This window comes from Papaver somniferum, unplaced genomic scaffold (assembly GCF_003573695.1).
Source record: "Papaver somniferum cultivar HN1 unplaced genomic scaffold, ASM357369v1 unplaced-scaffold_10, whole genome shotgun sequence".
In the NCBI taxonomy this organism is placed as follows: Eukaryota; Viridiplantae; Streptophyta; class Magnoliopsida; order Ranunculales; family Papaveraceae; genus Papaver; species Papaver somniferum.
Genome location: NW_020618825.1, coordinates 7,289,921 through 7,362,009, shown reverse-complemented (window position 1 = coordinate 7,362,009; position 72,089 = coordinate 7,289,921). Strand labels below are relative to the sequence as shown.

Genomic DNA, 72,089 nt, shown 5'->3' with positions numbered 1-72,089 from the left:
GAGGAACCTTATGAGGTAAAGCAGCCCTTGCTCACCAAATTTTTGCTGTGATATGGTTGTTGGACAGAGGCACTTTTTATAGCCTATAAAAAATGATGTGTAGTAGGTTTTCCTGTGCCTTTGACTTGAAATATTGAGTTATAAACTTGATCTCTTGAGAATCGTAATTGTGAGGCCTAATATTGCATGCTTAATAGGGAAAAGAAAATCTTGTCTTAGTAAATGTGAAAATGTGATCGCAGTTCAGAATTTGTGATGTTACATGTTAAAGCTCTCTATGTTCTGAATCCAGGCTAAAGGCAGCAGGGATCAGGTGCCCAACTCCAATATTTTTGAGGCTTCATGTTTTGGTTATCGAATTTATAGGTACGATTTCTTATTCTTAAATTCCTCGTTGAGTTAATATCTGAATGAAGTCCTTGAGGGGTAACCTTTCTTCCACCCACTTTGTTTAATTGAAGAGTCAAATGCATATGATTCTCGTCTCGTCAAACGGTTTAAGTGTTTCTGGAGATTTAATTTGAAAAAATTAATTTACAGGAAAATCAGGGAGAGCTGCTCCTTGTCTCAAGGATGCAAATCTATCTGAAGACAAGATGGGTGAATGCTATGTACAGGTGCGTCAACATCCTTGGAAATTGTAGAAAGAATATTGCTCTTCAGAGTACAGCAGCAGACAAAATTGACTGCGTTTCACTGTTTTTGTTGCTATCTTATTGCCACCGGAGATGATGTAAAATTAAGTTTGTATTCTTCATGAATGATCAGATGATTATGGTGATGCGAAATTTATACCAAAAGTGCAACCTGATGCATGGAGACTTGAGCGAGTATAGTATACTCTATTACGAGGTGAGTCCAATACCCTATGTTCCATTGATCTTTTTTTTTTAATTTTTTTTTCTTAATCATCAAGCAACTTTTTGTGATTTCTCTGCAGGGTAGCTTGCACGTTATTGATGTTTCCGAATCTGTGGACCTTGACCACCCTCTTGCCTCATACTTCTTACGTTTAGATTGCAAACACGTTTCTGTAAGTTGGTTTATGTTACAATTATGCAGCTAGTAATGTTCCCTTAGATTTTATCTTTAAACAAACTGATGATATCAACCAAATGGTATTCTGCAGGATTTTTTCAGAAAGAATGGTGTCAAAGTTTTGAGCGCACGAGAACTGTTCGATTTTATAGTAGATTCATCTATTACTGATGAATCTGTGCATTCTTATTTAGAAGAGGTTTGATTGATTCTCCATCATCCGTATTGTCATGTTCTAACCCCCTAAACGGGTAGAAAGCATCGTCTGTCTTAATGGATTTACAATGGTTACAGGTTCAACGGGAAATTTTGGTTTGGAGAGATGCGATGTCCAGGCTGATCTCTGTGGAGGTAAATAATCTCGCATCAAGTTCATTTTCAAGGTTAAGAAGAAATTTGAAAACCTTGCAACTCTTATCTCGTGTCTTTTCAGTCGGACATTCTATGGGGCCCGGACACCGTAGGTTTGCTTTATCTTTCCCCAGCTCCAAAACAGTTATCAAATGATACCTCTACTGGACAGACGAACAACTTCGGAACCGAATCTGGAACAGATGAACATGACAAGGAGGAGGAGAACAATGATGATGATTCAGAAGGATTAGAGCCATATGATACTAGGAAGGAGGGTACAAGGGAGACAGTAATCCCTGCAGATAAAAAAGCAGCTCGAAAAGAGAACAAGAAGAAAGTGAAAGAATAGAAGAGAGAAGCTCGCAAGACCAAAACCCCAAAAGCTGAGAGGAAAAAGAAGAAGAAGCTGTCCAAAAACATCAAACCCAGGTTCTGTTATTAGTAGCTTCAGTCCCCTAATTTATAGAACTGACCAAAACATCAAAGCTGTGTAAAAAAGAATCTGGGATCTGTATTCACGTGTCAACTATCTATAATTATGCCGTACTTCTAGATAGTTACAATGGCTATGCCAATGGATTTTTTTGTTGTTGTTGTGACAGGCAAGGAAAAGATTTATTTCCTTCGCCGTATCCAAATCCCCTAGATGATCTTCTTTCCCACGAAAGGATACTTTTTCAGGCCATTTTCTGGGCCACAAATGCACTAGGGTCGGCAGTCTTGGTGTTGGTGTCAGTATTGATCATGTCGAAGCACGATGATGAATGGCAATCGAGTACTCAACAACAACCAATGCCTTGAAAGATCAGCTCTTGACCTCCCTCCAATTCAAGATGCACCTGATTTTTGGTTGCACCAATCTGCATTTTAAACCATGTTTGCTTAATTTTAGGTGTAGGTGCCTCGGTTTGCATTATTCCGACTCCCAGAGTCCCAGTGCAACTGTTATCTCTTGTTGCCTCTCCTTAACACATCTAGCCCTGACCAACGCGAGCAACTCTGATCATCACATTCTGAAGAGTGAAGGCTGATACCGATAGTAAAGTAGGACCTTTATCAACAACATAAACGTCCTTTAGCTCAAATGTTCTCGGCACGCCATCTTCAGAGGTGTATGTTAACTTGCAATATCCTTGCTTCGAGGAGCTGGACTTAGTGCCATCAATGTTCCTAAAGAAATCTGTATGACATCCCGTAGAATAATGGAGAAGCGACTCGTCGGACGTCACATGTCGGTTGGCTCCTGAATCCAAATGCCACTTCGAGCACTCTTCCTCTTTACCAGGACATTTCGAAAAAAACTTATACTTATTATTATTCACCGTGGGACCCGTAGCATGGATAAATTCTGAAGACACCAACTTTAAGCAACTCTCGTCGCAGATCCGGAAATTGGGAGAGAAGGTTTTGAATCTTTACTGCAGCAATAATGAAGGTTGTCCTGGATCTCACCACAAAATTTAATGAGCGAATTGTCGCCTTACTAAAAATTAATTAAATTTTTATTTATTTTTTTTTGGAGAAAAGTTGAGTTTTTAAAACAAAAAAAAAATTGAAAACTGAGTTCTAGATCCGGAAAATCATTTTAATATTTTGAAAGAAAATGGTTCATTTTAATAATGCACGGTTAAAAATATGTTATTTTTTTAAAAAAGAAAAAAAAAATGAAACTAAGCAGAAAATATTCCCCTATCCGAAATCTAGGAACCAACACGTATCAGTAAAAGATGCCAATAATTCTCCGAGTTTTTGGGTGCTATCATCACACAAAAATTTGAAAATCATCTCAAAACTTCTGAATCTGAACCCTGATAAATTCAAGATAACTTAGGATTCTCAAAACCAAAAACTCAGTAGCTGATAAATTCATGATAAACACCAAAAAATAAATCTCCCCAACTTCAAATATCAACCTCCTATGTCAGAGAATAATAACGCCTATGTATAAAGTCGACTTTTGACCTTGTCTTTCAGGTTTCGCTACATGGGATTTTTATTTTTCAAAAATTGATAAACAGAACTTATACAAAGCCTTTAGTTGGTAACCTAGCAACAAGCTGGGCTCCAACACCTCTTTGAATAGTAATGCCTAATCTATGAAAAAATAAAACTACCAAAACAACTACTAGCATCGTTATTAACATTACAATTCTTCAGGCGCTTGAAAAAACACAAAGTATCTTCACCAAGTTCCCCAAGAGTAGAAAACGCATCTGTTAACTCAACCTCTAACTCGCTTTTGATTCAGGTACAAATAATGGCCATTATGAAGCCAAAGAATAATGAAGTAACCTTAACTAGCAGCCATTTGTCTACATAAAACTTGACCGCTCCTTCAACTTGCCGTTCTGAACCTTCCTCCGCTTGATTTCTTTCCTGCACCCTCTTCCTTTAGCTCTTGTCAGTGGATGTCTTCGAAGTCGAGGAAGCTGCTGCACTAGGTTTCACATTAGACACGGGATTTAATGAGCTTGCTGTTGGATTTTCAGGTGCCTGAAACCACAAACAAGTCATAAATTCTAGCTTTTGACAACTATTTACAGATAGTAACAAGTTTACAGATGCCAATGCTTTTGGTTTACAGAACGAAAAGAAACGGCTGCCCATTGACTCCATATACATGTTGTTGCAGGCTAATAACTTAAAAGGGCTCAGAGTCAACAAATCAGTTACTGTGTTGCAGCAGTCAATTACCTAATCGCTGGAAAGATGTGTATGGATGGTTTAATGTTGTGACTATCGTGTCAGACACCAAAAGTTCAGAAAAAAGCCAGATTCTTATCTGGTCTTTCACCAGTAAACCACTACCATGCACGAAAAGCCAGATTGGATTTATAAATACATCCGAGAAATTCCTAGCAATTAGTGGCAGAAACATACCTCTACAGTCTGCGTCTAAAGCTTTGCTACTGAGTCTGAACCAGGCCACTTTCAATAACAGCATGATTGGTCTTGGAGGATGTTGCGCAAAGACCTTGCAGACAAAACATAACATCATTATCAAGCCCATGATTCAGTATTAAGAGTTGTAATGGGTACTAGAAGATACTCCCTCCGTTCTCTTTTAATAGGCCAGTTTTGTTTTTAGCGAAATTTAAGGAAATTAAGAGAACTAATCATTGAAAGTGGTCCTCATGACACTTGTCAATAAAAGAAGTGAAGTGAAATGGTCCCCATGACACTTGTTAGCAAAAGAAGTAAAGTGAAGTGGTCCACATGACACTTGTCATCAAAAGAAGTTAAGAGAAAAGTGGTCCCAAAAAATTAAATTAACATTTGACTTTCCCAATTAGGAAACTGGCCTATGTTTTTGAAACTTTTATTTATAGAAACTGGCCTATTAAAAAAGAACGGAGGGAGTACATAATAGAGAATCGGAAGGAATAGAAACTCAGATAGTTCAAGACTTGTATAACCTGAGATCGTTTCAGTGGTGACCTTGCCGTTACTCTGTTCTGATTTAATAGGAAGAGCGATATTCAAACTTGACAGTTGTTTTTTCCGACGAGCTTGTTGTTAAGCATACAGTTGAGAGTCTTCCTTAAGACTCTCAACGGAGTTAGTCAAGAGACCGAGTAATCAATTCCAGTCTTTAGAATCAAATCAAACTCCTACGTAATCTGAGGAGTAGTTATCTTTGGGTTTTGAATAAGTTTGAGTTGTAACAAATTATGTTTGAGTATAAATACAACCCAAAGTCTCCACAGAAGTTTTGTGAAAGTCATTCTTCCAAATATCTGTTCCAAGTTGGTATCAACAAGAGATCCAACCCACGCTTCCCTTTCAAAAACAAATCTTAAAAAAAAAAAAAAAAAAATTCAAAACCGATGGCAACAACCGTGTAACATCCGCCGCCATCACAACCAACAGCAGATCACCATCATCAAAACCACTTTCATCTCATACCTCTCATCACTGCCGCATCTTCAACAGAAAGGAGCTCTCTGCTCCTCTCCAAATCTTTACCACCTGCATATTTATCACCACCAGCATCTGTACCACTATATAAAATAAAATAAAAAAACCTAGCGTAGCGGCGCCCTTCCTTGTTCCCTGCGTCGTTCTTCCTTATCTTAGAAGGGAGCCAACCGGTAGATCTTGCCAAGCATACCATCTACATCCTACCACCAACATCAACTGAGGTTTATATCACCAGATCAGAACCATTCATCACCACTTTAACTTCGTTTGCTGCTGAAAAGTTTGTTTGAATGTCTCTGCTAGTGGCAAGGGAACTTGTCAGAGTATTTTGTTAGATTATCAACAATTTAGATCTGGTAATAAAAGCATTCTTAAAAACCAGTTCTAAACAAATTTCAATACCTTTCAACAACAATACCAAAACAAATCATTACCATTACCAATTATATCTGTTAACCAACACAGATTAATACTACCAATTGAAGAGGTATTTTGACTATCTCACACAACCATTTGAAGAGGTATTTTGACTATCTCACACTATGAATTTGAAGAGAAACACCACTTTTCTCATACAAAAGGACTATCTTCATTACGGTTCCAGTACATTAGAAGCAAGTTGCACCTTCGCCAGCTCCAGTACAACTTGAGGGGAAGTGTTAAGCATACAATTGAGAGTCTTCCTTAAGACTCTCAACGGAGTTAGTCAAGAGACCGAGTAATCAGTTCCAGTCTTTAGAATCAAATCAAACTCTTACGTAATCTGAGGAGTAGTTATCTTTGGGTTTTGAATAAGTTTGAGTTGTAACAAATTATGTAATCTCTTTTGAGTATAAATACAACCCAAAGTCTCCACACAAGTTTTATGGAAGTCATCCCTCCAAATATCTGTTCCAAGTAAAAACAACTTCAGATACTTCTAGGCATCAACAGCATTTTTCTGCCCATTTCAATGCTCAGAATTACCAGTACCCGAAGGAGTACTTTCACCAGCTTTATCTAATTGTTTGCAAGTCTTCATGAACATGAGGGTAATATTACTCAAAATCCAGATTTGAATGATTGGGCTTCTGTTCCCAGCAGCAATGGCAAGAAGCAAATCATCCTCCATACGCTTTTTCTCATTAATCTCCTTAATCTCGACTATCAAGCTACACAGTGAAAAGACTACACAAATGAGGCCAAGACATGAGAAGAATCCAGAAACCAGAACGCACTTAAATTGTCATCCTACCACATTGATGTTCAGTAGCAAAGTGATTATGCTTAAGATAAGAAAAATCTGACACGAATGTAAAATTCTTTTGCCCCATCAACTCGATTTACAAGAATCAGAAACCATGTCTGCCTCTGTGACACATTTCAGGTTCAGTAGCAAAAGTTGGAATTTCTTATCTACACCTATCAGACTTGGTACACTAAAATGCCCACAAATGGATTGATTCAAGATCAAAGCTCTCAAACCAAGACACTGATACAACACATCAAAATAGTCTGTAGGTCTTGATGCATATTATTGTTCGCTTATTACTAGAAAATAATTTAAGACGGAGATAAGAGGGAACAAAAAGAGAAGTTAAGATACAGTCTACAAAGAAGATTACAGTGCTAAAATAATAGCAATGAGGAGATTTCAAGTACCTTCAGTACTCAAACTTTTCATGTCCTGTTGCTTGAAATAGAAGCTATGAATCATAAGATGGTCCAGCAATTTATGATAGCCCTTTGAATAAATATCAGCCCAGATCTCTAGTTTTTGCTTCAACCGACAGATTTCCCCGTGATACGCCAATCACTTCCAGCCCATGATCACTGTATAAGCGTTCAATGCAGATTAGAAAATAGCAGCAAAAAAAAGAAGTGGCAACAGCTCAGTGCAGCTGTACAATGTCAAAAGGAAATGTCTGACTTGATAAATAATTTCAGTACTCAGCAGTGTGCAAACTAACCAGTAAAGTATCCTCAATATGCACTGAACTTTCTGACTTGATTGTATTGACATCATTCTTATCCAACAATTCCTCAACACGCTAAGTGGTTACATTTGCCAACCCTAGCAGCATATCCAGTTGAATCTGACACCATAAATAGTCAGATAACATGTATTAGCTACCAAACAAAACCAAGCCTCAACAATCAAGATTCCAACTGACCATGTACGGCCATTCAGGATCAATCTTCCAAACAACATAAATTATTTACATCAGTTGCAAACAAGGACAAACTTCATTACGAAACATTGAGCTTTCATTTTTACCTAAACAAACTTTGCTCATATTGATTCTTCCGCATATGTTTCAAAGAGTAAGCCTCACTTCCTGAAGTCAGTGATACCCAAATATAATCCAATACCTGATCTCCTTGCTCCACCCTGGCAAGCTGAAGGAGATGAATACTCTGAAGAAACGACAACCAAAGAACACATGATGACAAACCTGACAAAAATGGATCCAGAAAAGCAACCAAGGATCAACCGGCCAAGGTACAGACGAACTTACATTCTTAGACAAAGCCGATAGCATGGGGTACAACGCTGACAGTTGCACATGTCCAGTTCAGAAATGGATTTCCAACAGCAAGGATCAATGATCCAACACACCATCCTTTCACAAAACCAACTGAAACTGCTACTACAATATCAAGAACAAAATATCCTGCAACGGAGTATTCCTGAATCAATAGTTATTCTCTGAAGATATGGGGAAAAAACAGTTTTCAGGAGATATACGATGACATAAATGGGTACATAACAGCAGCTACACATAGATCCAACCTGGAAACCCCAACACTGTGATCTCATATACACTTCGAGGAACCTTAATAGTCAAGACTATTTAATTTAGATACCATTTAAGGAATTTCTTTTGGAAAATCAAATAACTAAGGAAACAAAGTGTTAATAGTGACTTTCAGAAGTCACAAAGAAATTATTGCTTCTTAGGAGTAACTTCTCATCCGTTTTCGTGTTATAAGGTGCTTGTTCACAAGCTAACTGTTTACCATACCATGTAACCTTCTCAACATGTTTGGCTTAAAGAATTAAGGGTCAGTTTGGGAACCTGTAAATGGGATAACATATCCTAGGATAGGTTATCTTAATTTAATTTATGATAACCTTGACACTGGTCATTCTAAGTGATGTTTGTCTGAAATTTTATCCTATCCTGGATTAACTCAAATTGTGTTTGTTTCACCCACTATACAGTAGTAGGTTAAGATGAATGATGTTTGTTTCAAACCCCAGAGTTTAATATGCAATATACAAACCAACATCGACATTTTAAAACAAAAATATTAAAACGATAAAATAAAATCTAAAAATAAGAATTTCAAAATAAGAATTCGATTAAAAAAATAAAAAAAATCTTAAAATAGAAATATGAAAACAAGAATTCGATGAAAAATATAAAAATATCTTAATAGAGATATTAGAAAAAGAATTCGATAAAAACTAATCATTAAAAACTAGATAACACGACGGCGATGTTGATAATTGTTCCATATTGCGTCTGCAATTGAAGTACGTAGTTCTGAAGCTAAATCTCGTTCTCTATTTCTCCCGAGTCTAGCACCTTCATTATTGTCTTCCGGTACCTCAGGATCGGTTTCTTGCACCGATACAACACCTCCATCATCAAGAAACAAATCATTTATACACTCACTACGAATGTGGTTGTGGATGATGCAACAGGCTAGCACAATTTTCACTTGTGATTCGTACGGATATTGAGGTTGTACTTGCAAAATAGTGAATTGCCTTTTCAGTATTCCAAGAACACGTTCAACTACATTTCGTAATGATGAGTGTCGAAGATTAAATAATTCTTTGGCATCTATTAGGTGATTTCCCCCATACTCCTTCAAGTGATAACGAACGCCATGATATGGAATAATAAAACTTGGCGTAAGGGCAAATTCTGCATCTGCAAGATAATATTTTCCTACACAAATAAAAATTTAAGATTATACTCTCTCTATTATAAAGGCAAAATAAAAATTTTAAGTTAAGATCATACCTTCTGGTACAATTAATTTATCGGATCTTGTTAAAGCTGAATCCAATATACGCCCGTCATGAGCAGAACCTTCCCAACCCGCAAGAACATACTGAAATTGCAAATCGAACGAGCATGCTACTAAAACGTTCTGAGAAATAAATCATTTTATGTTCCGATAAACAGCTTGTTCATCCTCACTAACCATTGTCAGCATGTGAGTTACGTCTATTTTTCCGATGCAGTTCTACGGTTGAACACATAATTAATTAGTTCATTTTATCTAAATACAAATATACCTCTAAGAATAACATAAAATTAATTTTAAATAAGAACTAACAATGAAAATCGTGTACCTTAAAATATAGATAAAATCTCGGATTTTCTCTTATCTCATTAGGGGTACTAGGTAGGGCTGTCAATGGGTACCCATTACCCGGGTCCGGAATCGGATCCGATGGATTTGGGTCCGGTTCCGGGTCCTTAAATTGGACCCATTAACCACTTTGGACCCGGCGGGTAATTACCCATATATACCCGTTTATGAACGAGTCCATCCGGATCCTACCCGTCGGATACCCGCGGGTATTCGGGTATTTCATAAAGGCTAATTCTGTAAAAATCCCAGCGAAAATTACGTCATATATAAAGGATGAGAATCTCACCACCCATTTCAGCCGATCTACTTTCTTCTCCTGCCTGCAACTATTTCTATACACTGGAAGTGGAAATCCTTTGTTTCTCAAATTCTTTCACTGAAAGAAAAGTATGATATGCTACTCTACAAATTCTTAAAGTGATGCGCGTGATTTTTATTGAATCGATTTTAGAGGCTTTTGAATCCTCTTGAATCTGTTACAGTATGATTTTAGAAGAGATTCCAATTAAAAAAAAAATTAGAAGAGAATGTTAAGAAATGTTAGGAAAATAGCATCTAAAATATTATTGATTCCAATAATGGGTGGTGATAATGTTAATCAGTGGGTATCTTTCAATTTCTCTAAATTCAATAATTGAACTTATGGCTCTAATTGTTGCTGCTAGTGAAGTTAGATTTGTGGGTAGAGTTGTCAAACAGGCCGGCCTAGATTTGTTATTGTGTCTAGTTATTATACTAATTCTTATCTAGTAATTGTCTAGTTGAAATGAATCGCTCATCTCTTATTAGTCTATTGTTTAATTTCTTTCATTTTGTATCAATTTTTTTTCCTTGTTCTTGATGATTTCTCTTGCACAGACAAGGCAAACTTATTATGCTTGAATGGGTATCCCTGTAATCTCAATGATATGTGAACTATATGGTTGTTTTTGTGAGAAATCAATGATAGCTCGAAGGTTGGGTGTTTTCAGTAGCTTGCAGCAAACATGCACAAGAGCAAGTCTTCTACTGCCATTTTGGCAATTAAGTCATAAACTACTAATTCCTTGTGTGTGGTTGATGCATATGTTGTTTATGCGTATATGCTTGGAACATTTGTCTTTTTCTTACTGTATATGCTTGTTAAATTTATTATCGTTTATACTTTATCACACCTGATAGGATGATACAGATGTTTGTTGGTTTTTCCTTTGAGAGGAAACATGAAAAGTCAAACAGGAAGTAGTGTTGGTGGTCATTGTGTTCCTGTAAAGAAGACTAAAGTTACCGTTTCGAAATCCCCGTGTATTCCGCCTCCTAAAGCTTCCGTTTAGAAGGTTGCAAAGAAGAGTAAAGTTGTAAACTCAGCAGAGCCGAAAGAAGTAGAAACTGTAGTCAGTAAGTCAAGTGATTCTGGTGATTCTAATTCTGATCATATAGAAGCGGCAACAACAGATGTGGTTCCGTCACCTACACGTAAACGCAAAAGAACCTCAAAGTATTGGGCTGAATTTCAAGAGGTATTGATAAAAGGGAAAACACACGGAGAATGCAAGCACTGCAAGAGGAATATTGGTGCGGAGAGCAAAAATGGGAAAAGCAGTTTGAGGAAACATATAAATAGTTGTATGGCGTACAAAGGAGCACAACAGCAAATTAACCAAATGTTCTTGAAAGCTAGTGAAACACAGGATGGGTCAGTAGCTGCTCACAACTTTAAGTTTAACCAAGAAGTAACTCGTGATTGTATTGCAAGAATGATTATCTTGCATGAACTCCCTTTCTTATTTGTAGAGTACATTGGTTTTAGAAGGGTGCTGACTTCATTACAACCCAATATTAAACTTGTGAAGCGGAACACTACGAAGTCAGACTGCATAAAGATTTATCAAATGGAAAAGAAGCATTTGTACGAGATTTTTAGTAAGGTACAGAGTCGCATAAGACTTACTACTGATATGTGGACTTGTACCACTCAGAATAGAGGTTATATGGCTTTGACAGCTCACTATGTTGATGAAGAATGGAATATTCAGAAGAGAATTTTATCTTTTAACGTTGTGGATGGGAAACACACTGGAGTTAACATTGCAAAGGTACTGATGGAGCAGTTGTACAAGTGGAATATAGATAGGAAGATAGCTTCAATTACGCTGGATAATGCTTCAACTAACAAAGTCGTGGTAAGTGAACTTCTTGCTCAGCTAAAACCAGATAATGGATTACTTTTGGATGGGGAATTATTCCATGTTCGATGTTCTGCTCATGTAGTTGCCATTATCGTTGATCATGGGATGCTGCAAATTAAAGAAGAAATACAGAAAATTAGAAATTCAGTGAAATTTATTAGAGGTTCACCACAAAGACAACAAAAATTTAAAGAAGTTTGCTTGCAAGTCAATGCTCCTGATAAAAAGTTGATTCAAGACGTTGATACAAGGTGGAATTCTACCTATCTGATGCTTGAAACAACACTTCTATTTCGGGAAGCATTTAACCGGTTCGGGAAGATTGAACCTGATTTTCTTAATGTTGCTCCAACGAGTGAATACTGGAAGAATGGAAGTAGTCTTTCAATTTGCTTGAAGTTCTTTTATGAAGTCACCATTCTCTTTTCAGGTACGTCATACGTGACAGTTAATCATTATTTTGATACTGCTTTTTCTTTGTATTTAGAACTTCGTGAGTGGTGTGATTCTGATGATGCATTAATCTCAAAAATGGCAGTGAATATGATGAAAAAGTTTGAAAGATATTGGAAACTTACTAGTAAAACATTTGCAATAGCTTCCATTTTAGATCCTCGGTTTAAAATGAAATTATTGGATTACTATTTCCCATTAATATATCCTGGTAACAGCGAGGAGAAGAAGTTAGAAGTTATGGAAGTCTTGAAAAGATTGTATAATGAATATGCAACACACTATGCTTATTCAGCTCATGTATACTCAGCAAACATTTCGAAAAATCAAGTGAACATGGAAGATTCAGTTGGTAGTAGTGGTAATACTTCATCTTCTCAAAGTTCTTTTACTTCTAGAAGGAAGGGTTTGACGGCATTTCTGGAAGAAAGTTCACAACATGACGTTGTTCGCACATATCTAGAGAAATACCTATCAGCTGATGTTCACCCTATTAGAAAAGGAAGTGTTATTGATCTGAATGATTCTAGTTTTGATGTTTTGGGGTGGTGGAAATTTCATGGACCAATGTATCCAATTGTAGCAGTGATAGCTCGTGATATATTAGCAATTCATGCGTCATCGGTGGTAGAGTTGTAGATAAATTTCGTTCTTCAATGCTTCCAGAAACAATTGAAGCTCTGATATGCACACAAGATTGGATAAGAAGTGCGCTGAAGAGTAAGTAACATATTCAATTCATGTTTGCTATTATATCAATTTTAGTTAGTGATTCATTTACTATGGTTCTTGTATGTCAACTAACTATTTTATTGTGTTAGATGAGGGATTTGGGTTAGGTAGTACTTCACTTCAGACTCTTTCGGAGGCAATGGAGGAGCTCGAGTCAGACGATGATGATGCAACATCGCACATTGTCTAACTGACTGACTATCAATTTAAGGTAAAATAACCAGCTAACCTTGGAATGCACAAATTTGTATTTCCTTAAACTTTGTCGAAATGTGATTAGTACAGTATAAGGAAATACATTCGTAAGAAAGTTTGACTTGTGTCTGTCTATACAATATTTGTCCTAGCTAGTTGTATATTTGGAAATTTTAATGTTTGCTTGTGGTCCTGGCCCTAGCTAGTTGTATATTTGGTGAGTGCAATCACGGAAGCAACTCTTGCTTCATCACAGGCAAGGTCTTTGATTGTGATATGGTTACTTGTACACGTTGTTTGGTTGAAGATGCAAGATTTGTACTTTTTTACTCGTAGCACATTGTCTTTACGTAATGTATTTCCTTAAACTTGGTAGAGAATGTGGTAGTGATAATAATTTTGAGGTGGTTTCTGAATTGGGAAAAATTGGGAATATGATCAACTGTTTTTGTTTCTCTTGCAGGAACAATTGGAAATATGATGGTGAAATCTTTAGTGAACTGGTTGGAACTTCTTTTTGGTATATATATATATATATATATATTATATAGGCATAGCCAAAGAACATGCGAAGTGCGAACTATATCCTTCTTTTTTGTATATGTACTTGTGAAGGAAATGCATTTATCTTTTGGGGCTTCTACACTTTATAGAATGATATGTCTGTCAAATTTTGTGGTTATAATACGACAGACGATATTAGCCATTAGGGCTGGCGTTACTTGTAGTTATCGGCTAAAAAAATGTCTGCCAACTTTTGTATTTAATATTTATCATATATAATGGCAGATTCTTACTTATAGCTAGGAAAGTAACTTTGATTTTCCTAATCTAAGGATTCTAAGCTCAAGTTTACTCTACTTTTGTATGTATGTTAAAGATGGTCACTTTTCAGGTGTTGAATAATCCTTTTTCAGTACTCAGGAGCCATAAAATTGGGAAGTCATATAAGTTTGTTTTTTTACCCGATGGGTACCCGGACCCGGTGATTACCCGTGACCTTTACTGGGTCCAGTTCTGGGCCAACACATTATGGAACCGGCCGCGGAACCGTTAGGACCCGGAACCGACGCTGATATGTCGGGTCCGGTTCTGGGACATGTACTTCCCGGGAGGACCCGGACCCGTTGACATCCCTAGTACTAGGCCCTGCTGGTTGTAAAAGATCATCTGCAAGTTGAACAATAGCATCCAAGACAGCGCTAAAATGTCGACTGATTGTCTCACCTGAATGCTGAAAACGTTCCTGGAGTATTCTATTACGTTCATTGTGACCAATGGCAAGCATGAATATTGCCACCTTCTCCTCAACTCTAACTCCCTTGCTATGTCGAAGCAGCTGTTTTTCTTGTAACAACTCACATAATAACAAAAATACATGTTTTTCCATTCGAAAACTGTTTTGACATCGCGCGTCATGTCCATTAAGAATTTCATCTACATGAACTGAGCCACTAAGAATTGAATCATGACATACAGTCTTCTCCACAAAGTATTGATAATAACATGCTATTAGTGATGTTGTAGCTGCTGTGACCAATGTAGTCGATCTCGGATTCCGGTTTGTCTCAGTCCCGAGCGAGACACTGGTACAACGTTTGTCTCGGAGAGATTCCGTTTCCAAATCTCGGTGTAATCTCGGTTCCAACTTTTATATATATAATTTCTACATATGTTATGATATAATGAAATACCATCAATCCAACAAAAAATGAACAAGTAATCATTAAGAAAACACAAAAGTGGAAACACTTCAGACATAACTAATTGTTTACACTTTCAACATAAGAAACTGGAGTATGTTCATGTTCATTAACACAAAGTCTGGTTTACCTACTAAAATGCATTCACTAGCACATCCGGAACTCAGTATTAAGAAAAACAACTATTCTTTAAAATAAATGAAGCAAACTAATTTGCCCCTTAGATTAAATTACCTCATATCGATTTTGGAAACCCTTGTTTATATGGACATACAGTTAATAAGGAAGCTTTTAAAGAACACCCTCCATTGATTCGGTAATCTTCATACTTCAATAACCCTATCATCATCAAAAATACCATAAGCCTCATTAAAAAATAGATACAGAATCATTAAGTAACAACTAAATGAGAGAAAGAGGAGGTAGGAAGAAAGAGAGAATCATTACAGAATCATGCAAATTTTGTTTTCAATACAAAGACTAAATTGAAAACAAAAAACTCAATTCTTCATTACTAAAAAGATCAATAACAGCAGAAAAATTCTCTAATAAACATTACCAATCGCTTAAACAAACCTGAATAATAAATATCAAACAAAAAAATAGACACAACTGCTTCGATTTACATACCTTCTGTGAGTAAATCCGAGAGAGAAACGAGCAGCTTTGAGATCCAGAAGGAAAAGACGAAGAACTGAAAGTCTGAAATTCAGATTTAGGGATTTTATCAGATTTTAACCTGAGTTTACGAAAATGTCCCTGTCTCGGCGCCCGTTTTTGCCAGAATTCCGGCCGAGATGCCCGAAATTGACTACATTGGCTGTGACGAATACAATTGCATCCTCATCATCTTCGGAACTAGCCATGAATAAAATATTTAACATACCTAATAAACATAAACAAACAAAACCAAATAATTAGAAAATTACTATTGAATGTAAAATCTAAACAAGTAAACATAAAAAGAGTTTCATAATGCATAAATAATTTAAAAATGATAAATTATTGTTGACTGAAATTTGAAACTAAAAATAACTTAACACAACTAAAGATATCCATCTAATTATTTGGAAACCAAAACATATGAACCTAATTAAACTCAAATCATCAACCTAATCACTTCTGCCACTTTAATAGTAATCGGAATAGTTAAGCTTTGATAATAACCAATTTCGTCTCTTGTCCCCACTTAATGCTATGAAAATCTTTGCCTTCTTCTCGTCTTCCAGTAAATCTAAACCTTGCATGAATAAAATATCATCCAAGTCAGGTATTTCCTCACGTGCAGCAACTACCCTTTTCTCTAGAGAAGAGTTTCTGTTTTCCTCTCTTTTGGTTGTGATATTATTAACAGCACTTGCCATCAAATGAATTGCTTCCACCATCCCTTCTCCGGTGCTCTTTTTTGTCTTTCTAAATGAACTTTTTTGTCTTTCTAAATGAACGGGAACTAGAACCTATTGAAGTTCTTGTCGTTTTTGGCAGTTCAGATGCATTATTGTCACTAATATTACCGTTTCCATATGTATTCTCATTCTGATCTTGAGTATTGTCATCCACCTCATGGTTGTCCTAGTTATTATCATCCCTAAACCTGCTATGTTGTCCAATCGCCCTACTGTCACCAAAGATCATAGCTAGGTCATCATATTATGGAAGAGACCTTGTCCTCCATTGTTTGTATTCGGGGTGTGCCTACAATTAAGTTAAGCGTATAATTAAATTACTATAAAAAATAGTGATGATAAAACTTTGAATAAAACAAATTAAATAAAATTACAAAACTTAATATGTCTTTCCCATACATCATCAGGTGCAGTCGGAATTTCTTTCTTCTTGTTCCAACCAAAGCCACTTTGACCTCTAATACTACTTGCAACATTAAAAATTTTCTTCAAAGTTTTCATGCGATTTCTTAAAACGTCCTTATTAAAAGGACCAAAGCTTTCTTTGAATTTAGTGATGATGGTTTCCCATGCACATTTGCTAAATTGGCCATCCAATAGTTGTTTCTTAAGCACCTGTTCTACCATAAGTTCTATCAACAGTTCATCCATTGGAGGGGTCCAAGTTGTCCTCCCGCCATTTTGGGCACTCGATGATTCACTCTCCATAAGTTCTATGTCGAAAATTATACAACAAAAATGTAACAATGTGATCAATAGTAATATTGACAAAGAATCATCAATCCACAATAGTCTTTTTAACATACTAATGAACTCATCTTCCCTATTAACACCCTTCGTTTATGCTAGCATCTTAATAACAGCTAAAAACGAACGCAAATACAATATACACAGCATAGAATGGAGTTCCACCAAAATAAAATATATGTAACAACATTTCTTGTAAGCACTAAAGTTAAATTAATGATGTACTAGTACCTTAACGTAACCTGCTGCTAAGTATTCAACTTTTATAATAAGGCCATGTCCTTAAAACTACGTCAAGGATAAACCCATGCACTGGCAACACTAAATATCTACAAATCCACTAAAATGTAATCTAAAGGACAAGACCACTCTTTTGTAATTATGTACTAGTGCCTGAACTGAAATTATAATCTAAAGGACGATTGTTTACAGTAACACTGAATATACAAAAAATCTTTAAGCTAAAATGTAACTAGCTGCAATATATATTTGGAATATTTACTTGGTACCCATTAAAAAAAGAACACAATTCATTTACTAGGAAAGGATAAACAGAATTTCATTCTCCATATCTACTGGTGATCTAAAGGATACTAACTTGTACCATTTGACCATTCTTCACTTCTGTATACTCTATTAACATACTATGAACTCTTTTTCCTAATTAACATTCTTCAAGATATTGATGAACATGGACATCAAAAAGTAAAACTAAGATACAAAATCATTTATGATAGAAAAACAGAAACTTCCCGTTAAGGAAATTTATCAAACAAGTGCAGTGTGTCATTTGTGTCCATTAACAAAGGAACATATTTAAATATAGAATTGATATTAACAAACGAACATATTTCGACTAAAAATTAGCTAGGCAATCTTAACAAACCCAGTTTTGTTTTCAGGAAATAGAAAATGGATTTTCAACAAAGAGATAGATTACCTGGTGCGACGGAGGAAGAAGAAGTATCTCTGTGAACAACCAAAAAGAGTTTAATCAAATCCGTAAATCAAAAAGAGTTTAATTAACCAAAAAGAGTTTAGTCAATATTTTGATACCTTGGATTTCTATGAACAAGGAGTATGAAGTTTGCTTGTAGCACTACGCAGATGAGATGAGAGTATTTAAAACCCTTTCGTGGTTTTAGCAGTAGCAATAATGGGTTTAGTTGCACTATTCTTGGCTAGGAAACTGGGGGAACGAATTCATGGGAGAATACCATAAACCAGCTTTTTTGGCGTTCGAAATTCTCGGGAGGTTTTACTATCCCAATCCTGAGTTGGAATACGTAGTAAACAAACATGAAATAACCGTTTTTATAGGGATAACCCAACCTGGGTTGGGATATCCAGGTTGCCAAACTCGCCCTAAGTCCTACTTTATAAGAAGCAGGAATGCAGCCCCTGTTCCATTCAGCTAAACACTATCCAAGAGCAAACGAATATACATGGTATGCAAGGTAGGAACTAAAGGTATCACGTAGCTCATGGTTGACCAACAAGATTCTGGAATTTAAGACATTTTATTTGCATTATATGTCAGAAGGATGGATAGTGAAGGTTAAAAACAATACTCGAGTGATGGATGACCAACCTATTTGCAGAAACCATAGAAGTAGTCATGCAGAACGCCAAGATACCTCCATCCAAGACAGCTAACAAGTAAACCTGGACATACAAGATCCCAAGTACCGTCAGATAAAGATATTAGATTTTCATCTATGTCAAGAAGGGTGAATCCTTAAACATTGCTACTTAAGCTGAGGAAAATTATAATGCCGTTTCCTGAAAAAAGAAACGTCTAAAAATTTGCACATGGGATAAGCCCTACAGCTTATAGTTGCATATCTAGGATGCAGCATGTTGATATAGGCGCATGACCCAGACTTATTACCTATGACATATGTGATGGAAGACATCATCAACACAGATGCCAAAAATAAGAATGAGTCAAGGGACCAATACGGCAATACCCACAGGAAGACTGAAGGAACTACAACTGAGAACTTGTCATACATAAAAATGCCAACTAAAAGGTTACTTGACCATGTAATATAAAGATGATACACACTAATAGGAGGTTATTTACGGTATGTACATATAATCAAGCAGCCCACGAAATCTTGCTGTATCAGATAGGGCCAACAAGATTCCCAGAGCAATGGAGTATTCAGAAATGTCACTTTCTTTGTTCCAAGTATGGTGTTAGACACGTTAAAATAAAAAAAACAAGATAAAGAATTAAGTCAATCATACAGCACAAGTACATAATTTCCATTAATCTAGATAAGATTGAAGGTTCTAATGTGTGGAGGGTAAGTACTAAGTGTCAATATGGACAACATACAATGAAGACAGACTGCTGTAAACAACCTATAGAATTTCGGGACATGCATCATAGTTTTCAAGAAGTGGGCCAATAAAATTTGAGTAGGTGTAGGTAGTGCTGTAGCTACTTAATTTTGGTGCTCATTATGCCACTGGGACATGGATAGGGGTCTTGCGAAAAGTTAGCTTCTGTTTCTACAAAGAACCCTCCTAGTACCATAGCCAGTCTGATCATCATATTCCTTCCACCCAGTCTCACCTTTTATACGCATTTACTTTTGCGCAAATAATATTATATTCTTGCTTCTAACTGATAGGCAGACTGAAACTTTAAAGTATCTTGCTTATCTAATATCTTGATGAGCTCAAGTGAAATGATCTATATGTCAGTGTAGATTCCAGACTATCTTACAACCATTATGTGGAGATGAGAAGCATAACAGATTATAATAGAAAATTTAAACTAACTACCATCTGCTGGACGATTACCTCTAGCTCTTTTGACGTTTTGAGGATTGAAATATCACGAGGGTGGTCTCTCCAAGAAATTCTTGGAATCGGCAACCCAATGAATGAGCAGGAAATGAACATGAAAAAAGCCAACCACGATGGAAAACCTGCATTACGAGAAGTGTGACATTAGAGGCCACCTACCCAAATATACTCACATGCATGAACAGACCTATTTAAAAAAATATATGTCAATCTCTATTATGAGAACCCACAAAAGGTTCTGGAAACCCAAAGAATAAAGGTCCAAATCATGTTTATGAATAATGAAACAAACTTATGAGGAGACTTTGGTGATAGCAATGAGGAGCTCACTAAATCTCCCCTTTTTTTTCAGAAGCTCTTTAATGTTAACGAATTATTAACTGCTACTGATCAAGAGTCTCAAGGAATTTGATGCGCACGCTACCACCTATAACCACACAGGACAGCATACGTAGAGCTTAATATATGAGTGGGACCAAAAAACTCAATAAGATTGAAGACTGAACTTTTATTTGAATAACAAGCACCATACCATTGACAAAGTCACAGGACGTTCAAAATCAAGAACGTACCCCAGTGTTGTAGAATGCAAAACAAATGGCAAACCATGTTTGCATCTGGATTATACCGTGCGACCCTTTCAGATCATAAAGCCCTGTAACTTTGCGTTTAAACACAAAATTCTCCATAACCAGAATATCAATTTTCTAAGATGCTCTAATGTAACCTTCCGAAAAAAAGGAATGAAGTTCACTTACTACACCAATAGCAATGAGAACTGACGGAAGTATCCGCAAAATGTGTATAACAAAAAAGAAAAAGCAAACAACTTAATGAAAGCCAAAAATAAAGCTTTACATTTTTAATTTGCTATTAGCATAGGAGCTTTGCAACTTCAACTGAGTCTTGACTACATTGTACCATCAAAATTATGAAAAAAATGTAAAGTAATTCTAAAGCATGATTTAAAAATGATCACCGTAATAAGCATGAACTTCTCAGCTTCAAAAATTGAATTCAAGAAAATCGAGCCAATCAAAATTAAATTCATAGTTAAGCATGTTAAAGTAGAGTTATTCGTCGTTAGCATAAAAAACAGTGAAGATACCTGATAGATCTCCAGCATCATTGCCAGGCAAGTTGCGCTTATTGTACAGATCGATTCACATGGACACTTAATATAATCCGGTGAAAACTTGATAAATGACTCCAGTACTGTCTTGGTTATTTCATCCAACGATTCGGCCAAAAGACGTTGCTCATACCACCCTAAGCACTCTACTTCTTACAACGACAAAGGGACCCTGCGAAATCTAGCTCAGATGGCAACATGTCCTCCTTAAGGGTTCAAACCCCTTTCCCCAGTAACAAGTCACAGAATACTTCACCTTCCCAAGTGGACCATCGTCAGGAAAAGCCCCTATAACAGTGTAACGCCTTTGTCTACACGAATGGATTCGAAATCATAGAGCTTCGCGACCCAGACATGGATAAAATGCTACTATTTATAGATTCAAGAATTAAAAGATTCAGAGGTTGTTTCATCGACATAATGAAACGACTGAAGACTGAATGAATCATAAAGTCGTAAAGGAACATAAGATTCTGTAGCATCTTTGGGCCTCCCCCACTCATCAGACACCCGAACGTAATAACTTTTCGAGACTGGAGTGTGTCATGTGATACTTCTTGGCTTGTCAACACATCACAGTAGTTTCATTTGAACCGATAGGAAGAGTAGATCTATACCCTCCCTGGCAGTGCGATATTTCATAAAATGATGACAGACATGAACAGGATTATAGTCATTAAGGGGCTCAAGCTTTGAAGTGTTCCCAGAAGAAATCTTGTTGTAAGAGCTGTAGAAGTTCGGGAAGGAGATCCCAAGATACTATGCGCTGTGTCTAAGTTATCTTCTACTTTCACGGGCAATACTAGGTGATTAGATTTGGTGACCTCAGCCATACCCAGGTCTTCGACATGCTTTTCCAACTTTCACCTCTCCAATTCAGTTTCGCCTTTAGTCGATGAACCTGGTGCCACTTCAGTATGTGCAGAACCATTTACTTCCAGTATCATATTACTCCCTGGCTTATCTTCACCAGTCCATGCTGGATCGAGGTTCCCTCCACATATGTATCCCAGTCTATAAAGGATCAGCTGGGGCATTTAACTTAAACTTGAAGAAAGATGTGGCCCGAATTCCTAGGTGAAAAATCCACCTGTTCACCACTTCCTTCCAGATTGGATTTTTTTTCACATCTTGCATATATAAGCGTGGAATCAAAACTGGGAGAATCATTTACCACCACCTTGCTTGGTAGTTGAGCCTTCCTGGAGGCTCCTGCTCCCATACATATGAATGGAAGAGCAACTCCTATATCCCCTTTCCTTGTCACGTTATTTAGACTTATGTGGAGAGATTCCTGTCCCATTGTCAAAACAGAATGTTCAGTCAATTATATGAATGAAACTAAAAAAGAAGAATAACAATCTTACACAATTCTATATCAATCAGGCCAGGAAAATACAGTGGAAAGCGAGAGAAAGGTCACATTTTGATGATTAAGTATAAACCATTTTTATTTGAGCTAGAAATGAAACTACAACTAGACCTGAATTACGAAAACTATGATTCCTCAAATTCTACCTTCTCCTTTTGAAGCAATTCTTCCAACATGATGTCTTGGTTCTGCTACTTTTACTGATATGGTTTTCATAGCAATCGGGCGGACAGCATTAAGTAGGTGAGTGAATACAACTTGTTCCCTTTCACACACATTTACAATCTCCCCCTAGTGTACCAAAAAAACCTCAAAAATTAAACACTACCAAATTCTTACTGTCCAGCTGAAAATCTTAGGCCACCTAAATGTATACCGGCAAAGGCTCTCTTCTTCTCCTTAAAGTTCCAGAGCACTTGATCTCCTTTCATTCCCTTTACTCCAATCACCACCGCATTTCGGGTTGCCCTTTCTGACTCCATTTGCTGCATTGATAGCATTTGTTCACTTGAATTAGTAATAAGTACAGTACAATCTTGTAAGTAGATTAAGGGGGGAATGCATACCTTGATTAGCTCTTGCCGAACTTCCCGAAGCTCTTGAGTGTACCTGGCAACCATTATTTCGTTCTCAGTTGATGTCTTCACTTGTTCATTAAGAGATTCATTAACTTCATAAATCGGAGAACAAATAAATTCATCCTTCTCTTCCTTGAAGAATTCAATATCAGTTTGCAATTTCATTTTTATCCTGGACCTAGTTTGGGTTGGCAGCTTTCCAATTGGTTTGCTTGAAAATCAATTCCCAGTTTCGATTCCATTTGCTGAGACCATCAATCGAACTTCTATACAACACAAAAACATAGAGATCTTCAAATTGAAATTAAAAAAATGAAAATATTGAATTGAGAATGGAACCTTGGGTTGTTCGATTTAGGGTTGCTTTTCTATCTTCCTAGTCAATAGTCTTATTCTTCGATCTTCTTCTTGTGTTGAACCAATCAAGTTGGTGATGAGTGTAGCTGATTCTGGAGCGAACATCAATTACTCCTCATAGAAACCAAGGTTTTTATCTGAGTGAGAGGACTTGAGAGAAGTCCTCAGATTTCACGTAACCTACCACTATGAGTCTATAACCCAATATGCCTCGTGGGCCTTGGTAGGATTTTTTTTGAACCGTTTTTGGGGACCATGGTGTTTTTGGGACCATGGTTCTATTTTGGGTATAGACATTGGAAGTAATTTTAGGTCACCCATATCTAGTTATTTATTTAATACCTAATCTACCCTCCTAATTAATTTAGGTTATGATTACTAAAATAATTTAGTTAAAAACATTAGTGAGATTAAATTAAAAGATGGGTTTATTATTAGTTGAGTAAATTATTATGAGTAGAATTTTTGTGAGATTAGAGTTAGAGAAGATGAAGGAGAAAAACATGGAAAATAAAAAAAAAATTCACCCCATTTGAGTATTCAAGTGATGAATCTGATTCTCCATCTCCATCCTCTCATAGTATATTTGTTAACCTTCAAAATGATCCGGATTTGGCTTATTTCTTAGATGGTGATTATATTATTCAAGAAGAAACTCAAGATGAAACTCAAGATGAAAATGATGGATTTTATCAACTACAACCGGAGGATGAGTATTTGGGTAAACAGCTAAAAGTCATATTAGGATCGTAGCCAGCCCGAACACTTGTTCCAGTAACTGGTAGGCCTGTGATTCTATAACAATCATTTGGAGTTATTTCCATCTCGCCAAAGGGTAGAAGGAAAGTATCCGTCTCTGGATAAGCTCTCTCGGAAAACGCAGTAACAGTGACAACATCAAATTTATAGTGCGCTTGTTCTATCGCTTTCCAAAGTACACAATCATATACCGCATTCTTGAACTCATCACACTCATGCTCTATACTCCATTTCTTGTTCTTTTGACGTTTTAATACATGGACAACATTATTATGGTCCTACGATACCAAGATAGTATCTTATATATTTTGAACATATAGAAAAATAGAAACAAATTAACAAATCTTCATGGTTAAGATTCAATACCTTGGTCGCAAAAATCTTGGCAGCCCATGAGTTTTTGTAGCCAATCAATTTCAACCCTTCATCTCTAGGAGTACCATAGGTTGGGTTCTTCGGCGGCAAGCACAGTTCTTTTTCAGGAATGTATGCATATCTAGCATAAGGCGGTTTAGGCATCTTTTGAACTTCCCCTGTCGCTTCCTCCTCTTCTTCTTCATCACCATATTCCTCATCCTCATTTCCTTCTTCTTCCTCATCCTCATTTTCTTCACTGTCATCATCATCATCATCCTCATTTCCTTATTCTTCTTCAACTGCTTCCTTACCTTTTCTTTGATTTTGTTTTACGAGTTCCACAATCTCCTTTTCATGTTCCACGTATTCCATAATGCCCTCTTCATGTTCTTGATCACCCAGGTTGACAACATATTTGGTTCCACGCTTAGAGGCACCTAAGTGTACCCCCTTCTAGGCGGAGGAGTTATCAAATCTTCGGGTAATGGTTGGTTGGATTTCTTACCTTTGACGCTAATAAAAAAAAAATATATTAGGAATAACTCACAAAAAAAGGCCAACTAAAACAAATTATTGGTGATTCAGGGTAAGGTTCGGTTACCAGATTATGTTTTGCGAACAAAACGAACTCATAGGTCAGAGTTCGGTTACCTGCCATTTTTCTGCAGAAAACTCTCGGTTACCTGCCATTTTTTGACAGTTCACCGAACCTTCTCCTGGATGTTTTTGCAACTTTTCATTTTTGTTCAACACTTCAGTTCGGTTACATAGAAATTTTACAATTTCTTTGCTATCGAACCGAACTCGTAGGTCATAGTTCGGTGCTTACAGTACTCAAAATAGTGGGAATAACAGTAAGGTTCACATAAATAAAATTTTAGCACTAGCCTTTTTTTTTAACCCTACAGTTCGGTTACATGGAAATTTTACAATTTCTTTGCGAAACTACCGAACTCTACAGTTTGGTAACAAAGTCTGAATCACATGGAACCGAAGTGTTCTTCGTGTTCTTCAATTCAGCGAGTTCGGTTAGGAACCTAGGGCAAATAGAAAACACGTTCTAACCGAACCCAACACTGTAACTACCACTTCAAGCCTATTTTGATGATTTCTATTCAATTGAAGCGATGAAAAACAAATTAAAATGAATGGGTTTGTCGAGAAATACCTTCGAATTGGTCCCATGGAAGATTCAGCGTTGTTCTTGCGGCTGTTACGACGAATTAGTTGCTCCTACGGTTCAAGTTCTTCCTCAAGTTCATGTGGTTGATTAGCTAAACGTCCTAATGATGGACATGTTCCTGGTTTTCGCTTGGTTTGCTTTAGACGGGCCATTCTTATACTAGATTGATTAATCGACGATGAAAATTTTATGAATCGACGATGAATCGATGATGAAGACGAGTTTGTAATGGATAAGAAGAAGAAGAGGGGAAGAGGAAGACGAGTAAACTTGGGTGCGAGACCTTTTTTTTTATATTAGGGTTAATATATCACGGTTAGGGTTAGTATTGTGGTTAATGTTAATTAGGTTAATGGAAAATTAGTAATCTTGCTAAGTAGGATTATTTTTAGGACATCCTTTATCATTTTAGGGTAGGTGGCCTAATAAGACCATGGTCCCCCCAAAAAAACCATGGTCCCCAAAAAAATGGTTCTTTTTTTTTCTAACCAACTGGGATTAGCCCAAGAAAATATAATAAGTTATCGGGGGTTCAATTCTCGTTGTTGTCTGATCAAAAAAAAAAGAGTTCTCTATTGTATATGATCTATGGCACTATGATTCTTCTAGAATTGCTGTTGACACCTTTTTTAAGGAAAGAAGCCTGTTCTGAGGCATATCTCAATCTTTTTGAGGCATACAAAACGATCTGTCTAGTTAGGGTATGGTGTCCTAGGATAGGTAATTACATAGTTCGGAGAATTTCGCTTTATGAAGGGTATCCTTGGATAGGTAAATATGGAAATGATGGTCGAACTTCACTTTATGAAGAGAAACACTAAGACCGGTTGTCCTATTTTTTGTTCGAATCAGACGAACCTAAGTTTGGCGGTTACACAGTGAAGTTCTGCTGATAACATGCTAACCAAACCTAAGTTTGGCGGTTATAGAGTGAAGTTCGGCTGATAAATTGTCATCCAAACCTATATATGTTCTCAAAATACCTAGGTTCGACTAACAAGTTATCTGCCGAATTTCTCATTGTTCTATGAAGAATACCTGGAGGTTCCACTGATGACAAATTGTTGGATGAACTTAGTGTGTTGTAAATAAATAAAATTTATAAAATTTTTATTTTTAAAAATTATTAAAAAGGAAAAAGGGAAGTTTTAAGATTACTACCTAGTGACCCTGTTTTATCTCCATTTGATATGCCTAAAAATAGGTTTCAGAGGAAAGGAATATGATATTGATATTAAATGATAATACGTGAGTTTTTCTTGGATAAGACTGAGTTTAGTGGCTCTTCCCAATCCCTTCCTAATTGCCTTTCCACTTCAACCTGGAAAAGCCTAGGTCTAGGGGAAATTTCCGATTTTAGTAGAGGACGGGTTATGGTTAGCCATTCATGAATAAAATAAGGGATAATCATCTACCGTTTTCTAAAAACCGAGTTTCCGCTAGTCGTTCCTTAGCGTATGGATACTCGTTACCGGTTTAACCAATCCTGACCAATGAACATCAACTGAACCGGAAAACTATTATGTTCCATAATTTATTCGGTTCATTCTACAATTCCTTTTTCATAGGTTTTGAAAGAGAAAACAAAGTTCATCATGTAACTATTCTCTTTACGATGTTTTATCTCGATTCAATGATTGAGTTTGTTCTTCAACCTTTCGATTGCTAGTTCCATATGGTTTGGAGGAGTTTTATCAACTTAATACTCAAAGGTAATGCATTATAAACATAAACCATAATTTTGGTGATGTTGTTCAATAGATATGATTTTAATTTTTCTAAGTTTCGTGATGAATAACATAATTTGGATGAACATACTATTGTTAGTTATTTCTTTGTGTTTATCATGATTAGTAGGACATCATTAATTTTATGGATCTTTTGAAGAACATGGTTAATTTCTTGTTATATTGACATACATAACCCTAGCTAGTGATGTTGCAGGTCTACTTATATTTCTAATTCACAATTGTTGATGATGTTGAATGCTTGATTTATTTGATGAACATGGTTAATTTTTTAGTGATAATGATATACATAACCCTGACTTGTTCGCGCACAACGTGGCCATTGGGAACGACTTTCCTCGGAAGCTCGTGTTCCTCTTGTCACCTCTGACATGAGTTGTTATTTCTTTCTGATACGGTTGTTGCTCGATGGAAAATACGTGTTGGCGTATGAGCGGTGTTTGGTACTTGGTGATGGTTGGCCCCCGTTTCACGCGGTGACAACAAGCCCTACTGCCTCTTCAGCTTTTTCCTCGGTCATTCGAAGGAAAGAATAGTTTGGTTCCTTGTGCTTAGGTGTCGAAAATTTATCGAATATTGCCCCTTACAGCAGTGAACATGTGAAACCATCTTAGCATATGCGAAAGGAGGGACTCTCTCCTGTGGCTATGCAAGCCAGCAGGATCGTGAAAGGGGGGACTCCTCCCTGTATCCCTGCTTTCTCTGGGCAGAGATAAAGTGGGCATGCTATTTTAAAGGTCGTGAATGCGTAAACCCTACTAAAATGGTGTGACCGCTCCCTGGTCCACCCGCGGCATGGAAGGTGCCAAAGACTTACTACTGGCCCCGACAGGTTGCCCAGGCAGGTGAGCTGGTGTAGAAACTTAACCATATCTTGGAGATAAAATCGTTATGTGGTTTATCTCTGCCCAACCTGGTTCGTGCTACTGGAAAATGGGCTTTGGATATTGGAATGATATACATAACCCGTGTCATGTCACGTGTCCAATTATCTTGGTAATTCACAATTATTAATGATGTTGAATGCTTAATTAAGTCCTCTGTTCACATGGAAGTATTCGAATAATTGACCCAGGTCTTGAAAACGATGACAACACATTGCCAGTAGTATTCTCGAATAATTAAGTCCTTTGTTCACAAGTATTCTTCGATGCCTCGACATTCAACACCAGCTAGTTTTATAAAATACGAGCGTACGGATACTATAATTTATTCTTTTGCTGACAACACATTGCCAGTAGTATTCTTGAATTGCTCAAAAAATATAAGCGATTATCCACCTTACCTGAACATTTCACCTTATGTCAATGCTTCCTTTAACATGTCATCATATATCATCTTGAATCCACATGTTAAAGATATTAAGAATTCATGTAGCACTTTCCTTAGGTCTCGCATGATGCCTTATGATGATGATATCTATGGAATCACAAATCTGACGGAGGCTTATGGTTCTTATTTTAAAGTTCATAACAGAATGATGAAAGGCTTCGATCTCTGTTGGAGGGGAAATGACATCTTAATAGAAGATCCAGGCAAGTAATACAGAGCTTAATAAATCTCTCCTTAATTTTCTTATTATTAGTGAACGTTGATCTTCTCTGTGAGACTGATGTATTGGATATCAGAGGCATACGAACCAATCGACTTGTCATCCCCATCTCCGGTTGGTTTTAGCAATATACTTCATCACTAATTTTTTACTTCATTTGTTTTCTTGCAAATGCAGGGTTATTTGTGAGGATAATTTGGACAATTGAATCCGAAATTGGAAAATACCCCGTAGGTAAGTTAATATTTTTAAGTTTTTCCTTTTAACCTATCGTTTTTAAATCAGAAGTTGCCAGTTTTAACTTTCAATTAAGTTTAAGGAATAGATTTTTGTTTAGCTCCTTAATAGATTGTTGAAAAAATAGGTGCCAGGTGCAATGGGTGCACATGAGTTTGTATCATTTTAGTACGAATTAATATATCCAGGTCTCGGGAAAGATGGTTATTGGTGGATGCGTCTACATCCATTACTAGAAGTGTCAAGGCTTTATTTGACATGTGCTATGTGTTACGAGATATATCATTCTGTATATATGGGATACATATTTTATTCTACATGGCATGTATATCTAGTATATCTGTGAAGATTTTCCTTTCCTGTAATGCATATCTTTTCCCCGTTTATCTCTGTAATGCATATCTGTTTCTTGTATATACGAACAGACGATTGTAACAATGTTTCTCAAGCAATCAATCTGAATTCTATTCAACATATACATGTCATGACTATTTCTGTCATGGCATCAGAGCCAGGCAAGATCTAACAACTCGTTTTTCCGCTGCAACAAACAACAGAACAAAACAATCCCTCCTGTGATTCTGTCTTACCGGTGTTTAGACTGTAAAAACACAAACCCTAGTATCCTATATCTTTTCTGTTACAACTCGAGATGTCACGTGAAGATTATCAACCCATCACAGTAAAGTTTGATGGAACAAACTACAATCATTGGTCCTTCCTGATGAGAAACTTTCTCAAAGGAAAAGCTATGTGGAAATACATCGATGGCAAAGCCAAGAAGCCTGCAAATGGTATTGTTATTGTCGAGAAAGAAAAAGGAGTTGAGGGAGAAACTGCTGAAAGCTGGGAGATCAACAACTACAAGATATTAACTTGGATAAGCAACACATTCATAACCTCTATAAGCATGCAACTCACAGGTTTTGAAACTGCCAAAGATGAATGGGATTTTCTTTCAAAAATGTATACCCAAATCAACCTCAACGCTATAAACTAGAACATGATATCCGATCTATGAAACAACAAATTGATCAGTCAGTCTCAGACTTCCATTATGAGATGTCAGTTATATGGAATCAGCTAGCATTAATGGAACCCAATTAGACTGTTGATACTGAACTATGGCAGAAGTACAGAGAAGAGTCACGACTGGTTCAACTCTTAATGGCATTAAAAGATGATTTTGAGACTGTAAGAGCTTTAATCCTTCATCGATCACCTCTCCCAACTGTTTAAGCCGCATTATCTGAGCTTATTACTGAAGAAACTCGAAAAAGAATCAAGCCAGAAATACTTGATGTGTTTGAAGTTCCTTCACGTGCAAGTTTTAACAATCACCTCAGTACTCAGAAGATTCATCGTGACATGTCACAAACTCAATGCTACAACTGTAAGAAACCTGGTCACTTGGCCAAGACCTGCACCATGGCACCAATACAGGGTGGTTCACAAACATCAATCTATCAAACTTCAACTTCTCAAACATCACAACAAGGGTCAAACTTTCAAATTCAGTGTAACTACTGCAAAGAACCAGGTCATACAGTAGGGAACTGTACGTCTCCATCTTCCAGAAACATGAGGGAAAGAAGAAGACTAAATGGAACTGGATACACACCAACACCCTCCATTCTTGCAGCACCACCATCCACACCAACTAGTCTTGCTGATATACAAGAAATGCTCAAGCAAGCACTTTCAATTGGTAACAATAACTCTACAGCAGTCTCTGCATTGTCAGCTCCCAAAGTTAGCTTCTCAAATGGTTGGTTTCTTGACTCAGATGCCTCTAATCATATGACATTCAATCCTAGTATATTTGAAAACAAACATCCCATTGTTACACCTCCAATTCAAACTGCAGATGGATCAGAACTAGTTGCTAGTCATATTGGTCAGATTAAAATATCAGACAAGATACATATATCTGATGTATTACTTGTTCCAAAGATAAGAATGAATCTCATATCCAGTGGACAACTATGTAATCAGGGGTTTAACATTTACTTCTTCTCTTTTGGTTGTGTGATACAGGATCCCAAGACAGAGAAGCTTGTTGGGATATGCCGTAGAATAGGGAGATTATATCTTATTGAGACACTAGTTTCTCCTCAACTGTCAAAGAATGAACTTGCTACAACTGCAAACTCCTTTCAGTCAACTGTACCACCCTTCATGTCTTGGCACTCTAAGTTAGGCCATGTCTCTTTCTCCCGTCTCACTTATATGATTAATAAAGGATTATTAGGAGCAAATCAGGTTGATAAAGAACCTCATTGCATTTCTTGTAAGTTAGGAAAACAATCTGCTCTTTTTTTCAGTAACAGTATTACTCATTCTATCGAACCTTTTGATCTTATTCACTCAGATGTATGGGGAAAGTCTCTCATTTCCTCTAAGGGAGCCTTATATTATGTTATCTTCATTGATGATTTTTCTCGCTTCACATGGATATATCTTTTCAGCTCTAGATCAGAATTTCTAAAAGCATATACAGATTTTTCTAAAATGATCAAAACTCATTTTGGAAAATCCATCAAAACTTTTCGTTCTGACCAAGGAGGAGAATACGTATCAACTCCATTCAAAAACTTTCTCAAAACAGAAGGCACTCTTCTTCAATTGTCTTGTACTGAAACTCCAGAGAAAAACGATATAGAAGAAAGAAAACATCGTCATATCATAGAGACAGCTAGAACACAACTTCTCTCAGGATCTGTTCCTTCCCACTTTTGTGGTGAGTCAGTTATCACTGCAGTTTATACAATAAACCGTATTCCATCCATAGTCACAGAAGGAATATCTCCATATGAGCGCCTCTATAACAAGCAACCAAACTATTCTGAACTTCGTGTTTTTGGGTCAACATGTTTTGTTCTTCTTACAGAACGAGAACGAACCAAACTCAGCAAAAATAATGTTATCTGTGTGTTTTTAGGCTATGGTATTGAACTAATAGGCTATCGTTGTTACGATCCAGAGAGTCGACGATTACATATCTCTAGACATGTTACATTCTGGGAAAATATCCCCTTTTGGTCTCTTCCCAGTAGTAAATCTTCCAGTTTAGAGCAGTTTTCCTATCTAGATCCTTTTGAGGATATGCCTCCACCTAGTTCTCAATCTACAACAATTCCCTCCTTCACCACAGAAATTACTTCTCTTGAAACTATGGAAACTACACAAGATCAATCTATGGATAATACTGACACTGCTTCTCAAGAAGGGGATTCTGTACCTTCCATTGATGTCTTACCACCTCGCAATCGTCGACCACCAACCAGGTTTGCAGAATAACAATGCTCCTTATCATCCATTATGTCTTTGCATGATTCAAAATCTTACAGGGAGGCATCTGTAGCTCTAGTCTGGCAAACTTCTATGGGAGAAGAATTAGCTGCACACAAGGAAGCTCACACTTGGGATATGGTTGATTTACCACCAGGAAAGTCTGTCATTGGAAGTAAATTGGTATACAAAATCAAAACTGATTCAGATGGCAAAATAGCTCGTTACAAGTCCAGATTAGTTGCTCAAGGGTACACTCAGGAATATGGTATAGACTATGAAGAAACATTTGCTCCCGTTGCTCGTATGACTACAGTTCGTACTCTCCTTGTTGTTGCTGTTGCTCGTACCTGGAGTTTACATCAAATGGATGTCAAAAACGCTTTTCTTCACGGAGATCTTCAAGAACAAGTATATATGAGACCTCCACCGGGAATGTCTCATTCTTATAATCAAGTTTGCAAGCTTCGTAAACCACTGTATGGACTCAAAAAAGCACCCCTTGCTTGGTTTGAGAAGTTTTCCAATGCCATTTTACAATACGGATTCACTCAAAGTGCGTATGACTCAGCTATGTTTACTCGGTCAACTACACAGGGTATGGTTCTTCTACTTTTATACGTAGATGATATGGTTATCACAGGTGATGATATGGAAGGCATTACTGCTCTTAAATCCCATCTCAGTTCATGCTTTGAAATGAAGGATCTGGGTACTCTACGATACTTTATTGGCATAGAAGTTGATCATTCATCTGATGGTTGTTTTATTTCTCAAGTAAAATTTGCTTCTGATATTCTCCACCATGCTGGATTAACAGATAACAAAACTGCATCTACACCTCTTGAACTCAATGGAATGCTTACTCCCTCTGATGGAAAACTCCTTTCCAATCCTACCTTGTATCGACAGCTTGTAGGAAGTCTAAATTACTTGACTATCACACGACCTGACATCAGTCATGTGGTTCATGTAGTAAGCCAATTCATGTCAGCTCCGAGATCCACACATTATGCAGCAGTGCTCAGGATCTTACGCTATATCAAAGGCACTTTGTATCAAGGTATTATGTACCCTTCCACTTCTGATCTTTGTCTTCGTGCATACTCAGATTCAGATTGGGCTGGAGACATCACAGATAGACGATCCACCACAGGATACTGCTTATTTCTAGGTAACTCTTTGATTTCTTGGCGAAGTAAGAAACAAACTGTAGTTTCTCGTTCTAGTGCTGAAGCGGAGTATAGAGCTCTTGCATACACAACCTCTGAAATTGTCTGGATGTGATGGCTCCTTGAAGATATGGGAGTTCATCTGACAAAACCCACTCCACTGTATTGTGATAACAAGGCTGCCATTCACATTGCTCATAATGACGTTTTCCATGAACGTACAAAACACATTGAAATTGACTGCCATTTTGTACGTCATCAGTTCAGGAAACGCACTATCAACTTATTTTCTATTTCTTCTGAGCTGCAACTTGGTGATCTATTCACTAAAGCACTTACGTCCGTACGTCTCACACTTTTGGCTTCCAAACTCAACATGTGCTCTATCCCATCTTGAGTTTGAGGGGGGGTGTTACGAGATATATCATTCTGTATATATGGGATATATATATCTTATTCTACATGGCATGTATATCTATGTATATCTAGTATATCTGTGAAGATTTTCCTTTCCTGTAATGCATATTTTTTCCTTATTTATCTTTATAATGCATATCTGTTTCTTGTATATAAGAACAGACGATTGTAACAATGTTTCTCAAGCAATCAATCTGAATTCTATTCAACATATACATGCCATGACTATTACTGTCACTATGAGCCAGCCATGGATCTAAAGAGTTCTAAAGTTTAAGGGTTTATGTAGTTCTTGGATGTCAACTGATAACGTTGTAATTCTGGTTCTTATTTAATTAGAATTTATACGGAGAACTCTGAGAGATTGTTTCGGCTACTCCAAAATCTACGAGCCCCAGCGTAAGTTAACTACAACTTAAATCTCTCACTGATTCATCATTGGGTAAGACTGATACTATATTCCCATGATGTTGATTTACAAATTTGGATATTCTTCTATAAGAGAAATCTCATTCGGTTCATTTATTTACTCCATGCATTAATCGCTATTTATGTTTCAAACGCAGCTGGTGGTCTGGGTTCTCCTATGAAGTACTTTTTAGGTAAGTTCAAAACCGGATCTTATTTAAATACTATAAAAATCCCATTGTAGGTTGTGAAATAAATAAATAAAAGTACTTCGGTAGCTCAAAATTTTACGGAATGTTGATACACTGTTTTCCTAATTTATTTATAATTTTTTTTTTCCAGGAATTCTTATCATTGGAGGTAAAGGTCTCAACTTATTTTCCAGTTTGCCAGATAAATTTGAGTTTCCGTGGCTATGTTTTGATTTCGACTGATGCCGCCCAGCCTACATGAAAACCCAAGAGTAACTATTACCAGATACCTCAATTTTGAGGGACAACACATGATAATGTAATATTTGAGGTCATGTCATTTGATAACTTACAACTGATTAATTATTAATTAAGTATGCATATAGCCGGTATTATTGTAGCACAATGGTAAAGTTACTGAGTGATGATACTATTGATCTGAGTTCGAAACTCGGCAGCACCAAATTCTTTACCGATAAAAAAAAAATTAAATATGCATATATCACATAGTAACGTGGGCTAATTAGAAGTTTGATTAATTATTAATTAAGCCTGCATATATCACATTTTTTAGTCAACTGATTCTAATATTATATTGTTAATCCTAATTGGGGATGACCGTGCTTGCAAGATTTATTCTTGTGGCCCCTTTCGTGCTTCCAATTTTCATTTATACAACGAGAAAGAGAAACCGAGCCATGAATGCCAGTATTGAAGACTTCCTAGACATGTATAGAGATAAGATGCCTATAAGGTACTCCTACAACGATGTCAAGAAAATGACTAGCAATTTTAAAGAAAAATTAGGCCAGGGAGGTTTTGGATCTGTCTACAAAGGATCACTTCGAAACAATCGTGGTGTTGCAATTAAGATTCTCAGCTCAACAAAAGGAGACGGGCAAGATTTCATCAATGAAGTAGCCACTATGGGTAAGATACATCATATAAATGTGGTACAACTCATTGGATTTGTAGCCGAACGTTTGAATCATGCCCCGAGAAATACTTATTTCCCCGAGAAGAAGGAAAACTTGTTAACCTTCTCAGTTGGGAAAAAACTTATGGAACTGCATTGGGGACAGCTCGTGGGATTGAATATTTACACCGAGAATGTGGTATGCAAATACTGCATTTCGACATTAAACCTCATAATATTCTACTCGATAAAAGCTATTAACCTAAAGTTTCAGACTTCGGTCACACATGGGGCTAGAGGGACTATAGGATACATGGCTCCAGAATTATTCTATAGAACTATCGGAAGTGTCTCCTACAAGTCAGATGTGTACAGTTTTGGAATGTTGTTAATGGAGATGGCAGGTAGGAGAAAAAATTTGAACATATCAGCAGATAAAGAAAGTCAAATGGAAGATGCCACTCAAGAAGAAAATGAGATAGCAAAAAAGATAATCATAGTTGCTTTATGGTGTATACAATTAAAGCCTGTTGATCGTCCTTCCATGACCAAAGTTGTAGAAATGTTAGAAGGAGAGTTAGGAGTACTGCAGATTCCTGACAAACCGTTTTCTATTGCAGATTGGGACGGAGATGAAGATATCATGCTGAATTCACTTGTATGAATTGGAAACAATTGATGTATGTTTAAAGATACATTGATATCTACGTATCAAATAAAATGTTATAGAAGATTAATCTCCATAACTTTAACGTTCCAACTTGTATATTATTTATAAAAATAAGTTATGTTGATTTCAAGTTATTTACCCCGACTCGACAAAGTAACTATTGTACAAAATACATAATATCTTTGTTGTGGTATATTAATTATTTCGAACACCGAGAAAACAGGGAAAGCTTTGGAGTTGGATGATACGAGAGTAGGTGCAATGGGATGGGAATATCAAGAAGAACTGCTGGTAATTCTATCAGCTCATCTAACTATCTATGGCAGCCTATAACCGACTTTCAAATGAGCTCATGTGATTCATCAATGGTTTAGAGGTGATTTGAGTTCGCAGTCTAAGGTATATTAATACAAATTATGAATGTAAAAATCACATATATAGTGAATCCAAAATGCTCGTTTGCTTATACAACAGTGTTTGGTGAGTCAACCAGCAGCCAGGATATATATTGGATTTTCTAACTGTGTGTACATATTTCATCATCAAACAAGTGTATGTGAGAAGACACGTGGAGAGCATGCGGACCAAGTCATCAAAACATGATGACACGCGCCCACAGCCAAGAAGTCCATCCCGTCGACGTCGGATCTTCGCCCGAACAAATCTAACGGCAGAAGTTAAAGGATGTACCAAAAGAACGGTGTACTGCAGAGCACCAAATAACTCCCGAAGAGTTGCTTTATCTCATCCCCAAAAGAAGCCAGGATCAACGGTGAAGATAAGGTTGACTGACATGGACGTGACAGGGGCAGAAGACACTTGTCTGACACGAGCATGCGTCTCAACTACCCGCATTAGACACTCTGAGCAGTGTACGTGTCGATCAACCCGTGGAACGAACGAGGATGACTCTGCGTGATCAAGCAATGAACGAAGACCTCTACGTGATGGACACAAAGCACAAGAAGATAAGGTTCCACCGGCTCTCAGAAACGGGTCCCACACTCTAACCCTATAAATACTCCCTCTCCACCAAGAGAGAGGGGATCGAAAAAGAGAGAGAGGTTTAGAGAGAAGTCGAGAGAGAAGAATTGTTAGTGTAAGTTTACCTTTTAAAATTCGCAGACCTATGTAAACTCCAAAGTCATTCGACTACCTCTGTAATCATCAAATGCATAGTGAAAACGACAACCCCGTGGATGTAGGCCTTAGTACTGAACCACGTAAATCCCAGTCTTATTTACATTTCAGCACTTTACATCCATTTCATACTCCACGAGTATTACTTTTACACTTCGTTTTCTTTATCTTCCTCTATGTGAACGCCTCTGGTGATGATATTAGACGAGGCAATGATAAACCCGAAGGTTTTGAGCCAAGGAATCAATACAATCGTCTCATCAGTGCGAGAATGTGTATAGAATGCGAACATTTTTTGTGAACATATAGATGCCTTCATGATTTACGTGTTCACAATCTTGCGCTAGAAACAGGGACTTCGTCCCGGTAAAAGATTTATCTTATCCTGTGATTTCACCTTAAACTAGCATATGATTGTCCTGCTTCATTTGCTCTAGCAGTATTTATCTTTTGTTAACTTTATTATCTTCAAAAACACACCCATTATCTTCATTAGCTCTAGCAGTATCTATCGATGCAGTTTAAACTGGTTAAAAGATTTATTGCTTAGATCCACAGATTTACAATTTTTAAATCTCGTACGGACCTGTTTCTTTGGTGGATTTTCGTACATTTTCAAAGGATCTACGTGCATCTTCCAACGGATCTTCACGCGTTTTCATGTATTTTCAATGAGTCTGCACTTTTAATAGACCTTAACCCATGTATTTTAACTCATATGTTTTAATCAAATGAGCCTCCCTAAAGTTTTCTCTGTGGCCCTCGGGCAGTTTCTCCCTATCTTGGAATAGGGTATTTCGCAAACTAACCCGATCCGCACGGACATTTCTGTTTCTCGCTGTTTGAAATTTCCTTGTGCAGAAAGAAAGCAACAAAAGGACCCAAGATGGAAAAGACGTAGGAGGCAGGAAAATCCAAAGCCTCGTCAAAGGAAGCACCAAGGACAACCCCGGTCATCACCCGAAGCAAGCAAAAAGGAGACAAAGCTAAAATGACTAGTCAGAGGCAGGATACTGCGGAAATCACTTTGCCTATGAACGCTAACTCCGTTGCAGCCGCGACTCTCAGAGCAGCGGCGACAAAATACAGTACGGCTGCGGCAGCCCCGAAGGCTGCAGAAACCAGCAAAACTTTTGCTACGAATCAATTCCATCAACCAAAAGAAAGGGTGGCTGAATCCAGAACACATCAACCCGCGCATCCGCCAACCTTCGGAATGCCATCAACAAACGATCATAATCAAACTGTGCCGGCGGTTCTAACTCCGCAGATGGGCACTCATCCTGAAAGACCAAATTTGGAAATGCCAACAATCGAAGCTGATCCTCTACCACATTTAGTGAAAACCGTAGAAGAAGGCGGCACCATGGCCGTAGTGGCACGAGCTGGGACTCCTAATCAGGGGTCAAACCAATCACATCGACTGATGGCTGATCTTGAAGAATTGAAGAAGAGCCAGCAGGTTTACGCAGATGCCGTAGCTTTGCTAGCCAGAGAAAATCAAGATTTAAAATACCGGATTTCCCTAAGCACGAAGACCAGCCAACAACTTGATGAAGCAAATTCAAAGGCACCAGAACCTAATCGAGACCGAAGAGTCATCGTAGCAGACGCGTCTAGGGGACGTAGCGCATCCGACCCGGATTATAATGACGAAGAGTCAGACTATCACGGGAAGGAGAGCGTAGGAAACCACCGCGCGATGGAAGAGCTACGTGATGAAATGATGGCTGAGATCAGGAAGTTAAAAACTAGAAGGCGGGGGAAGGTTAGAATAGGTCATGAGAGAGGATAACTCCACGCCCCTAACTCATCGCCTGGACAACACCCCTATTCCGCTGAAGTTCCCTGTCCCGACCTTCGAATGCTATGACGGATCCAGTGATCCCGCTGCACATATTCGGTATTATAACCGTGTCATAGCCAGATGGAGTCAGAACGACGTCGTACTATGTAGATACTTCCCATCAAGCCTGAAGGGATCAGCTTTGTCTTGGTTTGATAATTTGCCGCCTGACTCCATCCACTCCTACGATCAACTCGCAGAAAAGTTCTTAAGAACATACATGTATAACAAGGCTGTTAACAACGGAATGGATAAGCTCTTTTCGCTGGCAATTGGATACAAGGAAAACACGAGGGAATACACTAACAGATGGCACAAGATCTGCCAAGCCATAGGGAGTGTGGACCCAGTAGTAAGTATCAACTGCTACAAGTGGGGATTAGACCGAATGAGTCCACTATTTGTTGAGATTCATGGAAGCGTCCCTAAGACAGAATGAGATCTTCGAATAATTATTGAAAAGTACGCTCGTCTTGAAGAAATCCAGCGTGAGAACCCGAGGGCATACCCGCAGAGGTCTCACCGTACCAATTCCGCAGAACAAACCAATGGGGCCAAAAGAAATAGCTCAGTGGAACGGCCTCACGAAGATAGGAAGGAACGAAGAGATGAACGATGAAAAGACGATCAAAAATTCGAAGATCAAGTTTACACGAAGCTCAATGCTAGCTATGCTCGGATCTTGCGAGAGATCAAAGGAAGGAAAAAATATAGACATGATCTTCGATACTTTCAAAATAAGGAAGAACAAATCCACCCTCATATACCCTCAAAGCAACGGAAAAGCGGAATCCACTAACAAGACCCTCGCCCTTATCCTCAAAAAGAAATTAGACGAACTTAAGGGGCGATGGTGTGAACAGCTGCACAATGTGTTATGGGCATACAGGACAACACGAAGATCTGCCTCTGGGGAATCCCCGTTTCTCCTCAGTTATGGAGCTGAAGCAGTCATCCCAACAGAGATCCTCATGCCAACCACAAAGACCGAAACATGGGAGAAAAATCTCACAACAGACATGATGTTAGAGAGATTGGACGACCTGGAAGGAAGGAGGGAAGCAGCATTGCAGAAGATGGAAAATTATCAACGAAGACTAGCGAGGGAGTACAACAAAAAGGTAAAGCTTCGAAATTTTGTAGAGGGGAAGTATGTGCTAAGAACAATCCCACAGTATCAACGAGATAAGAAATGGGGAAAGTTAACACCTACATGGGGAGGACCTTTTATAATACACGACATTGCGGGAAACGATTCCTACTATCTTCGCAATTTGAAAGGCGAGGTCCTCCGGCATCCTTGGAATGCTAAGTGGCTCAAACCGTACTACCCATAGGAGCAACGCAACTTTGCATCTGTGTGAAGAATACCAGAAGAAGAAGGCAGCGTAACCGCTTTAGATGTCTCTATCTCTGGACGAGGAGTAGCAGGCCTCAACCTATCAATCAAACAAGTTTTTGAAACCTTCAAGTAAACAAAATTTATTAACAATATTGGGGAAAGTAGTTAATCTACAATCTATCAGGGCTCCCCCATCAGTGTCTATGAGTGTAAGACCAGGGGGAAGGCACCCAACAGAAAGAGATACCCAACCAATCTTAAGGAAACGGGTCGACGGAATGGGTGTATGTAAATATTTTAACCCCATATCCTAGAACGTTGCTTCGGCCCCCACCGTTTAGGAATCCTCTGGCCCAGGGTTCGCCAGTAGGGTGACAGGTCTCAAGACGATCACGAAGGTACCTCCCTTCGGTATCGCACCCAAACACTTAAAACATTCTTCTTTTGTTTTTTAATTTCCTTCCTCACAATGCTTAAAATAAAACAAACAAACTGATACTGCAGGTATACCAAAAGAATGATCCATTTCATAAGGGTTGGTTACAAAGAGCGGCAAGGCCAATTCAAAGAAAAAAAACACATCAAAAACATTCTCTTTACAAAATACTAGGAAATCTAACTGAAGGCTAATGCCGTGGTTTCTACTTGGAAGATACCGCCCCATCAGCAGGGTTGTTCCGAAGAGTTTAAGGGACGCTCCCACCAGAAGAGGGTCCCGAGGAGCCAGGCAAGGAGGCAGGTACAGGACGACGCGGATAGCTCTTGACGAGGCCATGATCAGTCTTAAGGCCAAGCTCAATCTTCTCCAGCATCTTGTTTGTCTCCTCCGCCAATTGACACCGAGCCTTATGCATAATAACTGTCGTTCGCTGGTGGGCTTGAGATAACAACGAGGATAGACAATTCACTTCTTTAGAAGCAGCACCAACGGCCTCCTCGCGGGATGCCACCAGACTCTTAAAATAATTAGTCTGTCCTTCCTGCTGCACTAAGGAAGATTGAGCCTTTTCAAAATTTTCATTTGCAGCGTGGAGTTGTCCCTCGAGCTCTGAAAAAGACAACACAAGGGAGTTAGCACAGAAAAGACATAATCACACTCGATAAAATAAGGTTATACCTTCGACACAAGCCTAAGCCTCTTCATACTCATTAACAACCGCGTATCGCGCTTCGTCAAGATAGTCATATTCCTCGGATAATTTCTTATAATCTAGTTGAAGGTTGGTGAGAGAAAATTGACTTGCATCTAATTCTACCTGCTTCATCGAATCCATGTGACGAAGATGGTTGACTTCGTTGTTTATCTCTTTTACCCCTTTGTTAAGTCTGTACATGCATACTTCGAGATTTCTCTCATACTTAGCCTGGCGGGCTATTTCAACGCGAGACGCAGCAAGGGCTTTGCTGAGGGCACCAACCTCGGCTCTGGCATCGTCCCTTTCTCTGGTAAGCCACAACATACTCTCCCTAATTCCCGGAAACGGAAGGGAGCGAGCCTTTCGTAATTCCTCTTCCAGAAGATGTAATCTAGCCTCTAATAACGAAATACGCTCACGGGATTCCCGCAGATTCTCACGTGTCCACAGCAGCGTACCATTGAACAAAATACGGTCATGGTTATACAGATTCTGCATATCAACCATCTGAACATGCCTTGTGCGCCATCCCTCAACCCGAGCGTCCCACTTTTTGGCTTCGCTCTTAATTTTTTCGACCAACTCTTTGATACGAGGTTTTTGTCGTGCCCTTTCATTCCGAAGCCATATCAGCTCGGGAACTGCACCCACTGAAGATAGGGTGGGGAGACTCAGACAGAACAACAAAGTAGTATAAAGGAATTACGAGGGATAAAAGATGGATAAGAACTAAACCTGTGAAAGCTGAAACTTTGCCGCAAGTTTGCTCTAACTCAGCGCGAACGGTGGAAAGATCTGAACGAAGACCATCCTCCGCTTCACCCAGCCTTTCTTTCTCTTTAAGGCTATTCTTCAGTTCTTCTATCTCCACCTCAGCCGCAGATAATGCCTTTTACCTGTGACGAATCTTAGCCTCCAGCTTCAAAGATTTCGCTTTAAAGAATTGATACAACACATGGTTACAATGCTCACTCCTCATCGAGTGTCACGAAGAGATATGTACGAGGACTTACCTCCAAGACACGCTGCTGGGGAAAACCATATTGGTACCCATCGGCTATGGCCATCATTTCAGCAACAGAAGATGGAGGGTCCGCTACGAGGGTAGCCTCTGGAACACTCAACCTTTTCCCCCACATCTCGGCAACACGCGCCTCGGAAGATAGTTCCATCATCCGACGAGTATAAGCATCAGAATCTTTCTTGCCAGCAACCACCGGGGAAGGATGGGGAACAAACAACAAACTCTTTTTCTTGAGCCAATCCATTATGGCATCCTCACCCTCAAACATCAGCGAGTGAGGGAAATCCTCGGAAGGTGAGTCAACCACAGACTTCCTCTTTGCTGTCATTTCCGCATCAGCACAAGTCTCGGCATCACCACGCGCAATGTGATCATCCGCGCCCTCATTCTGAACAACAACATTTTCCTTACCAAAATCCCCGAGCACGTCCCAATCATCATAGGGGGAAAGCAAAGAAAAGTCTTCGGGAAAACCGAGGGCATCATCAAAGAGTTCCCTTGCGGAATATATCCTGTCAAAGGAGAACTCTTGACAAATGGTGGGGAGAGTTTCCGCAGCCTCACCCCCTCCGATAAATTCCGGACCACCAGGGTTATCACCAGCAGGAGCAGATATTTCCGCGGTAACACTTCCCTCGGCCACCGCGGTATTATTTCCCCCATCAACACCATCACAACCCGCACCAACCTCTTCCTCGACATCAAGGGGGGAAGTATCAGTGCGTTCTTCCCCATCAGACATTTCCTCATCCTCGGTAAACTCTTCGTTCACTGGAATGGTAACTTCTTCATGAACCTCAGCCTCACCCGTCACAATGGTAGAAGACTGCTTGGGACCAATCTTTTTCTTTTTCGACACCTGCAAACCAATACACGTTCCACAAAAAGAGTTATTTCCTCATACACAGTTTGATTTTCAAAAAAGGAGGGGTGCGACCAGAATCTATAATAACCATACCTTGGTAGTAGCGGCACTCTTCGGTGGAAGTATAGCACCAGAACCCTCTTCCTCGTCTCCATCAACAACGTCGAGAGCATAAGGAAAGTTTATGCCCTCGAAATTTAAACGCCAGGGACAGAAATCTCCATAACGAGCAGGAGGAGATTCACGAGGCCTGCTACTCTCAGAAGGACGCCAACCGCGCGGACCGGGAATCCAACCATACGCCCAAGGACCAACAATTTCAATAACAGTGGCATGCCACTCATAATCATGGTCACGTTTGATCCTTTCACGAGCAGGAAAAAGTTTCCGCTGAGCCGACCCCTCAGTGCCTGGAACGTATTTCAGTTTGGCATCGCTCACCTCATTTAAGAGACGAATTTTGCTCCGAGAAGCAGCGAGGTTACGAAGACTAACACTCCACGGTTTACGGTTCCTACTATTGACATAATCCCCAAAGGAGTTGTTGAAGTTTTCAGGAGTATACCACTCTCTCTCAGCGGGATTTGGAACGTAACATGTCATCGTCGTCTACCCCTTACTCCGCAGATAACATTCCCTCAGTGCACAAAGATAGTTCCCCGATAATTGCGACACGGAACGACTATGAGTATTGGTGGAAGAGCCTTCGCGACCAGCCAGCACATCATAATAAAAGGAATCACCATACTTATACAACGGCAGCATAAGACCCGCCTCGAAAGCTCCAACCGTAGTCAACAGATGAAACTCATCAAACTGATACTTCGAGATGAGCTCGTAAGTAATATCATCCTCAGGGGCATAGAAACGAAACTCTGCGTATCACCAGGACAACCTCATCTTCTTCCGCGGGATCGGACGAACCAACAAAAGCTTCGGAAGCTTTTCTTTTGAAAGGAGGATTTTTAGATGATTCAGCTCTCGGCACAGCACCTTTGGAGTTCTTCCCTTTGAAAGAAAGTACTGGAGGAGGCGGCAGAGGGTTCTGCACGAGCACTATAGAACGAAGAGGGGGAATATAGAAGGTGTCACCGCGAGGAGGTGTCTGCGTACACCTGGAGTCATCACGAGGACGAGAAGGAGCACGACTGGCAGCGTATCGAGACCCGAAAGGGCCCTTCGATGGATCCCCCTTCCTAGGAGGTGAAGCCTTCGTCCCAGAAGAAGACGAAACTCTATTACCGCGGGGATCCATCTGCGACAATTTAGAGAGATCTCCCCCATGTGGAGATGTATCAGACTCTCTACGCGGAGGGGATCTCGGCAGACTGGAAGACGGAGTTTGATAAGGAAGCCGCGGACGTACAAAAAACAAGTTAGAAGCAAACACGAGGGCATCACCAAAGATCAAAAAACCACAAAATTAACAATTCATCTCAGCATAGCCCAGAAACCCTAAAACTAAAAAAAAAAAAAAAATAAAAAAAAAAAAAGATCAATCAATACAATTGAAACACTGGCCTCCTCGACTTGAGAGGAAGAACAGGGGAAAACTAGCATACATGCATCGAAAGATGTTCTTCATCACAAACAAGGTACAACAGCAGCAGGAAATTTACAATCAACACAAAATTTAAAACAACAGAAATGAAGAAAAGAAACCTTACCACCACAAACAAAATCCCAAAAGAAGACAAATGAGAGAACAAACCAGAAAAAAGAAGAAACGAGCGTGATTAATGCTAGGGCAGAGAGAATTTAATGGTTGAAGAACAAAGGATGAAGTCTGACAGGGAGAATGAAATTAATTTTCAAGGAGAATGAAATTAATTTTTTCTCCTCTCCTTTATATACTCGAAAGAAAGAGAAGGAAGTTAATGGAGGAATGGGAAACGTGCCCATTAAATGAGCAGTTAATGCACGAGTGAGAAACGTACCCAAGTATCTAGGAGAAGTTATTAGAAGAGAGGAGGAATATGTAACGTCTGTTTTCTTCAATGCTCCCACTAAACACTCAAGCCCGAAGAAAAGGGGCAAATTGTGTGTACATATTTCATCATCAAACACGTGTATGTGAGAAGACACGTGGAGAGCATGCGGACCAAGTCATCAAAACATGATGACACACGCCCACAACCAAGAAGCCCATCCCGTCGACGTCGGATTTTCGTCTGAACAAATCCAAGGGCAGAAGTTAAAGGATGTACCAAAAGCACGGTGTACTGCGGAGTACCAAATAACTCCCGAAGAGTTGTTTTATCTCACCCCCAAAAGAATCCAAGATCAACGGTGAAGAGAAGGTTGACTGACATGGACGTGACAGGGGAAGAAGACACTTGTCTGACACGAGCATGCGTCTCAACTACCCGCATTAAACACTCTGAGCAGTGTACGTGTCGATCAACCCGTGAAACGATCGAGGATGACTCTGCGTGATCAAGAAATGAACGAAGACCTCTGCGTGATGGACACAAAGCACAAGAAGATAAGGTTCCACCGTCTCTCAGAAACGGGTCCCACACTCTAACCCTATAAATACCCCCTCTCCACCAAGAGAGAGGGGATCGAAAAAGAGAGAGAGGTTTAGAGAGAAGTCGAGAGAGAAGAATTGTTAGTGTGAGTTTACCTTTTAAAATTCGCAGACCTATGTAAACTCCAAAGTCATTCGACTACCTCTGTAATCATCAAATGCATAGTGAAAACGACAATCCCGTGGATGTAGGCCTTAGTGCTGAAACACGTAAATCCCAGTATTATTTACATTTCAGCACTTTACATCCATTTCATACCCCACGAGTATTACTTTTACACTTCGTTTTCTTTATCTTCCTCTATGTGGACGCCTCTGGTGATGATATTAGACGAGGCAATGATAAACCCGAAGGTTTTGAGCCAAGGAATCAATACAATCGTCTCATCAGTGCGAGAATGTGTATAGAATGCGGACATTGTTTGTGAACATATAGATGCCTTCGTGATTTACGTGTTCACATTAACTATTGCTTGTGATCTCCCCTCCCTTCCTAGAATAGCGTACTGGATTTTCATTTATGCACCCCGCCCCTTTGCATTAATTCCCATGAAAAACTTTAACTCTTGATCCAGGAAGATGAATGGAAAGGGATTTGGATGGATTGTCTGATGTTCTATTTCCAACTTATCGAATTAACGTCTAGCTGAGCCCAATTTCCCCAATCGTCTATAAAGAACTTTTATTCTGAAACATATTCCTCTTGAACGTAATCGGTAATATTCATTCCTCAAGGTTTGTTTTCTGCTTCCTTTCTATCCTAATTTTGGTTTTAAGGTTTTGGATTTAGTGTTTTCAGCAATTATTAGAGCTTTCAAGCTCACAAAAGCTAGATTGGCATCTGCAGGCATTTATTTACTTAGAATTTTGAATTAGGTTAGACCTGATTTGGGTTTTATTTAACGGAAAATTTGCTGGGATTTGTAACATTTGTTGATATGCATATTGGGGATTTTGATTAGAGCCAATTTGGCGCTTATTAGTTTTTTGGGTTTGATTTTATTGATTGGGTTATTTTTTGGGAGGTTTAATTTCTTTCATCATCACCTTTTTCAGATACAGTAAATTGATTTTCTAAATCTTCTTTTGAATATAAGGTATTGATTCATAATCTTCTTTTATAATATAATGGTTGGTTAGCTCTTGCAGATTAAATGGAAACTGGCATACATATATAATCAAAGAATTGGGAAGCCCATCAATGCCTACACCAAAGACGTAAAATATTTCTTAAAACCATTTGAAGATAAAAGCATCTTGAAGTCAGTTATCGTGAAATAAAAAAATCTGAATTATCAAAGTTAATTTGATTTGAAGTACGGTGCCACAAATCATTGTAAGTTCAAATATGAGAAAAAAGTTAGCTCAACGAGAACCTAAAAACAAGATGTATTCGGATCCTCCAGTCATGTGTTTTTTGTTGACGTGATCACTATTGTTTTGCTTTAGTTGTTTTCTTTTTCCAGTTTCAAATATTCGGACAGTGTGTTCTTATTTTTGGGGTTTTCTTTGTGTTTTACTTTTATGGTTTTATTTTTTGGATGGATTTCGGCTTATCTAATGTGCAGTGCTTTGATCGTGTTTGTTGGTTAAATGATATGCTTGAATTATGAATCAAAATAAAGTGAATCACCAATAAAATTATCCAACTTTTTGGTCGCATTAATAAATGTTAATAAAGTTTTATGCTTTACACAGCTCTGCAACAGTTTTGCACATAAATAGCCACCGGAATCCATTATTCCAGCAATCTAAATGATTTCACATTAGCTTTGAGGCCAATCTTTGAGTGTTCCTTTGTAATTTCATCAATTAAAACACTGAAAGCTCAAGTTGCAGATAAGTGTAATTCCTTTGCTTGATTGTTGAAATGCTATCCGATATTCATTTAGTGTTTTTATTGTTGTAGACTTTGACAAGGTTGAGGTCTTTTTCAAGTCACATGACAATGAAATTGTGAGTTTTCTTCTCAATCCCTTTTTATGTCATTCCTGAGCGACAATTTGTTAAATTAAGTTAACTTGATAGCTGAACTTGAACATAAAATCTATAATGTGTCTTGGTTTCTGTATGTCTGTGTCACCTATAAAGATAAGGTTTTTTTTATGAGTGATCATGTTTACACAGAGGTTTAGATAATAAAAAACAAAACAATATATGTTAAAAACACTGTTGTGGGTGCTATAGTTTCCAGTCCAACTACGTATATACACCTCTTCAGACTACATGGTTTCTTATCTGGCCTTATCTCATTCTATAATCAAGTTATGTTGGATTATTCATTATTGCAAAAGGAAAAAGTTAGAATTAAATGTGATTTATATGTACAATGTACAACCTGGAAATGAACATAGAAGTACAACAATGGCTTGAGCTATGACCCTTTGCACTGCGTAGTAGTTTTGGTAGTTTACTTGCGCCCATGGTTTGTGTGCATAAGCAAGTCCACTAAAATCTGATGTTGATTGATAGGGTGATAAGTGTTGATACTTTCCCGGCGGGATTCAGTTAGTTCAATTATTTAGCCGGGTTAGTTTATCTTCCTCTTCTTTTTTTCCTCCATTTTTTTGTGTTTGTATGTGCCTTGACAGAATTACTGATGGGAAAGATGTGCTCGATAAGTTGTAAGGAACTTGAGAAGTTGGAATGAGAGCTTCACGCCATAGTAATTAACCTTTGGTATGGCGAACTACTCTTTTGTCAATCGCGGATTTCCTAATTATGTGCAGGAGGATGTAATTCCTTTGTTATTTATTTTTCTTCATTTTATAATTTTTTTGGGGATATCACTAATTTAGGTGGAAGAAACACTTTGCTGACAGTTTTCACTCGCAGGATTGGGTTGAAAGGAGTGGGTTGTTGTTTCTCGGTGATATATACGACTAATGTTACTGCGTATACATAGACATTACTTTTTTCTTTAAAAAAGAACGTAACTATTTCGGAAGGCGAATTGAACTTATATAGTTTTAGATTTAACATTCGTGTTTTGGATTTCTTGGTGTCTCGTGCACATTTTAGGGTTAGATGAATTTGGAATTCTAGAGTTTTGATCCATGTTGTTTTATTTTTCCTATCAGATAATGTTCAAGTCATATGACAGGAAAAGTCTCTTGCACCTTTTTCGTGTTATATCAAACCTAATCTTGGTGATGTTGTTCATAAATGGTGCCATTTCAATAACCTGAAAGCTGAAGTGGAGCGAATATTAAAGAGTTTTGCATCTAACTTCCTAAGTAAGTTTCGTTAACTATATTTTTGCAGTATGCCAAATGATATTACTAGGTTTTACCACATCACTCTGTGGCAGATAAAATTTCTGTGAGATAAAAAAAACAACGGAGACCCAGCAGTGAGTGATAAATTTAGCATCTCAGGAAACATGATTTTGTGAATCTTCTGAATGACTTAACGTTTGCAGAGCATCTAACTGGGGTCCATTCATAATGAATCCATAACTGAGTACTTCTTCCAAAATCTCTCCGTAGACTGCAAATTAAGAACTTCTCTAAAGGTTATTGAAATTTAGTCGATGAACATGTACTACATTAATTTATGTACGAAGCAATAGCATGTATATTAAGAAGCCTCTCTTTGTGAATTTTAGTGGAGGGATGTAAGATCACATGTTGTGATACACTCACCATGTCACTGTTATGCACTGTAAGTATAATAAATACTCCCAGTTCTAAATTAGCAAAAATAGGTACACAACCAATTGGGCCCTTTCTTATGAATTCAGGAAGACAGGAAGCACACAGTTGAGGATGCATTACTAACTATTTTCAGGGTCGAGATTGGTTATCAGCTTCAATATGAATAAAATTGTGTAAACATACAGTGTAGCAAGGATGAATTACCCACAGTCCACTATGAGTCGTCTCAATGTCAAGAATTTATGCAGGATGGCGAACATTAAAGCCATGATGTTATCAGGCTAGCACAAAGAAAAGGAAGCTCTGCATTTGGATAAAACCTAAATCTGAGGCATTGAATGAGATCATCTATTATTGTCGTAGTTTGTTTTGTTGTTTTTTAGTCCAACTGTTTAGGTTATTTGAAGCTGTGTCTGATGATTTGTATATTGGTCAACCGTTAAAGCTTACATATATTGTTGTTTGGGCTGTTTGAAATTTTCGTGTTTTCGTGATGTATATGAGAATTGTCAGGTTCTCAGCTTCCTTATTAAACCAAGCTGCTTGATTCTCAGGTTTCTCATTTTAATTCCGACTCATTCTTTGTTGAGAAAGTTCTCATCTTCTTTAAGTTGGATAAATGAGGAGTCTCTTAGAGAGTATTTAACATTTTGGGCTATCTTCTTTTAAGTACAGATGATCTTAGGTTTGAATTTGATTTTCTCTGAATCTTTAGACCTTAAAGCTAATGAAATTCCTATCCAATTAAGTGCATGCCATATTTTTAGGCTCTCTTTGTTAGGTTTCTTTTATGGATTTTAATTGCAAAAACAATGAGTGTTACATGAGCAGTTTAGTTTTTTTTTTTCCTTTTCAGATGGGATTTGTTTGGATATTGTTAAGCCTGTTGGATCCATAATACTAGGGGCTGGAAGAGGATCCGTAATATTGTTGAGCCTGTCGGCAAATTTGTTCTTATTTATAATTGTTATATCTCACGATGTTTATAGACGGGGTATGACGGTTTACAAGCATTCCCAATCAATGCCATAACGGTTAGATACACTTAGTTGCCATGAAAGGAAAAGCCTACCTTACGTGTAGTTTGATAAAGCAGTATTAATATACTTGCAATCTAAAGACTACACAGTACAGTCATGATCCAAAATCAAGTTGGGCATGCATTGCACATAATGAATTAACATTATAACTTTGTTACAATTTAAGGACTGAAGGAGTTTGATGCGACTCGAATGAAGATCTCCATCTGCTGGCCAAGGAAGGTGTAAGCCAAGCGACAATATTATTAGCCTATCGAGATGCGAGCCCGTGCCTGTTCCTGTCATATGACTGTGCAAGATCCCTATTCATACATTTAAAGAATTTTTAACACCCCGTCTTAGGATAATGCGAAATAGCCCGTGCCATTACGGCACGGGCCATTCCCTAGTTTTAGATACAGTATAAAAGAAGAAAAGGAGAAAATCCACCGGAAGAATGATATTTCTAAAACCCAAAATGAGGCCAGTTATAATGCCTAATTCCCAAACTCCAGAACATCACCTGGTGAATTGTTCTCTTTTGTCCACTTTTTCGCAGCACAAGTCAATTAGATCAGAATGTATCGAAACTCAACTGAAGTCCTACTCAGGAACCGTGTAATGAGGTAATTGAGCTCTACAATTTCATTTAGGTACAGCACCTCCCAAATAGAACAGATCAACCATATGTAATTGATTTAAATTCTTTTTGAAACGATTAATTTCCACCAACATCTCATTTGCTCAAGTTTTTGAGATAGAAATCGACAAAACACCCCAGTTGGGTGTGTGACGTATATGTCGTTGCGCATTCCTCCATATTCTTTTTGCCGTAACTTATCTACGGGAATAGTTAAGCTACTATTATTATAATATAATGCACCAAGAATTATTATACAATGCACCAACAAAAGAAAGCTACATGCATAAAAACTTTAGGCCAAGTGAAGTGTTCATTAAAATTGCATGTCAAACGAAGTATCTTGCATGACTCGCTCCGCCATTGTGGTGTGATCCTTTTCACTTTCTTTCTTTGACACAAATCTTGCGAGTTTTTGTTGGTGTAATGCTGCTCTAGTATCTAACAAGATAGTTATCAAATTCATTTGATTGTTGAACTCTGACTCAAAATGTTGGATAGTGCACTGCGGAATCTGTATGTATCCATTATCTTATACTCGAAACCAAATTGGAGCCAATAATTCACCAAAAAACTAACTCAGCCTAAACATCAACCAAATAGTCCGAGCAGGCACTAATCACAGCGTAAATTACTTCAATCTGAAAGCAGGTTTTGGCGCCCAAAAAACTCAGTGTTCACGGCTGCCTTAGGCCAAGGACAGGCATGATATCGAGCTTGGCATGTATCTATATATATCCAAAACCCCGGAAGTGTGAGTGAGCAATACACCACCATTTCATCATGCAGTTTGGGAGAAACTTGAATCAGCCAATCCATGCGGTTTGGGGAAAACTTGATCAGCAAACATCGCTTTAATACTACTGTGCAAAAAGTACAGTGAGTCATGGTAATGGTTTCTATTTTTCTTGTTCTGTCCTACCCACAAAATGTGAACTCTCTCGAGTAAACTCTGCATATGCCCATAAGAAAACATGATTATCCTTTCAAGCAGCTACAGGAGGACGGGGACCTAAATACATACCCTTATAAACTGGTAATCTTCGTTGACTTTTGGAAGTACTATTCTATCATGGGTCCAACTCTATAATTGTGTTTTTTATTTTTGGCTAATATTAGGAGATACGTATATTTGTACATATAATCTATATATATTAGAAAATATGTTAGTTGGAAAGATATTATTTTGTTTTGGGGTTTCTACCTATTTCGTCTTAGAGAAACGGGTTTGTAAATCTTAAGCTTTTGATAATAAAAAAGTTTCATCTTCTCTACTTTCTCTTTTCATGGCATCTGAGCCAGAAAAGACTTAATCTATTTAAACTCGAATCAGAAAATTGTGATTAAGATTAGAAACATGACTGTTGTAGATAATGTAGCGATCACAACAACTAACTCTGATGGAGGATTTCTATCGTCACAGGATCGACTAGGTCTTGTTAATACTCTTACTGTTACCCAATGGGATATCATTGTGCAAATGCTTAAAACTTCGAATTATTATTCGAAGGATAGGCTTTATGGTAAATGGATACTTGATACAGGAGCTTCACGACATGTGACAAGAAGTAAAGAGTTCTCATTTAAGACCCATGAAATAGATTTTTCTTCCGTAAAGCTTCCGAACGGCACATACTCTCATGCTCCATGTGAAGGCACTGTGGTGTTTGGGGACAATATGAAAATATTTCGTGTTTTATTAGTTCCTGATCTCCACTGCAACTTGATTTCTTTAGCATGTTCAACTAAAGATTTGAGATGTATTGTCACTTCGATTGATAAATTATGTGTGATACAGGATCGCACTATGAGGACGGTGATTGTTTTGGGTGAGGAATCAGACGGGGTATATATCTTCCACATTGGAACGCTCATTGCGACAAATCGAGTATCTGCTTGATAAGATTATTGCTTATGGCATAGACGTTTAGTTCATGGGCTAATAAGATTCTTTCTTCACTTCCGGTTATGAATAAAGTTGATTGTCATAAATTCGTAATTAACCGTGTGATATTTGCTTTAAAGCTATACAAACTCGGACTACTTTTCCTGTTAGTGAGAATAAAGATGATGACTTATTCGATTTAGTTCATGTGATGTGTGGGGTCCTTATCCTACTGCATCTTCTTGTGGTGCACAATATTTTCTTACCATTATAGATGGTGATTCTCGTTGTGTTTGGGTATATTTAATGGCACATAAAACTGAGGTGGTGCAAAATTTTCATAATTTTTATGCTATGGCTAAGACACAATTTGATAGACAGATTAAGAAGGTGCGCAGTGATAATGGTACCGAATTTATTCCATTAATTCTTTTCTTTATTGAACAAGGTATAAACTTTCAAACTTCATGTGTACATTCACCATAACAAAATGGGCGAGTTGAACGCAAACAACGTTATATATTGAATGTGGCGCGTGCTTTACGATTTCAAGAAAATTTACCTTTTCGTTTTTGAGGTGAATGTATCTTAAGGGCTGCTTATATCATTAATCGCACGCCTAGTACCTTGCTCAATGGGAAAACTCCATATGAATCGTTACATGGAAAGCCTACTATTTATGATTATATTCGGGTGTTTGGATATTTGTGATATGAAAGTATTGTTGCTCGTGATCGAAACAAGTTTAATCCACGGAGTCGACGTTGCATATTTTTTTGTTATCTTTATGGAAAAAAGGGTTGGAGGTTTTTTGATTTGAAAAGAAAACTGTTAGAGCACTGCTCGGTCGAACAAGCCATGAACTGTTTTAATCGACACTGAGCTTCATATTTATAAATTTCGATGATGTATCCTGCTAAGTTTGAAGTCAGAACCCACCCCGAAGCTTCTTGGTTTATAGTTTGTACACCGTTATACCACATTTGAAGTTCATGACCTGTATGACTAGTCAAAATTGCTTCATCACCTATGTGACTAGTCGAAATTCAAACCGGAAGCACAAAGAGAAAGCACAAAGAAAACACTTTCTTATTTTTCTTGCTTCATTCCTATATATTATTCTTATTTTTTTTTAACTAAAGGTCGATAATAATATCTTAAATTTATTGATATATTTTTCGGATTTTTTTCATATCGAAAGTTGATAATAAAATCGAATACACGAGTTTGAACTAGTACAAAGAGAAATACACAAGCTTCTTAATCAGTATGAGCATCCTAAAGTGAATCTACACCGTCCTTTAGTTTTTGGGATCCGTATGAGCATCCTAAAGCGAATCTACATCGTCAACTCTAAGTGTTTATCTAATCTACACTAAAGAAGAGAGAAAAAGCCACCTCTCATTATCCTACTCTCACTCTCTTCTCGCTCTCTTTTCTATTGCATTCTTCTCCCCTGTAGATCTCGGAATTCATGGTAACTCTTCCATCGCTAACTCCAAATAAAACCCATTATTCTTACCAAAACTCAAAATAGAAGACCTAAAATTCAGAGAGAGATGAAATTTAGGGTTAAATTACTGAGAATTGATAGAAGATTGAGAAGAATTAGGTGATGGGTTTCTGTGGTTGTTCTTCAAGGGTGAGAAGACTAAAAACTGGTACTGTTTTGTTGGGGTCGAAGAGAGCAGGAATTTGATGGGGTTTGAAGCAAGAAATTGATGTGGAGAAATTTGGTTTGATTTGGTGAACAGATGATAGTTTTGATTTCATACTGCAGTTTATCTTGCTGGTGATGCTAGTACGGAGGTGGAGGAGTTGGTGGAGTTTTAGATTTTAATTCTATTCGACGCTTCCGCCCTGCATCAGTTGGTTCAGAGATAGGCAACGCTCCTGCATCATGTTTCGAGGAAGAAATTATGGTGTTGTTCGAAGAGCCGCTCTCAGCGATGAGAAAGAGCAAGCGGTAATAGATGATCTAGAACGGAAGGTTAAGGCGCTCACCCTCCTATTGGCTGAAATGGATCATCAGCAAGAGCCCCATCATGGCCCTACCCTACAACGAGTGGAGGAAGTGACCGGTGATGAAAACCAAAACCTCATTGGTGACAAGGAGAAAGGATTTCAAGTAGTTGCACATGATCCGCGAGATTCGTTGGAGTCCGGGTTAAAGCTTGAAATCCAAAGGTTTAACGAAATTTTTTTCTTTTTCTGAAATTGAAAAATATCAAGTTACCGTGGATTGGAATTCTCCTCCAATCTATGATGTTTATCCTGACGATAAGTTTTTAATATGTCCCAACTACGTTGATAATTCTCATGAAGCAGTTTGTACAATTAGTTCTGTACAAGTGTTATTGTGTCCGAAAATAACTTTGCAAAGTTTGGATTTGCCAAAGGATTATATGAAGTTTTCTCAACGGATTATAAATGCGAGCAATTATATAAGCAAAATTCGAGGGCGAATTTTCTCTGAGAAGGGAGAATGGTGGAGTATTTAGGGAAAGGAAATATATTTGTTTATTGGTATTATTCTCTTATTTATTATTATTATTTAGAAAATATTATTATGATTAATTAAGTTATTTTCATTTATGAAGAATATTTTAGTAGTATAATTATCTATGTAGGGATTAATTAGTTTAGAAATATCTCTTATTTTAGGTAATCAGTATTTTGATAGTTTAGGAAATATGAGAAGAGTTATCTATATAAAGAGCTCTTTGTGTTTATGTTAAACAATTTTAGGATGAAAAAAGAGTATTGTGTTTCTTGAATGTTATCTCAGAAATATATGAGTTTTAGATAGTTATTTGTATTCAACACTTTCGCCTTGTATCAGTTATGCAAACTCAAACTGATCTGGAAAGAGGCTTAGTTTATCTGTAAGGTGATTACATTGCTTTTGGATCAGTTGCTGTTGAATTAGGCTTGCATCCCATTTGGTTCATACTCAGGTAAATCTTTTACAGTTGATTCAAATTCGATATGTCTTTATCTTATGGGTTTGCTGGTTTTTCATCTAGTGTTACTAATGAATTTACTTGTTCATCTTCTTCAGATGTTGATGGGTTTGCTTCTTTGGTAACTAACTTCTTTCTTATTTTTAAATACAGATACACAAATGATCCTGAGATCTTGGCCATGATAAATCTAAGTGCAGCCTATCACCGAAAAGAGATTCTGGAGTTTGAGAAAATTCTCAAAGTAAGTTTATTTTTGGTGTTGGGCCATGTTCTCCTCAACTCTCTTTCTCCCTCTTGCGCTTCACTATTCTCATATGGGCTCTTTGTCTAATTGTGCTCCAGAGTAATAGAAGGACACCTTTTGAAGAATATCAGAACCCAAGTTTTTCTCAAGCTCATCAAACCTTACACTACGATCCGGATTCTCTACATTTTTAAGGTAAATGATTATTTTTTGGAGCAGCATCAATTAGAAGCAGATATATTTATAAGTGCTCATCTTGTTCTTTCTGAATGTGCAAACAATATGCAAAGCTCTCAAAATCTTTTAACATGTTATAATTCAGGAGCTCAACATGCCCGAAAAGGATGTAGGACAGCTACATGTTTCATTAGCCATGTCCAGGGTCACATTGATCAAGTGAACCGCCTTCTAGAGCGGAGTGACAGGTTTGGTTTCTTGAAACTTATTTTTTATACATCTCAAGTAGTTTTCATATTTCTCTGCCGAAGATACCTAAACCACAATTGTCTATTATTGTTGAAAACTATGTGTAGGTCCAAGGGCATTAAAACATATGCTGCCATAGATAAATGGAACACACAGCTGAAGGCTCTGTACCAAACAATCAACAACCGAGTAGGCTGTTAGAAGAAAGAGAAGGGGACAGATTCTGCTACTCTTGTTCAAAGTAACTCAAACAGTTTTGGGTACATTTGTTCCACCATATTTTGCTTCACTCCATAGTTAAGGCAGTTTTTGAACAACCAGTGGGATTATTATAGAGAGCATGATATTAAATTTATATACTTTCGGAATTTGGAAACTACTGTTTGTTCTTTTATATTAACTTTGTTGTCACATTCTGATGGTTGACATTTGAATGAATGCTGGTATATTTTGAATGCCGTGACCAATTTCATTTTTTTTTCACACATGCAAAATAACCACAATTGTTTTCTAGGGTAGTTGATCGCTATTTTTCCCGTAGTGCATAAAACCAACAATATTCAACTTAACTTCATTCACCACTTAATTCCGAAGTGTCAATTCGCTTTCTTTTGTCGAATCCTTCAAAAAAGGACTTGCATTCGTCCTTCACTCACTTTACTAATACATCAATGTTTGAGAAATCTGGGCATTTAAAACTAGTAATAAACTCCATAATTTTTTGTAGGATTTTGATTGAAGACATGGAAGTCATCGGACACACAAACCCACATTTTTTTGGCGAAGTGTTTTTCTACTAAGCTGTCTTTGTAAATTGATTGAGCTAAGGTTGTTTTCCCAAGCCCCCCATACGTCTATGGATATAACGGAGACTTTTGCATGCTGATTAAGATTTACAGAAGACCATGAGGTTTTCACAGTAATCAATAACTTCACTATGTTGGATTTGTCATTCTCTGTTCCTACGATTTTTAACTCATCTACAAAATGTGAAGTCTGTCTGTTCTGTATGTGAGTATTTTGGGAACGATCAGTGCCCATAATACTTTGAAACTGAAATTTGTTCATGTCACTTGAAATTTGATACAAGTTTTGGTTGATGTTCTTGATTTTACTAGCCATCTTAAAATGAAAGACAAGTGGGTTCGATGATGAAAAAGAATCCCTTACCTTGTCTCTCTTTCTGTCCTTTACAAATAGACGCATGGCTTCGTAGGATAACTCATCCAGAACTTCATAAGCATCATAAGCAGCTTCCTTAAGCCTTACTAACCAAAGTTTCACTGCAGAATCATTCAGCTTCCTTGAGTCGTGGTCCACACTATATGTGCTTTGTGTATGCTAACACACTGATGGGATGGAGAAAAACACGACTAATTTGTGTGGTATGTATGAGTAAAGTCAAGGTATTGAATAATTGGTGACTTTTTAAACTGATCAGTTTGTTCAGGTCAACAGAAGGCTACGGTAGTCGAAAGTATAAAATGCACTTAAGAAACACATATTTATCCACCTTGGAGGGTTAATCATGTTCCCATGAAGACAATTTCACAATGAATCTTAATACCAGAGAGAATTGAGTTTTTATCATCAGAAAAATAAAGCTGCAGACATATTAAAACTCTCGATGATGGGTTCCTGTATAGCAAGCGGGTTGGCTATTCTTTAGCTAGTCAATCAGTCGTTTGTCATGTTACACCGGATATATACCAGAAATTAAGTAACCCTTACTCTATGCGATCACATACACAAGTTTGAAAGAGTTAAATACTAACTTAGCTATGATGCATTTAACTACATTGACTGTTCCCTGCCAAGAAATACATATTCTTTTAATATTTATTACGAGTGTTGAAGATAAGCAAAATCCATCGATTGAAGGTCGACTTGATTAGTTTCTTGGAAAGTCCAATTCCTTGAATCCATTTGCACATCCAGTTTTAGAGAAGCCATTTCTGCGTGTTGGTGTTCATCAAATGAGTATTGCTCATCAAAACTTGAACTAGTCATAAATTGATGAATAGCTTCTTCAGGTGGTGTAAAAGATTCAGGATCATCATATTCTTGGCTCACTTGGTTACTTGGTGAATTTTCCATATTCACTACTCCATTTTCATAATAGAAAATGTTTTCATCATCAGTGGTAGCAGTACTATTACTATCATTCATGGAAGTATTGTTTTGATATAACTGTTTCGATGATATCTTCGATTCGTTTAACTGCATATATAAAGCTTCAATATCTTGTGGATATGTAGTAGGAAAATCTCCATAGAACAATTTGTTGTGATTATCGTGTTGATGAATATGATCGTTTGTTGAAGTAGTTATGTTTCCTTCATTAACAAAACAATGGGCTACTTGTTGTGCTTTCAGTGTCGTTAATTGTTCTTGCAAGCTCACAACCTAAAACACCAAAGGAAAAATGCATCATAAGAAAACGTACAAAAAAAGACAATTCAGTTAGATTCTCATATAATTAGTATTCTTAAAACTGAAGAATGTTTATGTATATGTATTATACCTGTTATTGGAGAGCAAAGATGTGAGAAACACATCAATACACAGGATCTCGGATTCTAGCTTGACCTTCGTATGAAATTGTAACAGCAGCTTCACAGCGGTCACCTAATGGGAGATGAATGATAAGCTTTGAAACATTGCTTGCACCGAAAACTTTGTGAATTGCGGCGAAGTGTGTAGCTCCTTGTTCATGACAAAAGTAAGGAGCAAAAACACAACCCCTTAAACATTTTCTTCTCAAAAATTTGCAAGCTCCACAAGGAGAACCAAATCCTGTCATTTTTGTTTTATGTAAAGTGAAAAAAGAAACTGTTCTTAGGTTTTGAGGTATGTTTTAGTTGAGAAGTTATTTTGTTGGTAATTAGCTAGCTTGATGAAGTAAAAATACCATGAGAACCTATGTGTGTGTGTATAGTATAGGTACAGGTAGAGTTGATCATTGTTTAATGAATAATTAATAAGTTAGGTTCCCTTAATGGGTTACGTGTTTGATTAAGTTATGCAAACGTCCTTATTGATTAATTTACGTTATAATCCTTATAAGTTAAAAGTAATGAAATTTGCTTAAAAGACTGAACAAAATAAATCCTGAAAGTTAAAATCACTATAATTTCTTAAGAGGCTGAAATTTACTTAGTCTGAAACTGAATGAAACAAAAGAGCATGACACTATCAGTAATGGAAGTACAAACTTCCACGACCATTGAGAGAAAAGGAGAGAAGAACACAGGGGTAGAAATTTAAAGAATCCAAAGATCACGGCTGAGTTTAAAGCGTACGTCAACATAGAAGATAATTTGGGTTGAATAATGGAACTTTAAATTTAAAAATTGTTGATACCACCAAACTATCTTCTAATTGGAACATCAATTTATTTGGTCTAACCCATAATTAGGTCACTAGTTACAACTAATTCTACAATTAATTCAGGTAATTCGAATTTTGTTAATAAATTTTGGAAAATTATTTTTGTGAAAGTTAATTTTCAAAAAAAAAAACACTTACGCATCAAAGTTTAATATGTACATTCGTCAAGCTATCAGGTCGAGTGCGCGATCAAGACATAAGTTGACAAGGAAACCCGGATAACTATGCGCGGGTAACCGAGGTAAGCCACATGCATGCTTCCAGAAATGTGATTCCCCGATAGTTAGTACCCACTGCTTAAGAATCCAATATAGCTGCAAAACAATCACCAGTTGCAAAATCTTATATCCTGAACAAGAGGAGATAAGGAAATCCGAATGGGTAACACGTTCAGTCATGTGTCAGACAATACGTATCAGTCACTGATTGGACAAGTCTATTAAGGATACAAGTGACATTTCATATGACCATTGACCGGTCAAAAAGGCCTAAGTTACCTCCTATCTGGTTCTAACGGTAGACTAAAAAGAACGGGGCATTTTATTTTTTTTTTGAAAATCCGGGCATTTTTGCAACCATGTCTTCCAGATTGGAGCATTTTACCTATTTTTCCATTTTCAATCTATGTGTTTACCAATTGACATTGAGGCCCTTTTCTTGGAAGGGATTCAATATATGTTAGGAACCCAAGGATCAAGGATGGACTTATGTGGGGATAACTGAGACTTAATCTTGGATCAACCTCAATGTCCGCAAGACTGATTCTGGCCTACATGTGAATGTCGGGGTCGATTAAAATTTAGGAAAATATAGATAAGGCCCATTTTTCTATAAAATCTTTTACCATAAAGTCCTAGGTATCTCAATGTTATTCACTATACAATTTTTCTCGATCTGATAGAACTGAAGCGTTACAAATTGTGTTTGTAATGGTTATGTTAGTTGCGAGGCGTATTACTAATTTTTTATAACGGCAACATTACTGTTACGAATTTGGATTTGTACGACGCTTATAACAGTGGTAAACCATTACTACGTGGATTTTCGTAACAGGAGAAGTCCGTTACAATTTTTTTGTAACAAGAGGGTCATAACATATTAGAGCCGTTACTACATGTCATTTTGTAAGAAATATAAGCCGTTACTACGTGTATTATTGAAACAGTTTCAAGTCTTTACAAGTATTTTTGAAATAGCAAGAAGTTACTGTCAGTCAACATTGACCTGATCAAAATTAATCAAATTGGCAAATTTTGACCAAGTTAATATTAACTTGCAGTTCATTTTCAGCCGAAAATACGCCAGGATTCCTGATAACTTGCATACTGCCTTCATTCCATCCATCATCCACATTTAACAATAGTTTCTTCAATCAATTCAAATCAACTTTATTCAATTCATATCAGTATTATATAAAAAAATAATACAAATTCTGTAAATACCAAAAAAAAAATCTGAGAATATACATAAAAAATTCCTAAGTTCAGTTCCTTCTCACTTAAATCACTATAAGTTCAGCTCAAACACTACATAGACACTTACTCAAAAATTGCAGATACTTCCCACACACTAATTTCCAAGCATTCTTCATCAAGTTCTCCATAATTCCTATCTTTAAGTTCATAATTCCTAACCCATACTAAAAGAAACAACGTAAAAACATCTATAAGTAAAGCTACATAATATATTAAATTCACAAGCAGACAAAACTGATCATATAAAGAGGTCATAAAAAAAATTGATCCTAATAACTGGTCCAAACTTCAAATGATGCATAAAAAACCAGATGCAAATAAAATACAACCACAACCGAACAATTCAAAAATCATAGAGTAGTATCAATGAGCCACTATCACTTCTTTAAACTCTATAAGAGCCTACTATTATGTTACTTAATCAAAACCAAATCTTTTCAACTTTTTGTATATTATTTGGTACCCTAGGCACAAATTGCTCCCATACACTCAATCAAAAATTCAAAATCCTAACCACACTACCATATACCATTATCCCTATTCCAAAACCAACAACAGTTACTGAAAACTTAATAAAGGTAAACAATTTCTTTACTGGAAACAAACAATGGGATGTGGATAAGTTAAATGCTTGCTTTGACCAAATAACAGTAGAAAACATAAAGAAAATAACAATACCTTAGCAAGAAATACAAGACAAGGCACATTGTAATCTGAACTCAACAGGTAGGTTTACAGTGAAATCGGTCTATAACTTTTAAAATAGTAGTAACAGTAGTAATGCAGACTGGAGAAAATTTTGGAATCTCCATGTAACCCCGACTATGAAGATTTTTATATGGAAAGCTGCATTTTAGACTCCCAACAAATATGAGGGTTGCATCAATACTTCCAAACATTGACATTAAAGGTAGTCTCTGTAATGAAAGTGAAGAATCACTAACTCGTATTTTTCTCAATTGCAACTTCGCAACTCAGGTATGGTTCTATCTCAATCTTGATATAAAATTTGTAACTGATAACTGTGGTAATACAATGTTAATACATCTGATTATAGTATCATGCAGACCCTATACCATAACCCAATGCAAGATGGAGCTCTAACAACTCTAAACAGGAACCAAGAAAGAAATTAATATACATGTGTCTGCGAACAACAATTGGTTTATCAATGCTAATGTTGAATCGCACAAATAGTGGAGGCATTGGACTAATTTTGAATAGATTACACAGGAAGAACTATTGAGGCAGCGGGGACTTTTGTTGGTTGCACAACTAGAGAGAAACTAGAAGAAAAAGGAGTGCAAGCCGCTTTCCAGGTGGGCAGCTGAGTGGAATGGCCATAATGTTATCTTTCAAAGTGACTCAAAGCCAACCTTAAAACTGCTAATGGGAAAATATGTCAAAGTTAGGGAGCACATATATAAAAGTAGCACCGAATTTGGGATTCCAACAAGCACCTTTATAAATTTCAAAGTGAATGCTTTTTATTTACCTCTAGATTTAACATAACGAAGGAAACAAATTTATCAACATTTTGTAATCGTAATGCAGTTGCAATCTTTTGGAAAGGAGAAAGGCGTCTAGAGGAAGTTTCTACATAGCCTCTATATTGCAAACTGTATAAACCTTAGAACACCTGATGATTCTCAAATTTCTGAGAATCGTCCAATTAATATATAAAGTTCAGTGGTTTCAATCCTCGTTTATGGAAGAAAAAAAAGTGAAAGGTCCACAACCGCCGCCCTTAGGCCATGGACGGCGACAAGGGTTTACTAACCCTAGCTCTAGCCCCCTAAAATAAAAAAAATCATAAAAAAATCCTTATCTTTATCAAATTTTTTGTGTTTAGTCCACATAATTTTTTTATTTAGCCCACCAATATTTGATAAAATAAAAATTTAGTCCCCCTCATTTTTGATATCTGGCTCCATCACTGCCTTATGCGCACAATCTTGAGCATCTGCAGAAGCGAAAAAGATGGACAGGATCGTAAACACACAAAAGAAAAAAAACATCTTGAATTTTTTCTTTTCATGTCTAGTTAGCTAAAGACTTTTTGATGGATGAGGAAATAGCTATTTAAGAATGCCTCTATATTTTAATAGAGGTAGATTAAAATAAAGCAAGTTGTATCAATAGTATATGCAACAACTTGAGACGGGTCTTAGTAAGAAACTCAAGTAGCATTCCTATGTTAAGAAAATAATTGAGCTTAATTATTTGAAGATGATATCTATATCCAGTCAGATCCAAGATATCTGAAAAATCTCGATGAGAAAGATTCGCGCTGGATTCAAAGTTTGAATACCAATAATGGACGTTCAAATACAATAAGATGTGAGTAGTATCCACATCATTTCTCTAACTTTACATAATAGTTTTCGGCTAGAAAAAAGCCAATAGGACTAGTCTCATATAGTAATCTATGCAAGGAAACAAATTAAGTCTACTGGATTAGGACTAATAGCTAAAAAATGTTGCAGGTGAATGCTTTGGAGCTAGATGCTATCAAGAGAAAGCTCTAGATGCAAAAAAAGGCAGAAGCAAAAGCCTTAACGGATGCAGTTAGGTGGAAAATGGAGCTAAGGATTCAAACCTGCATCTAGAAAGTCACAGCTCAAATTTGCTGTTTGCAGTGAATGAAAATATGGATGCTGTGAAATGACTATCAGAAATCTGCTTGAAGATAGTATTGATTTATTACATAACTTTAATTCTTGGTTTTGTAAGTTTATTCCTGTGAAGTAAATAATACTTCAAACTTGCTAGACAAACATGCGCAGTCAGTCTTAGTGAGGCTGTTAACTGGAATGACTCAATGCAAATTAAATTGGGTTGTAGAGAGTATTCGGCTGGGTTTGAACCATGTTTGATTCAATTAAACCTTGGCTTAGGCAGCGTGGATTCTAACATTTTCTCCTTATGATGATTCTAGTTAACAAATCTACTTCAACTTTTCAAAGGGTTTATAGCGTGTTTGGATACAAACTTAGAAATTACTTTTTGACTTTTAGTAGTCAAAAAATAAGAAGTCTGTTTGGAATTAGAATTTTAAAACGACCCGTAGAAATAAAAAAGTTGATTTTTTATGAAGCAAAATATTTTTACTTCTGACTTCTACTTCTGGAAAAGTAGAAGTCATAAACAAATTTATTTCCAAACGTCCTATTAATTAATCAATCATTCGATTATTATTTCCTTATTATTTCCTTATTATATTGGAGTTTTCTTCTGAAGTTTTGTTTCGTTTGTTTGCTTGGCTGCCAATATTGCAGTGGAGGAGGTGGTGGTAGTTAATGCTCAGGATGATTCTTACTGCCATGGTGAAGATATTTTTATCGGTATGACATGAAGTGAAGAAACCCTTCCTTTTTCAGAACTGTGGGTGTGAAGAACGTTAATCACCCGCACTCAGTTGTTGATGGAGTGCGTTTATGCACGACAGAATGTTGCATCTGTGTAATTGTTGCAGCGTTCTCATCCAGCTATGTACTGAAGTTTTCATTGGTGGTGGTGCTATAATTAAGATTGTACTGTTTTTCTTTGAGAGTAGAATGAGCTTGGTTATTCTTCACTTGTACATATCTTTTTCCTTTTCGACATACGTATCCTTCATCCTTTCAATAAATATTATTAGTTTATTTTAAATAGGAATAAGAGGAACGCGTAGTTGGGCATTATGCAAATTAATTAAGGGATATTCCAATAAAACAAAATAGAGATTTAAATAATAATTCCAAGGAACCCCATATCCCTATATTCTATGTAATTCCTAATTTATCCTCCATTGATCATGTTTAGTAATTAATAATGTTTAGTTAAGTTAATAAATTAGTTTGATAATGGTTAGTATAAATCGTTATCATTGATTTTGTTGATGCAACAACATTAAATCAAAATATTTATGATCATGAAGGTTTAGATGAAGAATAACCCAAAAAAGTAAACTAGCTGAATATACAAGTGTTCCAAACACTCATGTATAACTATTAATGTATTGAAATTTGATTTTTTCATTGAATACGTTATCGTTACACCCGAAAAACTTAGTGTCGGCATGGTAAAAATATGAATATCATCTCGGCTGGGACCAAATCGGCATGGTATTGATACTTTCACCATGCCGATATACAATATTCACAAATTTTTAATTGTAGTCGGCATTTTATATATAAAAAGTGCCCTTTAAGTACAATGATGTCACAAAATGTTCATTATCGAGCATGCCGTAGTGATGACGGCATGGTACATTGCTTAACTTTCTATGCCGGCACATGATGCAAATTTTCCACAAACTTGAGCTTTTCTCACTTGACTATCAGCATTAATAGATTTCTATCGAGCATGCCGTTAATTAATGATTTTGGCATGGTATTCATACCAAAATCAGTGCCGATATAAGAAAACGTCACGGCATTCATACTAAAACTATGCCGGTATCAACTGAAACTGAAAATTTTCAGTTACAATTTTTGATTCTAACCTCAAGGAGACATATTTATATAATAAATTAATCTCCAAAGAAAATTTTGAAGCAACGATGAAACCGTGTATAAATCGATGATGGAGAAAATAAAAATCAAAGCAAAGAGCCGACAGAGAAGAAGAAGAGAAGTTAAAAAAGAAAGGGAAGAAGAATTGATTTAGGTTTTTATTTGTTTTAAAGTGTAATTTGGTACTTTCGTCCCTAAAAGACACCCATTAATATGACTTTGAAGATGGGAATAGTATTTCATATCCACTAATTATTTTGCATATTCACCATTGAGTGGTCAATAAGAGTACACGAAAGTAAGCTGTTAAATTAAGAGGTAAAATATGTTTTCATGTAAAACAATGTATGAAAATCATAAAATAAAAAATAGAAGTGAAAACCTGGATTAATTTTATCAATGAACAAGAGGCACAAATTACAAAAGCAAAACATAACATAAGAAACTGATCATCCATGGATATTAATTTTCCATAAGCAAGTACTAGCTAGTTAGCTTGGATTTGTCGCACTTGACCTGCATATAACTATCTGTTACTTCTAGCTGATCATCAATATAACATTTCAATGATCTTATTGAAGAACAAAAAAAAAATTATAAATAAACGACACAATACAAAGAACAGATTAAGCCCATGATCATAAGCAATCACTACAGACAAGTACCCCCCCACGTGTTCATCGGATTACCACCAACACACCTGAAGGAACAACATTGAAGAAGGCTGCCAGATCCACAACCCCAACCCGGGGGCAGACACCTTAATTGAGCATCTGCAGATGCAAAAAAGATGGAGAGGATCATAACCAGAACAAGAAATGAACTCATGATTTTTTTGCTTTCCATGGTTGGTTAGCTATTGAAAGAAAATTTAGTCAGACTTTTTGATGGATAAGGAACTAGCTCTATCAGAGTGTCCCATTATAGGAACCGTTTTTTTGGGCACTACTCAATTTTGGAGGGGGCTATCATGTGATAAGAATATCCACCCTGTTCTTATAAGGGGTGTCCTAAAATGTGGAAATGACTAACCTACCCTTAACCTAATTAAAATTAAAATTAATCTAAATCATTAACAAAACAAAATCAAAACTAATCTAAATCATTAGCAAAACAAAATCAAAATCAAAATTATAACAAATCCATTATTTTTAATTTTCACAAATTCGTTACTATTATAGGGGCCATTTTATTCTCTTCTTTCCGCTTCATCGTCTCGATTCAAATAAACTTCCACAAACCTATTATTTTTGATTCGTTTTTGGTTGAAAAAATGAGTAGTAATTATCTAAAATGAGTTGAAAATGGAAGTTGCAGAGAGAAGTTCAGCTAGGAATTATGTGAAACAGTTGGTCGAACTAGACAAACTCAGCTTTAATGGAGTTTTTTCTTTCAGAGAAAGTTCGGTTACCTCGCAAAAAAAATTCCTAACCGAACTTTTAGTTCGGTACGTCGATATTTATTTTCCCAGCCGAACTTTTAGTTCGGTTACGTCGCAATTTTTTTCTCCTAACCGAACTTTTCTCTGTAAGAAAACAACTCCATTAAAGCTGATTTCGGCTACCTGTGTTTTCAGAAACATTAGCTGACCTACACTTGCAGATGAGTTCGGCTACCTGTTCTTCAGATGTCGTAGCCCAACTTTATTTCCATGGTCGAAATCAGTTTTTAAATTTTTCATTTTTTCGAAAGTTTTGGCCAATCCAAGCAACATTAAATAAATTTGAAATATACCTAAATATCTGAAACAAAAACTGTTAACGGGGCAAGCTAGGATCAACCCGACTCTAGCTTGCCCTGACCCTAGTACTATTCGAGAACAAGCCTAAAACCCAACCCTAATCCTAAACAGGTCAGCCCTGGTGGATCGGCGGGTTAACTTGTAAGTTTAACACTTATTTTATTTAATCACAAAATGAAAATGATAGTACCCCTTTTATGGTAAAAGGTCAGATCCACCGCTCTAAAGGGTCATTTTATGTTAAATTTTGACTGGCTAATTTAACTACCGGATTGCTTATAAATCTAAACTTTATAAATAGGCTAAATAATCTTTTGTCTTATCTGTAGATAGGCTCTTTTCTTTCTCTCTATTTTTTGGTGTGGTAGCGAATTAGTTGATTAATTTTTTGACTTGTTCTTCAAATCATTATCACCTTTGATCTCCACTTCTTTTGTATTTATCTTGAAATTATTCCATCATTCAATGTATTTTTAACTGCATTTTTAATTCGTGGAGACTCTGCAGAGTTCTTTTTTAGTTGCGTAATAGGAAGATTTGACTTTCATCTATATATAAATAAGTCTTTGAATAACATGTAATGTATTGTTGGCATTTGAAAATATGGCTGACCACGAGAATGTTCGGGAGATAAGTATTGGTTAATAGTGATAAGATTCACTTGGTTAAGTTAATCTAAACTTAACCTTGCAGTGACACGTCAACATGCAGGTGGCATGTTCTTATTCATTTGTAAAGCCTATATATAGGCGTGATGTACATACAGAGAAGAAATTAAGTTTAAGAAACAAAAATGGAACTCGTTCCATGTTCTCCCTTTTTACAACTTTTCATCTTCTTGAATTATTTCTTTTGCAGCATCACAGTAATAATGTTTGGCTTATACACTTTCGTATAAGGAACTGGTTGCATCTTTACTGATTGGCTTTAATGCGAGTTGATAAAACACAACACATTATCAGCACGAGTAGCTCGATGCCGCCAATTGAGAAACCAGTGTTCGACGATGTTTATGCCAAGCTGTCGGGGATGATACCCACAAAGCCATATAATCAACTTCACAATTTATATTTGTATTTTGAATTGAATTTATGTTTTTGATTATATATGTGGATAGTAGTACTGACTCTATTGCTTCTATTGATCAGGGTAGTAATACTATTAATGGAGGCAAGTTGTTCTACAAGTATTGCAAACTTGTACGAATGTTTTTGCGTAAGTGCGGGAAGGTGAGAACCGCGACTCCGTAAACTTTAATAATTTTCCGCTATATTACTTTTGTTATGGTAATTGCGGTTTTTAATACCGGCGAAGCGAGAAATTGTTGTATCCCAAGAGGATAACATAAATTTAATTTCTCTTGCTCTAAATAATCTCCAGAGATTTTGAAACAATTCCACCAGAAGCTGGAATTTCGTCTAGCATAGTATGGATGAAAAAGGCACGGTCCGCTAGCCGTTCGGTCCCAGAAGTGACCCGTTATAAAAGTGCTAGTCGTTTCTATTTGCGGTCCCTGAAATGACCAAGTAGGAAACTTTTCTATAAAAGAGTGTATCCATTTGTACGCTTGTAAATTAATATTTCGTTGGCTATGAAGGTGACAAAATTGGAGATTTGTTGATATTGTATTAGTGCCATATTTGTTTGGATGTTTATCCTTTGTTTTAAGTTTTGTTTATTTTCTTTGCTTATTTTTGTCAGTAATGGATTCCAGAAGCAATCCATGAGATGTTGTCGACTCCATAAGCAGTCCAACATATATTTTGTGCCTTCCTATAATAATCCAAAATTTATGGGTTTCAACAGTAATCCATAAAGTAGACTCCAGAAGTGGTCTACCGAAATAGTTGGATTCCAGGAATTAACTACGAATTCTTGGGTTCCCGAAGTAGCCCATGGTTACGTAATGATATTGTTAATGACTTATTAATGGATGTCTCTCGTCCAACTGTGACATCGGATATGGATTCCTAAAGTAATCTATCCATTTTAAATAGACGATAGAGATATTTGTCTCTAAACAAGGGAACAACAAACACAAATTTTTTCGAACCATTTCTGTAACCTTGTAGAGGTTTTGGGAAATGTGAAATGACATTTCGGGTTCGAATAATATGATAGACGGCTCCGGAAGAGCGTGTATCATTTTGGTGGTATAACAGTCATCTTTATTAACGCCTTATAATATTCCGGATTCCTGAAGAATCTGTTGAGTTTTTGAGAATATTTGGCGTTACCACCTTGAAACGACAAACGAGCATTTTTATGGAGTATTTTGTTACTTCATTTGTTTTTGTGCCAGAAGCACATCGTAAATAAACGTAAGGCTTTCTTTTATGGGGTGTGCCATAGGAGAATTCGAACAGTCGAATTCCACGTTGTCATTAGCCAGAATTTTAATGACCCTTGAATTATTCATGCTTGGGCATGTGTGATTTGGACACCCAAGTTCTACCAAAATGAGTAGAACGATACGAAATGCTCATAGACATCCTCTATAGAACCAAAAGCTAAGGATGTAAATTGTGTTGTTTGTTCCCTGAGACATTTGGGTATTTAAGTGGCATTAACAGAAGCATTATGGTAATTCGTTGAATCACCAACAATCCTGTATAGGATTTATGGTGGCATTTGTAGAACTTATTCACCCTACACTATGGACAAGTTTCAATACTTTGTGGTATTGAAAGACACATCCGTTGGATGGTATCTTGTTATATTAACACGTAATGTTAGATTTTGCCAAACTGTTTGTGCAAATCTTGTGGTTGCATATCCATTTTTGGACTTTCCAGTTAAGTCCATTTATTTTGGTGGTAAATTTATAGGCTTTTGATGCTTTTCCTTCAGTTGGTATTATATCGAGCATATAGTTAGCACATGTGCGCACTCGACATGGTCTAGTTGAGTTCTTTGCTTAAGCATCTTTAGTTTATTGCTCGACCAACTATTTACCATCAATTATGTCTTGCGAAGCAACCTTAAAATTTACGTGTTTGGTCCATAGCGTCACCTAGCTATATATGTTGGTAATGTCTTATTGAAGATGAGACTGTATTCCCGCCGTTAGGGGGAGGAAGTAAGCCGCTAAAAAGGAACGGCGTGAAATGTCTCATCTCTTGTCAAGCCTGCAACTATTTTTGGGATACTTATTGTGTGGTTTAATTAACACCCAAAAACTATCATGAGCAGAATTGCCTTTAAAAATAGACAATTATGGAACCAGAATTTTCCAGAAATGAGATAGTAATGTTTCCTCCATGATCAGGAAGACTAAGATGCCACCAGAAGTTTGCATGACAACCCGCCACCAGAAGTTGGCGTGACCAAGGTTGATAACCTTCAAGGTTCTTCCACATTAATCAGGGGGAGAAAAGTCACCACAAGAGGATGGTGCGAATTATGTTGATAACCTAAAAAGGTTCTCCCGCCTTAATGAGGGGGAGAAAGACTGCCGTTTGAAGATGGCACGTATTATGTCAAAAAAAAAAAAATTTAAAGGCTTTCTTTTGAAGCCATGGATATGACATGCATCACCTAAGGGTTGCAGTAAGAGATGTCGACAATCAAATAGGTTATCTGATTAAGCCTTATCCTGATCAAAGATAGTTCGGCTGCCACAAAAATTGGTGTGAAACATCTCATTTGTTTTTCTCACACCAAGATATTGGATGTAATTGAGGTGTTGGAGATTACTCGTGATTAAAATAAATAACTGCAGTAGCTCTGGGAAAATATTGTTTGTCACTTGCCTGAGGATGCAGACACGAGAAGTTGTCACAGCAGGTTAAATCATGCATCTCGCAATGACCGAGCCGTGTGTTAAAACACGCTTGAGGCCTGGATAACTTCCTCATATATGCCTCTTAAAGAAGAGTCCAATCACTTTTCCAATATGTAGTGTTCTTGAAGAGAGACTACAGATAGTGCACGTGGAGAGTATCAGAATATGATCCACATTCTCTAAGCTTATACCTCATTAAAATGAGGATATCATAATGCCCCTGAAGTGGTGCT

General features: G+C 37.2%; 4 protein-coding genes and 2 long non-coding RNA genes across 6 annotated transcripts in view; 4 read left to right on the top strand and 2 right to left on the bottom strand.

The window, feature by feature from the left end:
* The window catches only part of LOC113326259 (serine/threonine-protein kinase rio1-like), a 7,608-nt gene extending 5,867 nt beyond the window's left edge, over nt 1–1,741 (top strand). The window contains exons 5-12 of the mRNA XM_026574021.1: nt 1–15; nt 293–366; nt 541–617; nt 769–852; nt 941–1,033; nt 1,130–1,237; nt 1,333–1,389; nt 1,472–1,741. The exon at nt 1–15 is cut by the window's left edge and continues 99 nt beyond it. Coding sequence (XP_026429806.1) covers nt 1–15; nt 293–366; nt 541–617; nt 769–852; nt 941–1,033; nt 1,130–1,237; nt 1,333–1,389; nt 1,472–1,741 — 778 coding nt within the window. The remainder of the gene's footprint in view (nt 16–292; nt 367–540; nt 618–768; nt 853–940; nt 1,034–1,129; nt 1,238–1,332; nt 1,390–1,471) is intronic.
* Nucleotides 1,742–12,386: 10,645 nt separating this feature from the next.
* LOC113326258 (zinc finger BED domain-containing protein RICESLEEPER 1-like) lies at nt 12,387–12,947 on the top strand. The gene has a single exon (XM_026574020.1). It carries the CDS (start codon nt 12,387–12,389, stop codon nt 12,945–12,947), a length of 561 nt encoding a protein of 186 aa, XP_026429805.1.
* A 3,995-nt stretch (nt 12,948–16,942) lies between these two features.
* LOC113327011 lies at nt 16,943–23,251 on the bottom strand. Its single transcript, XR_003348683.1, has 7 exons — nt 22,982–23,251; nt 22,562–22,900; nt 21,020–22,337; nt 19,906–20,033; nt 18,683–18,756; nt 18,032–18,060; nt 16,943–17,057 (listed from the first exon to the last, which is right to left on the bottom strand). It is a non-coding gene; the product is annotated as an uncharacterized LOC113327011 (long non-coding RNA).
* A 12,112-nt stretch (nt 23,252–35,363) lies between these two features.
* On the top strand, nt 35,364–36,245 carry LOC113326257 (rust resistance kinase Lr10-like). The gene has a single exon (XM_026574019.1). It carries the CDS (start codon nt 35,364–35,366, stop codon nt 36,243–36,245), a length of 882 nt encoding a protein of 293 aa, XP_026429804.1.
* A 10,458-nt stretch (nt 36,246–46,703) lies between these two features.
* On the top strand, nt 46,704–50,216 carry LOC113326008. Its single transcript, XR_003348225.1, has 3 exons — nt 46,704–46,869; nt 47,284–48,090; nt 48,607–50,216. It is a non-coding gene; the product is annotated as an uncharacterized LOC113326008 (long non-coding RNA).
* Nucleotides 50,217–58,812: 8,596 nt separating this feature from the next.
* LOC113326256 (LOB domain-containing protein 29-like) lies at nt 58,813–59,773 on the bottom strand. The gene is made up of 2 exons (XM_026574018.1): nt 59,537–59,773; nt 58,813–59,376 (listed from the first exon to the last, which is right to left on the bottom strand). Exons 1-2 carry the CDS (start codon nt 59,771–59,773, stop codon nt 58,813–58,815), a joined length of 801 nt encoding a protein of 266 aa, XP_026429803.1.
* Nucleotides 59,774–72,089: the final 12,316 nt, after the last annotated feature.

Bases quoted from the DNA above. Each gene is read 5' to 3' on its own strand.
- LOC113326257 (XM_026574019.1), top strand. From the start codon at position 35,364: ATGAATGCCAGTATTGAAGACTTCCTAGACATGTATAGAGATAAGATG.
- LOC113326258 (XM_026574020.1), top strand. From the start codon at position 12,387: ATGGCAGTGAATATGATGAAAAAGTTTGAAAGATATTGGAAACTTACT.
- LOC113326256 (XM_026574018.1), bottom strand. From the start codon at position 59,773: ATGACAGGATTTGGTTCTCCTTGTGGAGCTTGCAAATTTTTGAGAAGA. The intron at 59,377-59,536 runs GTGTATTGATGT...TTGGTGTTTTAG, and splicing joins AAGCTAGAATCCGAGATCCT to GTTGTGAGCTTGCAAGAACA.